This window comes from Nicotiana tomentosiformis, chromosome 2 (genome assembly GCF_000390325.3).
Source record: "Nicotiana tomentosiformis chromosome 2, ASM39032v3, whole genome shotgun sequence".
Classification (NCBI taxonomy): domain Eukaryota; kingdom Viridiplantae; phylum Streptophyta; class Magnoliopsida; order Solanales; family Solanaceae; genus Nicotiana; species Nicotiana tomentosiformis.
The window spans coordinates 147,260,426-147,332,514 of record NC_090813.1 but is presented as its reverse complement, the minus strand read 5'-3'; the positions used below and the strand labels follow the sequence as shown (position 1 = coordinate 147,332,514).

The 72,089-nt window shown below is 39.1% G+C and overlaps 1 protein-coding gene across 1 annotated transcript; it reads right to left on the bottom strand.

The window, feature by feature from the left end:
* Positions 1–44,668: 44,668 nt before the first annotated feature.
* Positions 44,669–45,235, bottom strand: LOC138905819 (uncharacterized). The gene is made up of 2 exons (XM_070194336.1): positions 45,031–45,235; positions 44,669–44,877 (listed from the first exon to the last, which is right to left on the bottom strand). Exons 1-2 carry the CDS (start codon positions 45,233–45,235, stop codon positions 44,669–44,671), a joined length of 414 nt encoding a protein of 137 aa, XP_070050437.1.
* Between the last annotated feature and the right edge of the window lie 26,854 nt (positions 45,236–72,089).

Here is a 72,089-nt window from a genome sequence, read left to right as displayed (position 1 = left end):
TCTTATTGCTGGAACTCGCTCTCTTCATTCAATTCTTCCATATTGGCCCTCATTCTTGTGATTGCTGCCCTCATTCTTTTCATATTTTTTTTGAGTTCATCATGTTGCTCTGCTACTTGCCTCAAAATATCCCTAATATATACATCACGTTCCATATCCTTCACTTCATTGCTCCTATAAAACTCACAAACACACTTAAAAAGATCATAATAAGGGCTCAGAGAAGGATAAAATGAATTAGGTCAACCATCTCAATGGACACCTTGACCACGATACATATTACAAATATTCCACTCAAAAGATTAAGATTGTGCGCACAACTTGCTCCCGGGAATATTCTGACAATTTTTCCACCAGTAAAATCCAACACAATATGGATAATGATCATCAAAATAAGAATAATCATTATTGGAACAATTTTCATTTCAAGATGCCATGTTAAAATAAATAAAAATACTAACTAAACTTTAAAAAAAACTTGAATAGATAAAAGATAAACGTTTAATCTAGAAAAATAGCTAATTTTAAGTCCCCGATAGCGGCGCCAAAAATTTGTTGCGGCCAAATGCACACGCAAGTATATGCGGTCGTCAAGTAATAAAGTGATAAGATAGAGTGTTGCACCCATGAGGACTTGTTATCAACTATTAACTAGATCAGACTATCCTAGTTATCTAAACAAGGATTAAACCCAAAAGTAGTGATGCTAAAGTAATTAAACTAAAAAAAAAAAAATAATGAACTCTGAACAAAAGAAGAGCAGATTTTTATATTACCAATGTAATGAAAACGATCCAGGGTTATAGGCTATCTAACATTCCCAATGTATTTTTCAATTGAATCGACTAACTAATTTATCTAGTTTATTGGTTGACAGGGTTAATATTGCTCATAAGAATCTGTCGAGTTCTTACTCGCTTATTCAAGCTAACCTAACGCATATATGTCTGTGGAATTAGAACTAACAAGAATACATTTATAATTCATGTACATCAACCAAGCAAGGCAATTAGGTATATGTCTATCCTAACTGCGAATCCGTTTTCCGATGCTCAGGTTCAATAACTTGCTCTACTCAATCCTATGTGCTATCTAGAATTCTCACTTTCGAGTTCAATTCTAGATTCGTAGATAGTTTACAATTGGTGATCAAGCAATCAAATAACTATGCGTAAGATTGAATAAATAAACTAATATGATAAATCAAGAAAGCAAAATCAATATTCGAATAATAATAGTCATGAAAAAACCACAACCCTAGAATGTGAAGTTTAGCTCCACATAGACATGGTATCCAAACAACAAATCATACAAAAAATCATAAAAATTATTAAGTTTTGTAGAAGAAGATGAATTCCAGCCTCTACGACGGCTCCTTGCTCTCCCTAGGTCGAATCCCCTTCAAAACATGTGTTCGAGGCCCTAAAAGAGGCATTTTTGACTTTTATATTGCGTACACTAGCCAAAGTTTCCCTTTTCCTTTTCCGAATTAGCTTCAGGGATTGATGGTGGGGTACATGCTTCGGGTATGCCTCAGCTTGAACTTCTTAGCATCGGATGCTGGGGTGGATGCTTCGCGTCCATCCTCTGTTCCCTCAACCTTGTTGTGCCCAAGTGCGGATGCTAAGGTGGATGCCTTCTTAAGACTTCACTGATAAGGGTGCTCCAAATAGCCTTTTTTCCAAGGTTGGATGCGACGCATCCACCCTCTTCTCCTATAGCTGGAGCATCTTTTCTTCATATTTTTGCACTCTAAACATCCTAAATCATCACACACAACTTATTAGTCATAAAACCAATAATTAACATATGTTGGGTATTTTTAACACCAAATAGCACCAACGAGCGATTAAAACATGGGTAAAGTAACATTAAAACATATAAGAATATGCCCAACATCAAATACTAGGATTAACTAATAATTCTATTGGGCCTTAAAGTACCCATTATGGGTGGACCCAAAATTTCCTACATCTCCCACTCACGCATAATGGGAGTGCTCATCTAGTTTGAGAAACATATTTTCCTCTCATCTCCTCAATCATTCATACAGGGAAGTAGACCGTGCAACCAGCATACTGTGAGAGCTAAGTGCTATACATCTGTTAGGAGTATATAGCCTCTCGTCGAGTGTGAACCTTCAAGTAGATCATAGAGTATGCAGTACACTAGATCATATGAATTACATTTGATATAATCTCAAAATCTCATATATCATTATTTTTGTATTCACAATCATAAATCATAAGTTATAACTTGTGCACCAGTGAACACAAATAAATGAGATTCCGTCAATGATCTTCCTCTTCTCACGATCCCCTTAACATTAATATGACTGCTTTTCTAGATATGATCCACTAGACTGAATATGTATTCATGATCTTTTGGAAATGCACTAAGATAGCTAACATAAAACTAAGTCTCAAGTATTTGATCAGAGTCTTTGAGGGTACAAAACTTGATCCACCATAAAAGCTCTAGGTCTCACACAACAATAAGTTGAGAATGGACTTATGTTAACCCAATTGGTCGACATTAGCACACATGGTATGAAACACGTGCTACAACATTTTCTCCATTTTTCAAGGAGCGTATATCTTTATCTCATAAAAATATTGTACAGATGATATTTGACACCATAAGTATCTAAATTTGAGTTTCTTGATCTACAATATCCTTTTTAACTCACATATGGCTCACAAAGTAAACTAGGTAAATATATTTTACCTTAATGACATTATGTCATTGTTTAAGCGACATTTTGATTTTAAGCGAATAGCTCTCAAATTATCCTTATGATAATTTTTCTTAGAATTATGTCTCATCTCCTCACATCACTAAGATAAGGAGGTAGTTGCCTATGTGAGAAGGCCAACCTCTTGTCTACTCGACATACTTAAAAAAGTTGAACAAAGAATGTACCTAACATTCAACAATAAAATATGTATGTATGTAAATCAACTTTATTGATAATCAAAGAACATCAGTTTTGTGAACACGGAAAAATAAATAACAAAATAAAGTATCTCAAAGTTTACGCAAGCCTTGAGACCTAATGTGTCTCACAAATGCATCTCTAGGCAAAGGCTTGGTCAATGGATCTGCTAACATATCTTTTGTAGACACATACTTCACATTCACTACCTTGCGTCTAACCATGTGTCTCGCATAGTTATACTTGATATTTATGTGATTGGTTTTACAATGAAACTTAGGGTCCTTGGTAAAGGATATTGCAGCTTCCTGTCATAGTAGACTAACACTAGTTCAACATTTTTTGTGATATCCTACAAGTGTTCCAAGAACTTTTTCAACCAAACAACTTCTTGTGTTGCTGATACGAGAACCACATATTCGGCTTCCATTGTAGATGGTGATACACATGATTGTTTATTACTACCCCATGATATGGCGCCATCAACGAGTAAGAAAACATATCCTAAAGTAGACTTTCTTTCGTCGAGATCTCCTCCATGATCAGCATCACTGTATCCAACTAATCATAGATCCTTGCCGCCTTGGTAACAAAGGGTATAATCAGCAGTTTCCTTCAGATATCTCATGATCCTCTTTACTGCTTGCCAATGTGCTAAACCTGGGTAGATTTGATATCTACTTACCAAGCCAACTGCTTGACATATATCAGGTCTAGTGCACAGCATAGCATACATTAGACTTCCGATTGCGCTCCTATAAGGAACTCGGCTCATTCCTTCTATCTCTTCAGGAGTCTTATGACACATCTTACTTCCCAAGGTATGGTCTTTACTGATAGGAGTATCAACTGGGCTATTGTTTTGTATATTGAATCATTCAAGAACTTTTCTAATGTAATTCTCTTGTGAGAGATACAATAGTTTCTTTGGACGATCTCTTGAAATCTTAACTCCAAGAATATATGCAGCTTCACCCATATCTTTCATCTCAAATTAAGATGACAACCATGACTTTATCTCGGTGATAAACTCCTTATCATTTCCAGCTATAAGTATGTCATCTACATACAATGTTAAAATCACAAGATTGTTCCTTAATCTTTTGGTATAAACACAATGGTCTTCATCCATCATGGTAAAACCATTGGATATAACATTTCGAAAGCATATATACCACTGCCTTAAAGATTGTTTGAGGCCATAAATAGACTTCAAAAGTCTACAAACCTTTTATTCGTGGCCCTTTTCAATGAAACACTCAGGTTGTTTCATATGATGTAATTCAAGATCCAAGCTTGCAACAATAGCTAGAACTAGGCGAACAGAGGTAAATCGTACAGCAGGCGAGAAAGTCTCTTCATAGTCTATTCCTTTCTGTTGTGTACCCTTTCACCACCAGTCGATCCTTATATCTCTCAATTGTGCCATCAGCCTTGAGCTTAATTTTGAGAACTCATTTGCTCCCAATTGCTCTGCGTCCTTCAGGGAGGTCAACCTGTTCCCAAACTTTGTTGACTCTCAAAGTCTCCAATTCATCTTCCATTGCTTTTGTCCATTTATCCTTAGAAGGGCATGAGGGAGCCTTTTTTTTTACATTTTAGGCTTGTTTTCTTCTTGTAGGAGCATCATAAATAGTTCACCACCTTCAATATCAAATAGTCGGTGAGGAATCTTTTTACAAGAACCATGTCTTATCTGTAATTCATTATTGTTCCCACTTGGATCAATGTTGCTCCCACTCGGATCAAGAACATTCATCTTGCTCCCACTTAGAACAAGATCTATGACCATCTCGCTCCCACTTGGAACAAGATCCATTTGGTCACTTTCACTAAATGTAGAAGGATTATTTTCATTCGCATCTGATGACGAAGGAGGTCTCTGATGAGAAACTAATTCATCATCTGCTAAAATTCTCCCACTCGAATGAAATGGTCCTTGTACTTCTTGATCCATTATCTTGAATAAGGTTAGGTCTTGACCTACCTCTCCCTTCTTAGAGAACTCATCCTCTAAGAATGTGACATCTCGTAATTCAAACTCAATTACACTCCCATTGTCTTGCTGACCTATAAACACATAACCCTTTGAGGTTTCAGAGTATCTTATAAAGATACTTTTCTTTTCCCTCGGGTCCAATTTTCCATATTTGTAAAAGGAATCACGTGTATAGGCAGCACAATCCCAAGGTCATAATACACCGAGTTAGGTTGTCTTCCAGTCCATAACTCATATGGAGTAGAGGTAACTGATTTTGTAGGCACTCGGTAAAGTACATAGGTGGCAGTAAGCAATGTATCACCCCAGTAACTAATTGGGAGGTTAGCTTATACCATCATTGACCTAACCATTTCTAGGAGCGTTGTATTTCTTCTCTCCGTAACACCATTTTGTTGTGGAGTATTTGAGATATTCAACTAATGAACTATTCCCTTTTCATTACATAAATTAATAAAAGTGGGTTGATAAGTATTCACGACCATGGTCAGTTCGAAGAGCTTTTATCTTCTTGTCTAATTGATTTTCTACTAAGCTCATATAGCGTTTGAAACAACTTATTGCTTCTGATTTGTGGAAAATTAAATAGGCATAATTGAAACAGGTAAAGCCATCAATAAATGTAATGAAATAACCTGCTCTATGCCTACCTCTAACATTCATAGGCCCACATATGTCTGAATGGACTAATTGTAAAGCATATTCAGCTCTAGTCGCTTGACCAAAAGATTTTCTTGCAGATTTTTCAGCTAGAAAATTTTCACAAACGGGCAATTTCACATGTTCAATGTTAAAGTAAACCTTGCTTTGCTAACCTTTTCATTCATTGTTGGCCAATATGACCAAGTCTAGCATGCCATATGTTTACATCACTATCATACTTACGTGAAGAAACAAACAAAGAAAAATTAGCATTACTATTAAATGAATCATAATCCAAATCCATAATAATTAAACCTCCGGTCACATGACCAAAACCAAATAAAGTTGAACCAAAAGTCAACTTGGCAGAATTGTCATAACAAAACAAGTCAAATCCTAGCTTAAGCAAAACTGAAACTGAAATAATATTTCGGCTAATTGTTGGTGCAAAGAGAACATCATGTAGTATTAGGTCTCAAACACCACGCATGACTAACTTGCATGTACCGATCCCTTCCACAATAACTTTATTATTGTTGACCACATATATCCACTTTGCTCCACGTGGAACTCGTCAAAATTCAACAAAGGCACTGCGTTCCTAGGCTATATGGTCTGTTGCTCCTGAGTCTACTGTAAATGCCTAATTTTTGTTTTTTTTTCTTTTACATTATATTTTGAATAATTATTTTGTGTGCGTTTGTAGATTTTAGAATTAGATTTTAGTTTAATTAGTTTGTTAAGGAGGTTAAGGGACTGGGCTTTCCATTTTAAAGACGCAATTGGCCCAAAGTTGGACAAAATTGGTGGCCCAGACCATTGGTCTGAGAGATGCCCCAAAACGGCGTCGTTTTGATAAGTGAGGTGAGATTAAATCTCATACATTCAATCTCATTTGATCCAACGGCTCTCCTTCCTCATTATCTCCGATATTTAAAGCCTTTATTCCCTAAATATTCACCCCATTTCCCCCTTATTTCACCTCTTCTCACTCTCTCTTCTCACTCTCTCCTCTCTTCTTCAAGACTCTGCCGCCGTCCCATAAACCCTAGCGCCGCCGGCCGAAAATTTCCTCACGGCGGCGGTGCACCTCCAATCAACCCCAAACTTCACCATCTCCTCCTCTCTTCCTTATCTTTTTGCCTATCCCAACCAAATCCCTTGAATCCCTCCCAAACTCCACGAATAAACCAAAATCCGAAACCCTAGCTTACTTTAGCTTGTAAATTCGTTGAGTTTTAGACCTCTCCTTCCTAAAATACTTACATAGACGTGTAGAGCTCCACATGATCTATCATCCTATGTAGGTCTTCACCCCAAAATACTGACCAAAATCCGGCCAGATTTTGGCAACCACCACCACTGTCGCACCACTACCCAGCCACTGCCAAGCCTTCATGTTTACTGTATATTCGATCTTTGGACACCCATTTCCTTTTGGTATTATGCCAAATTTATTGAATTTAGCATTTACCGAAATGAAACGAGCATTTCAAGGTCGGACAGCCACCACCCGGCATCTTCTAGTTGCTCGAATCAGTTTCAAGCACGCTCGTTGGGTATAACCTTTATTCCCTCACTAATTTCTGATTTTTCATAGTGTTAAGTTTAGTTTGCAACTGTGATTTCTCTTTTGGTCAATTGTTGTTAATTAGAGTGTTGAATTAGCATGTATGTTGTTTAGTCATCTCTATTTCCCTGGCTGTTTAATAGACTATTCATTGATCTAGCTGGTTATGTGTAGTTGAATTATTTATTTACTTAGTCGATTGTTAGTTGTTGATTAATCGTTGTCTGATAATTTAGCGATGCTCGTTTAGTTTTTGTTTCATGCATTAGCTTGTGATCTCTGTCGCTCGAGTTTAGATTGCACAAATCGAATTCATTCCAATCTAGTTTGTTTGAATACTTAGTTCGATTATATTTTAAGTCTTGTTTCTACTTTGCTAATTTGTAGTTGGTTTGACTTTGAGTGTATAAGTAGAATTTCAGTCATGTGAAGATAAAAGCTGAATACTTGAGTATAGTTACTTTTTACTGTTTAAAGACTTTTGGAGTACCAAATTCCAAAAGGTCTATCATTGTTTGGTAAAATACTGTGTCTTGGACAGATTTTTAACCAAAAATCTATCCTTTGAATAGTTTGGACAGATTTTTGGTAAAGAATCTGTCCAAAGGACAAATTTTCATAATAATTCAAGTCTCTCCTCTCCTATAAAGAGTCTCTTCCTTTTACTTTAGGACACATCTTTTACACTCTAGAAAACACACAATTATCAGAAAGAGAGCACAACTAGAACCCCCAAGAAACACTTCTGGCAGCCTCTCTTTATTTAAGAATTTTCTATAAAGTTTCTAAGTTCTTTCTTGGTTTAAAATGTTTACTTTCTTGGGGTTCGGAGTTCGTTCTTTCTGAGTTATCTCACTGGTATCTCGATGTTGTTCGGTTGCTGCTATTGGCTGCATTATTGTTGTGATTAGTAGCTTGTGGAAAGTAGAGATCATCACTACGGGTTATGTGATTTTCCTGCCATCTAAGTATCTCTCTCAACCTGTAATATTGGCTCTTTTATCATGAATGAATGCTGAAATTTTAGCCCCTACCTAACTGCCTTTAGTCACTTCACATGAATAATTGGTTTGTTATACCTTTGATTTGGGACTACGCTACTGGTATTTAGTTTTGTGTATGCTTACATGGTAATGATTTAAAATTTCAAACCTTTTAAGTCTCAAGTACAATAAGAATATTTTTTCCATGTTGCTTAGTACTAAAAGTGTTGCGGGAAGTTTTTATGTTTTGGTTCAAAACGTAAATTTCAGCAGTAGCTGCCCAACAGTATTTTCTTGAGGTCCTTTCCATGTTAGCTAGTCAATAGGCCGGTTTGATAATTTCAAATAAACCAAACTTAAAACTTGTTTAGTAGAGTGTGAGATGGCTATCAAATTTAGGCTTTGAATATATAAAAGTTTCAGAAGCGGCGGTGGAGAGGTCATTTACATTTTCGTTGAGTTCTTATCAGTGAAGTCATTGAGTAATTGCCTGAATTTCATGGATAATGCAACGAGTACTGTGTTGCATTAGTTGAGTTCTTTAAAGATGAGCTCTGTAAAATAAGTATTTTTTACATGGCATATATCCAAGTTAAAGTTTCAGTATCAAGTAAGTCTTGGTGGATTCTTTTGGTTTAGTTTTATTTCGCTACTAATTTTAATGCCACATAGTGCTTTAGTTTTAGATCACATGTCTTTAGCTCTAAGGTTTGTATCTATTTGACTCGATGTTGATGGGCTAAAATTTTTAGGTTTGAGACATTTAATTCTAGTATAAAATTGTTAAAGGAAAAGGGTACCAGAAAAGTGATTCCTACGATTTTGCTTCATGATTTGAAATGGTTGAAGTATACCACTGTTGAGTAAAGTTAGTATGATTGTCATTGTTTTTGTTATTTATTATTGTTTACCGGAAAAATCGGATAACGTTAGATTTTGTGTATGGTTCTAAGGATATGCGATACAATTCGATATAAGTCGTGTAGAGCAATAGAGTTATGTATATTCTTGACTATGAGAATGCAAATAGTGGGCAATAAGATTGAATTAGATAACGTAAAGCAAACACAAAAGGATATCTTTCAATCTGAGAATTGATTTTTTTTCTTTGTCTCTCTCTCACTCTGTTTAGCTTACAAGGATTCCCCTTTTATAGAAGAGGGTCATTATAAAAAATAATAAAATAAAACATATAGTGGAAGGCCCATGATTACTTGTCTCTTCCTTGATTCCCGCCAAGATTCTCTCTCTTGGTGCGGTCGCAACGGCTCTTGTCTGTGAGCTCGATACGGGCTCGAACTCGTTACTGGGTCGGGCCCTTCGATCTTGGCTCGAGTTCGACCTTCGAGATGGGCGTCGCGTATTTCCGACCTCGAAGCAGTGCTTTGTGGATCGATTCGGTCACGGGCTCGATAGGATTATCGAGCCGATTCCTCGAGCGACCTTCGGGCTCGAGGCTCGTTAGTACCGACTTCGGAGCTCACTCACAAAATCTCATTCCGACTTTTTAACACTCGAACTCGATCAAACGTAGGAAGGCCAAAATCTATTTCGACCGTATACAGATAGTCCCCCCGTTTCTCACGAAGGATGCAGTGAGAATCGATGTGATTTTTGGTGGTTCGATCGGGTCATAAGTCGACGTTTTCACAGGGATCGATTATGACGTATGTGATAGTTGTCCTATCGATTCAGCCTTTCAAGGTATTTAATGCTTGTCAGATGGCGGTCGGCCACCTGTGATATTGAACCGTCACGATGCGAGCCTATAAATAGCTCTTCCATCTGTCATTCACTTCTTTCACGCATTCACTCCCCCAAATTTTCTCATCTTTTCTTCCTTTTCTTATTGCTACCAGAGTTTTGGTGTCGTCAATTTTTCACTTTCCTATGTCTTCCTTCCTCTCATATCAATGGCCAAGACTTCAAAAACTATACCTCAGAAGGAGAAAGCTTCTTCTTCACGGCCTTCTGGCAACAAGGCGCCGGTGGAGCCGTCCACCTATGACTATATTCCCGGCCCATGTACTCTAAATATCGATTTTAAGGTTGAGAATTCTTTATCCGTCCCGGGTCGATGCGAGCACGTATCGATGTATATGTGCTCTATAACGGAGGGTCATCTCGAGGCCGTTAGAAAAGATTGCAACTGGGGTTCTGAGGATGTGTTGCAAATTCCATCCCCCGAAGAGAGTGTCGTCACCCATGTGGAGGGGTTTTTAAGTGTTTACACTTATCCCTTCACATGGGGCTGGTCGACCCGGTGATCATCGATTTTTACAAGAGATATCAGGTCACCCTTGGTCAGATTCATCCTTCTCTGTGGCGTATAGTAATCCTACTTCGTTTCTTCTCCACCAAAGTCGGGGGGCTGGATTTTTCCCTGAATCACCTCATACGGTTGTATCGGCCTCAAATCTTTCGAGGATTAATCAGACTTCATCGTCGGGCATCGAAGGGTTTGATGTCAAGCATCGACGAAGACAAGGATCGGGGTTGGATGGGGTGTTACATTCGGGTGAGGACCCGCGATCTTATTCCGGAAGAGAAGATGCCATTCCCCGAGGAATGGAATTTCGACCGTAAGTTGTTCTCATAAAAATTTTTTTCTTTTTTGATGTTTCTTCCCGATATACAGCTGCCCCTTTGATGCCACAAGCGGTGCCCGACCTCGAGGATTAGGTTCGGAAGTTAGCCTCGACTTCCTCTTATGTCGAACGCGCTTGGCGTGATTTGGCTAAAGGCATATGGGAAGCCAAGAACCATGGTAAGGTTTTATTTCTCGTTTCCTTCGAAGCGCTCTTTGTGCTCCATTCGTTACCGATTTCCTTTCATGCAGGCATAACCAAGGATGCCGTTTTGAGGCCTTCGAGCGGTGAAGAAGGAACCAAGTCCCCGGTCCCGAAACAGGGAAAAGACAAGAAGCGCAAAGCTGCCTCTCGATCAGAGGGCCCCAAGCCCGAAACTCGAAGGGTGAGGAAGAAAGCAATTGCCCTTTCGATTGACTCGGTCCAATGATTGAGAGAAGAAGAAGAAGACGAAGAAAAAGAAGAGGAAGAAGGAGATGCCTCGGCCTTGGTGTCCCGATCTGCTAGAGCTATCGAGGTCATCGAAGCTCCTGAGCCGATGGCAGCTGTACTGGTTGGGGTTGACTCCGGGATCCCGAGTCTTGATCGGAACGCCCCGAGTGATTCACTCGGGACTATGACAGTGGGTTATTCGCCTTCTTTTCCCGCCTTTTTTGAGGAGGCGTTAAAGGAAGCTCGAGAATTGAAGAACCCCGATATGGGCGGAGGCTCATGTGCAGGGGATCCCTTTTGGGATTGCTTTACCGGAGTCGGTGATGATTCCGATATCAGGGATGCTTCTCTTCTACTAGAAGAGGCCCAACGTTTCATTACTCGGGTAATGATTTTATTATACTTGGTTTCTTTGTTCTTTTCCGAATTTGACTCGTGCTACTTTCCCTATTGTGCAGGCAATTAGTAGATTTTGGGTCGACCTTAGCCAGTGTGAGGCCGAGCTTCAGAAGGTCTCGGGGGAGAGAGACGTTTTGCGGCCAAAAAGACGAGGCTATAAAGGACCTCTAAGCGGATTTGGCTAAGGCTCGTGAAGAAGAGGCCGAACTTGACAAGCAGGTGAGCCTCGTTCTGTTAAAGTATGGGTTTAACTCGACTGTGGAAGTTAACCCTTCGTTGTCTCAGCTGCAGCAAAAGGTTGAAATGATCGGGTCACTTCGGGAAGAGTTCGGTCAAATCAAAGCCGAATGTAATCGGTGGAAGGAGACTATCGATCGTTTGGCTGCGGAAAAAGAGACCATTTTGACCAACTTATTATCGGCCGATGTCCAGCTTCGAAACGTTAAGCAAAAGAGTTCGGCTCAAGCTAAGAGGGTTGAGGAGCTTGAAGCCCAGCTTGCTGAGGCCAAGGCCGAAGTTGAGTCGTTAAAAATCTTGGCGGATAAGTCCATTGCCGTGTATCGGGCTGATGCCGAGGCTGCTCAGATGGAGGCATGAGAGGCGGCTGATACTGCCGACACCCGAGCACATTGGATTGCTGAACTTTCCAAATGTAGGTCTCGGAGGGAGACCCTCGAGGAGATACATGTTCGGGGTTTCGACCTTATTGAAGAAATAAAAAAGGCTAAAGAGCTCGAAGCTAAAGCTGAAGCCTTGGCTTCTGATGGCGATGATGATGACGATGACGGTAGCAAGAGCGGATCCGAGGGTGATCAGAAAGCTTAGTTCATAGTTATGTTTGTAATCATGTAGAAAGTTTTGTATATAGACAACTTTGGCCGATTTGTGAACATTTTATGCGTGCCTTTACAAATGTTTTCACAAGGATCTTAACAATTCAATCAAATTTGGACTTTGTTGTCTCTAATATTGATTTGTTCGAAGTGACGTAGCCCTTGGGATTACTAGTTGAGTTAGTGATTCATACTTGAAGAAATATAATCCGTAGGCATAATAGTCGAGCGAGTTCTTTGCTTGAACTCAAAGTGAAAGTAGCCTGTTGGCTTTAATTGTCGAGTGAATGATTCGAACTCGAAGTAATGTAGCACGTGGGTGTGATGGTCGAGTGAGTGATTGCTCGAACTCGAAATAAAAGTAGCATGTAGGCTTTAGTCGTCGAGTGAACGATTCGAACTCGATGCAATGTAGCCCCTAGGCATAACAATCGAATTAGCCCGTAGGCTTAGCAGTCTAGTGAATGATTCGAACTCGATGCAATGTAGCCCGTAAGCATAACGATCGAAGTAGCCCGTAGGCTTAGCAGTTGAGTGAATGATTCAAACTCGATGCAATGTAGCCCATAGGCATAACTATCGAAGTAGCCCGTAGGCTTAGCAGTCGAATGAATGATTCGAACTCGATGCAATGTAGCCCGTAGGCATAACGTTCGAAGTAGCCCGTAGGCTTAGCAGTCGAGTGAATGATTCGAACTCGATGCAATATAGCCCGTAGGCATAACGATCGAAGTAGCCCGTAGGCTTAGCAGTCGAGTGAATGATTCGAACTCGATGCAATGTAGCCCGTGGGCATAATGGTCAAAGTTAACTTGATTCTGTTTGCATAATAAATCTCCAAATAGAAGAATTTTCCTTGGATATAAGATGCCAATAAAGAAGAGAACTTTCTTCGCATGTTATTACACGTGTTCATGTTTCGTGCCTGGGTTCGGGCCAATCTACATGAGCATGATTCGTTTTGACCATTTGGCTCATACAATTTTTCCTATTGGAACCCTGTTGTTGTGAAATAACTTTCTTGCATCTGAACTTGATGTATTTGAGGGCCTGATGCCCCCTCAGTATTCGAGGTCTATTGTAAAGAGGCCTCAGATATTGTTGTAGGTACAGCACGATCAATGGTTTCCTCATTAAAAACTTTGCCGAAAAACCCATTTGGGATAAAACCGGTCTAAGGGAAAAAGAGTGCAACGCGTGCTTTCAAGCGAAAGATCCATCTTAGCCCTCTTTCGGGCTTCTGCAGGGGTCAGTTTTGAAATGTAAATGAATATGGAAAGGTCGTACCTTAGCAGTAGTACCGTTTTAGATGTGATACATTCCATCTGCTTGATAGTTGTTTGCCGTTTATAATGCCGAGCATGTATGATCCCTTTCCGATGTTCTCGAGCACCTGATATGATCCTTCCTAATTCGGTCCTAGTTTTCCTTCGTTCAGATTTCGGATATTGTTGGTAACTTTCCTTAACACTAATTCCCCGGGCTAGAAATGGGGGAGCTTCGTTCTTCGATTATAATATCTTTCGATTCGCTGCTTTTGGGCGGCCTATTGGACGAGAGCAGCTTCTCGTCTTTCGTCCGATAGTTCGAGGCTCGTATTCATAGCCTCATTATTTGATTCTTCGATCGCGAATCGAAATTTGGCACTGGGTTCACCAACTTCTATGGGTATCAATGCTTCGGACCCATATACTAAGGAGAATGGGGTCGCCCCCGTACTGGATTTTGACGTCGTCTGATATGCCCAAAGGACTTCGGGCAGGATTTCTCTCCATTTTCCTTTAGCGTCGTTTAACCTCTTCTTTAGGTTTTGAATAACAGTTTTGTTTGTTGATTCGGCCTGTCCATTACTGCTGGGGTGGTATGGTGTCGATAGTATCCTTCTTATTTTGTGATCCTCGAGGAATCTCGTTACCTTGCTACCAACGAATTGTTTTCCAGTGTCACATACTATTTCGGCGGGTATCCCGAATCGGCATATGATATGATCCCAAATAAAGTCTATAACTTCTTTCTCTCTTATTTTCTCGAACGCCTGCACTTCAACCCATTTAGAAAAATAGTCAGTCATAAATAAAATGAATTTGGCTTTACCTGGGGTCGATGACAGGGGGCTATGATATCCATTCCCCATTTCATGAACGGCCATGGGGATAGGACAGGGTGGAGTTGCTCTCCGGGTTGATGGATCATTGGTGCAAACCTTTGACATTTGTCACATTTACGAACAAATTCCTTCGCATCTTTGCCCATATCGATCCAATAATACCTTGCTCTGATTATTTTTCGAACTAATGTATCGGCCCCGGAGTGATTCCCGCGAGTGCCCTCGTGCACTTCCCGTAGGATGTAATCGGTATCTCCCGGACCCAAGCATACTGCCAACAGTCCATCGAATATTCTTAGGTACATCGTCCCGTCAGAAGCCAACGTGAATCGAGCAGCTTTAGTCCGTAGGGTCCTAGAATCTTTGTGGTCGGATGGGAGCTTTCCGCTTTTTAAGTATTCAATATATTTGTTTCTCCAATCCCAGGTTAAGCTTGTAGAATTTATCTCGGCGTGACCTTCTTCGATTACCGATCTCGAAAGTTGAACAACATTCCCCGAACCTAAGTCATCTACCTCGACCAACGATCCCAAATTCGCAAGCGCATCGGCCTCATTATTCTGTTCTCGTGGAACATGCCGTAAAGTCCATTGTTTGAAATGGTGCAAAGTGACAAGCAGTTTATCTAAATACCTTTGCATTCTACCTTCTCGAACTTCGAAGGTTTTGTTTACTTGACTCACCACCAGTAAAAAGTCACAATTGGCTTCAATGACTTCTGCTCCCAAGTTTCTAGCTAGCTCGAGACCTGCAATCATGGCTTCATACTCGGCCTCGTTGTTAGTCAACCTGATAGTTTTAATAGATTGCCTAATAGTGTTACCTATGGGTGGTTTTTAAGACTATGCCCAGCCCGGACCCTTTCACGTTCGAAGCCCCATCCGTAAAAAGGATCCATACCCCCGATGATGTACTTGATTTCAACAGGAGTTCTTTTTCGACTTCGGGTACGAGGGTTGGCGTGAAATTGGCCACGAAGTCTGCTAAAATTTGAGACTTGATGACCGTCCAGGGTTGATATTCGATATCGTACCCACTGAGTTTGACGGCCCATTTGGCCAGTCGGCCCGATAACTCGGGTTTGTGCAAAATATTATGAAGCGGGTAAGTGGTTAATATGCATATGGGATGACATTAAAAGTACGGCCTTAACTTTCTAGAGGCGCTTATCAGTGCAAGTGCCAATTTTTCTAGGAGTGGATATCTAGTTTCCGCTTCTCCCAAGGTTCGACTCATATAATAAATGGGGAATTGCGTACCTTGCTCTTCTCGAACTAGGACACCGCTTACGGCGACTTCCAATACTGCCAAGTACAAACAAAGTTTTTCGTCTGTTTTTGGAGTCTGAAGTAGTGGTGGGCTTGATAGATATCATTTTAATTCTTCTAATGCTTGTTGGTACTCCGGGGTCCAAGCAAAATTGTTCTTATTTTTGAGTAGAGAGAAAATTTTTTGACTTTGATCAGATGATCTTGAAATGAACCGGCCTAAGGCTGCAATCCGACCCGTTAGCCTTTGTACGGCTTTCACGTTGTCCACAACGACGATGTCCACAATGGATTATAGTCCACACACATTCTAAGTTTGTTCCCTTTTTTAGGCACTACAACTACATTGGCTAACTATTCGGGATATTTCACCTCCCGAATGGACCCTACTTTGAGAAGCTTGGTTACCTTGTCCTTTATGAATGAGTGCTTTCCCTCAGACTGGGGTCTTCTCTTTTGCTTCACCGGTCTGAACCTAGGGTCCAAACTTAGCCAATGCGTCGTTATGTCCGGCGGGATCCCTGTTATATCTAAATGGGACCAGGCAAAACAATCAATGTTATCGATAAGAAATTGAATGAGTTTCTTCCTGAGTTCGGGGCTCAACACCGTTCCCAAGTATACCTTTCGCTCGGGCCAGTGCTCAACTGATGTGACTCACTCCAGTTCCTCGATTGTTGATTTGGTGGCGTCGGAGTCATCGGGAATCATGAAAGATCGAGGGACCCTTTGATTATCATCCTCTTCGATCTTCTGGTTATCTGGCTGGGTCGAAGCCGATGTTTGTGATTGCTATTTGGTGTCCCGTTCTCCTTCCGAGCCCGATCCTTTTATCGGCGAAGGTGAGGACATTGGTTTAGCTTCCTCGACGGCAAACATTTCCTTTGTGGCTGGTTGTTCTCCGTACACCGTTTTGACACCTCTCGATGTCGGGAATTTGAGGGCCTGGTGTAGGGTTGAAGGTACAGCTCTCATGTTGTAGATCCATGGCCTTCCGAAAAGGGCGTTGTATCTCATATCGCCTTCGATCACATGAAACTTTGTTTCCTGGATGGTTCCGGCCATGTTTATTGGAAGGATTATCTCGCCTTTGGTGGTTTCAAATGCCATATTGAACCCATTTAGAACCAGAGTTGTGGGTACGATCTGATCCTGTAGGCCAAGCTGTTCTACTACCTTCAATCGGATGATGTTGGTCGAGCTACCTGGATCGATTAACACGCGCTTAATTTTAGTTTTATTCATGAGTACGGATATTACCAGCGCGTCGTTACGAGGTTGGATGACCCCTTCTGCATCTTCATCATCGAAGGACAAAGTCTCCATGGGTGCGTAATCTTGAGTCCGAGATCGCTTTTCCCTCACAATCGATGTTTTAGTGCGTTTAAGCACTGGTCCCTGAGGGGTATCGATGCCGCCAATGATCATGTGAATGACGTGCTGCGGTTCTTCTTGCTCGTTTTGTTTGTTGAAATCCCTGTTTTTAAAATGGTTCTTCGCCCTATCACTCAGAAATTCCCGAAGGTGCCCTTTGTTAAATAAGCAGGCTATTTCCTCTCTTAGTTGCCTGCAATCTTCTGTTCTGTGGTCATGGGATGATATTCGCACGTTTGATTGGGATTTCTTTATGCAGGATCGGTCTGCATGGGTCGAGGCCATTTAGTGTCTTTGATGCGTCCGATGGCCGACACGATAGCAGATGTACCAACGCTAAAGTTATATTATGATAATCGAGGTGCTTCTATAGGATCGGCATATTTATCGAAGCCTCTCTCACTCATCAGTCCCCGAGAATTTTTCCCTCAGTTATTCCTTCGATTGTTCCAAACTGTATTGCATGCTGAACCGTTGTTCACCCGATATGCGACGTACGGTCGATATCGGTCTCTATCCGACCTTTGTTCTCTATCGATTTCCTTTTCCTTTTTAGTAGATGTCCTGTTCTGATGCACGGGTCCATACGGAGTTCCCAACTAATCATCCTCGACCCTAATTTTCGATTGGTATCGATTGTGTACATCTGCCCAAGTTATCGCTAGATACTCGATCAAATTTTATTTCAGCCAATGTGATGCTGTCGAACTTAGCTCGTTCAACCCTTAGGTGAAAGCTTGTATGGCCCAATCGTCTATGACCGGTGGTAGTTCCATGCGTTCCATTTGAAATCAGGATACGAATTCCCTCAGTATTTCATTCCCCCTTTGCTTTACTTTGAAGAGGTCTGATTTCCTTGTTGCAACCTTTATGGCACCAGCATGTGCCTTTACGAACGAATCTGCTAACATGGCAAAAGAATCGATGGAATTTGGTGGTAAATTATGATACCAGATCATCGCTCCCTTCGAGAGGGTCTCCCCGAACTTTTTCAACAACACGGATTCGATCTCATCGTCCTCCAAATCGTTACCTTTGATGGCACATGTGTAAGAGGTGACATGTTCGTTAGGATCGTTCGTACCATTATATTTGGGAATTTCGGGCATACGGAATTTTTTGGGGATTAGTTTCGGTGCCGCACTCGAGAGAAAAGGCTTTTATATGAATTTTTTCGAATCAAGCCCATTTATCATTGGTGGAGCCCCCGGGATTTGATCGACCCTGGCATTATATGTTTCCACTCTCTTGTCGTTGGCTTCGACTCGTTTTGTGAGTTCCTCGAGCAATTTAGTAATTCCGAGAGTAGTCCCCGATTCTTGCTCGTTTGATTTCAGTATGGCAGGCTCTGTTCTGGGGGTGATTTCTCGAAGTGGATTGGAATCCGGCCTGCTTTGTGCGCGAGTTTGTCTCTGTAACAGAGCTATCGCTACTTGTTGGGCTTGTAGCATCTCGAAGATCATATGTAAGTTGGCCCTGATTTCCCCTGCGTTTTGGGTGTCTCGGGCTACGGATCGAGTACTGCCTTGAATGCTTCTTTCCGGTTCGGAATGCTGATTCGCCTCCAAAGCTATTTGTGAATTGACATCCAATGGTATTTCGGCTCGAATTTCGGGTACTTTGATTTGAGCCTCGGTGCCATCGTTAATTGGCCTTCCAGCCCAGGGTGCCAAGTTGTTGGCTTCATCTTGGAGGCCGGCTTCGTGGTCGATAGGTAAAGCCATTATTGATTTGAGGTTGCAAGCTGGCGTGTACTTTAGATTTGTATCAAACGATCACGGTTACCCTTAGCCCCACGGTGGGCGCCAAACTGTTTACCGGAAAAATTAGATAACGTTAGATTTTGTGTATGGTTCTAAAGCTATGCGATACAATTTGATATAAATCGTGTAGAGAAATAGAGATATGTATATTCTTGACTATGAGAATGCAAATAATGGGCAATAAGAATGAATGAGATAACGTAAAGCAAACATAAACGGATATCTTTTAATATGAGAATTGATTTTTTTTCTTTGTCTCTCTCTCTCACTCTGTTTAGCTTACAAGGATTCTCCCTTTTATAGAAGAGGGTCATTACAAAAAATAATAAAATAAAACATATAGTGGAAGGCCCATGATGACTTGTCTCTTCCTTGATTCCCGCCAAAATTCTCTCTCTTGGTGCGGTCGCAACGGCTCTTGTCTGTGAGTTCGATACTGGTTCGAACTCATTACTGGGTCGGACCCTTCGATCTTGGCTCGAGTTCGACCTTCGAGATGGGCGTCGCGCATTTCCGACCTCGAAGCAGTGCCTTGCGGATTGATTCGGTCACGGGCTCGATAGGATTATCGAACCGATTCCTCGAGTGACCTTCGGGCTCGAGGCTCGTTAGTACCGACTTCGGAGCTCACTCCCAAAATTTCATTCTGACTTTTTAACACTCGAACTCGATCGAACGTAAGAAGGCCGAAATTTATTTCGACCGTATACAATTATATTTTCTTTATGTTAAAATAACCTTATTGTTAGATGGAATGAGTTTGTTTCTTGTTCTTCTTCTTCTATTCAATCATTGTTCATTTTTCCTCCTTTTCTTTTTTTTGTGTGAAAGCTTTGTTGAGCGATTTAACCACTCGCTTAAATTGGATTTGTGTGTACTTTATCAGTATGGTGTTGTTCGATTGGATTTTGAATTTTGCTAATTGATCAAAAGGGACCATTATTTATTAAGAATTAATTGGACCTAAGTAGTAGAGCCTGCTCATTTTTACAATGCAATAGTCATAAGCCAATGCCATAAAATCGAATAAGCATAACATGGCTTTATCTCTAAATAAAACAAAGTGTCCCCTTCTCCCCCTTAAATAAAAGTCGGATTTTTTTTTTAAATAATTAAAATCACCTTTAATAATTAATTAGAGTAAGTGGTCCAATGTTACTGTGTATTTGCCTAATGTGCTAATTGTCGCTTATTTTCTGCTTTGATATTATTTGAAGTGTACATATAAATTGTTCTCTCTCGCACCTCATTTGAGTCTTCTGAAAATATATAGTGTTGTGTGTGCTTACCAGCTCCACAAAATTTTCTGTCTGAGATAAAGCCAGGTGTGCAGACCTGCTCCTGGTGAAGGATTTAATCACATAGATTTAGGCGGGTAGAACCACCAGTAAAGCCGGAACCGTTCTACGGCCGGCACGCCGATGCTCCTCAGCTTGGGTTGTCGGCCCGAGTAAGCCAGGTCTAGATATTTTCTCCTATAAGATTTAAAAACCTAGACGAACAAGCCACATGCCTGGTTATCCCTAGTAGGATTGTTTTGTTGCATCATTCGACTTAGCGGAGCTCGACACAGAGGTCGGGCTCGTATATGACAGGTATCCTTTTTGAGACCATCATGTTCACCTATGTGCTAGTTGCTACATCATTTGGAAGGCTTGTTTGCATTATTGACCGGCTTTAGGAAAATTAGAGTGGGGTTGGAAATAAAAAATTATTCCCCCCGATTCGATACAGATACCCAATATTTACTAACATTTTCGAAGTGGTTCCATATAAGGTGTGTTTTATTTAAAAACAAAAGAAGGTAATAATCAAAATTTTCAAAATTGGTCAATTTCTTTAGTCTTGGTTTGAACTTTGAACTACGCGGGTCTGATTCTCACAAATCCAGTGGGATACGTAGGCAACCTCCATCGGGCCCAGCTTTCATTTTTGCAAAAGTTTTCGAAAATCGGTGTGTCCATAATATTTTTCAAAAATAAAAATAATAATAATAATAATAATAATAATAATAATAATAATAATAATAATAATAATAATAATAATAATAATAAATCGACAGTTTTGCCGTTTTTGTCATTTTGTCATTGCATCCGGTTATCTTTTTCAATACAACCCCAATATCTTTCTCGGAAGTACTGAAGGGATGTTCTCGAATATATAGCCATTTTCCTCCTTTGCGATAATATTTACTATTTTGCCCCATGTCTGGTCCTTTTTTCCGAGACAGTCTTAAAACCTTTATCCGGACAGCCGAAGGGCTGTTTTCGTAAAAATAGTTAATTTTTCTATTTTTTTATCCTTTTTTAGTTGTTTCACTCATGGGTCCGGCTGTTTTTGCCGAGGCAGCCTTAAAACCTTCCTCGGAAGAACCGAAAGGCCTTTTTCATAAAAATAGCAATCTTTGACCATTTTTCCCTTTGTCCGACCATCTTGCCATGACAGCCTTGAAACCTTCCTAGGAAGTGCTGAAGGGGTTTTTTACGTTAAAATAGTCATTTTGTTTCATTTTTGTTTCTTAAGGCCCCTCATGTCCCGTTGTTTTACCAAAACCTTCCTAGAGTAGATGTTTGCTTTCAAATACTATTTGCGCAAACTGCATGTACATATGTTTCGCCCTTGAGGTTGGGCGCGTAGGTAACCTGTCTAGGGGTCATTTCTTTTTCCATGACAGGTCGGTCAATACAGATCATTTGGATCATAATTGACCGGTATATGAAATAGGGTCATCCCTAAGTGAGATGTCCGCTTTTGCTCCATAATCAAAACTCTTGTTTTTTAAAAAAAATAATATAATATATAATTGAAAATAATATATATAAAATATGCATAGTGTCGTTCATTTGAGTGCAACATTAATGTCCGGGAGTCGAAGGATCAAGGAATTCGGGATTTACGTATCAATTAGGTCTAGATTAGGCCCTAACCATGTTCTCTCCTTGTATAGGTACAACATGAGTACAACGAGTGAACAATCTGAAAAGAGGCCTATGGACGAGGAGATACCACAATTTTTTGTCGTCGATGAGGTAACCACACTTCTATCAATTTGGTGGAATGATATAGAGGGTCATGAACAAAGACAGATAAAATGCTACTTGGGACATCTGGTTCACATAATAGAGATTAAACCAAGAAATGATGTGATAGAAGCTCTAAGTCCCTGTTGGGACCCGGATAACAACGTATTTCGCTTTAATTATTCTGAAATGATGCCCACACTAGAAGAGGTCGCGAGCTTCATAGGAAAAGGCCAATATCTTCCCCGTGATAGACCCATAGTACCAAAGAGAGTACATACATGCAAATTTCTGAAACTCTTGAAGATCAATCATGGAAAGTATCAGGGGTTATCCAATCGATGGGTCACCTTGAAATTTCTGTTTGACAAATATAGCGATAGAGATGCTTTTGAAACCAACTTGGGTCAACTCAAAAACGACAGGGACATAGAATATGGAAGGTGCACAGGTGTTTTGCCTATATGGTTGCATTTTTAGGTCGTATGATTTTTCCAGATGTAGAGGGGCGTATCGACATCCGATTAGTTGGGGTAGTGCAAGCTTTGACTACCATGAAAAAATCCACTCTTGTCCCTATGAATATTTCAAGTATGTTCCGAAATTTGACCAAGTACCGAGAGGGACAGAAATGTTTCGAGGGTTGCAACATATTACTGCAAATGTGGATTTTGGAACACTTCTACCGTCATCCTGTCATTGAGAACTTCAACCCCCATTGGTCCAATTTTATTCAAAATCATAAAGAGAGGATCAAAACATGTGAGTATCCCGAAGGAAATGGAGCTCGGAAAGAGTTATTTCTCACCTTTACCGCAGACCGAGTCACTTGGAATTACCATTGGTCTTTTGCAAAAGACATTATTTGTGAATCCTCTCATCAACCTTTTCTGATATTAATGGGGCTCAACGGCGTCCAACCTTATGCTCCGGTTCAAGTAATGCACCAGTTAGGCTGACGCCAAGAAATACCACCAACAAGGGACATGAGCAAGTCCGCATATGACATTTCTCCGAAAGAGTTATTCGATGACAAGGAAGTCATGAATAGTTAGTTTGGGAGCGGAATTTTCGAGTTCAGTGATATGGTAGAAGATCGTGACAGAGGGGAGGTGGTCCCTGGATACTTGCTTGGTTTCACAACCCTTCATCATTGGCAGATAGGCTAGAAGGTCCAACAAAAGAAGAAGTGACCACCTTGTCGTACAAATGTTGAACCATGAATTGGAGCAAGCCAGAGAAACCAACTTTCGACAACAGGCCCAATATCACGCCAACATCATTCAAATCCGGTTAGAGGTTAAGAAAGACTACCAGGCCTCCCTACAGGTTATGGATGAGGACTTAAAGATCACTCGTATGAATCTGGCATGTTTGGAGGAACAGTTGGCATACAGGGTCAAGTCGGACCTAAAGAAGGCTGAGAGGGGTCAACTCTCGAAAATACATAAGCTACAAGAAGACTTGAGCATTGTCGAGAAAGCAATGCACCATATAGAATTTGATCTCCAGAGGAAGAAATTTGAGTCAAGTAAGAATCAAGAACTAGTTGAATTCGAGATGGAGAAACGTCACTATCGTGAGGTAATCGGCCGGCTGCAAAATGACTTGACAGAAGCCATGAAACAAAGGAACTCAGCATTGGACCGCGAGGCAGATGCACTGAACTTGGCCGATGCCCATGGGCGGCAAATAGATGGCATGTTTGCATTCCAGGAGAATGTTAAGAGGAGGATACTTGAGATAGCTGAATACACCGCTCTAGGTTGTGCACGTTGTGAGAAAATGAACAAGTAAATATTTATCGAATCCGCAATCAACCTCACTCGCCACACTGCTACAAACCTGGAGGCCCTGTACATAGATATGTCAAATCAATTGGGGCAGGGAGCACCCCAACCAAGATGATGTTAAGCGGATAGTCTGCAAATTTGGAGTTTCTCTGTTGTATTCACTTTCTAAGATGTTTTAGTATGTGTATTTTTAGTTTGAGTCTATAGGGAGTCTGTTTGTGACTTTTGTTTTGTGGAGTCTGTTTCAATCTGGTCGAGCCTGTTGTAGTTTTCTTTGCGCATTTTCGTTTCAACGTCTTGTACTAGAAACAAAAATAAAAAATATATATTGAAAATACAAAAAAAATTTAATTTGAAAAATGTTGTAAAACCAAAAACAAATGTGTGTTTGCTTATTGGAAAATTTGAAAATATTAAAAAAAAAAGATTTTATTTTTTGTAAATATTAAAAAATAAATTCAATCAAGTGTCTTACGTCCCTGAACTACGTAATGATCTGATTCATGCGGTGACATGATACGTAGGCAACCCCCAAATGGTTCGATCAAAATATTTTTCAACGACTCTAAAATGAGGGATCAAAATAAGGTGAGTGAAAAGAAAACCAAAAAATAAAAGAGAGAAAAAAAGTAAGAGCGTCAATGAGCAGCAACCATATGATCCGGAATGAAACATGAAGCCTTCCAAAATCATGTTAGAGGCGGTGATAATATTAGGAGCATCGCATATTACGTGTGATTCATATCTGTAAAATGCTTAACCCTAACACGTTTATTGTCTCTTATATAGTAAGCTTAAGGTGGTTGATTTGTGGTGAAACTGGTAACACATCATTACTTCACCAGATCTAAGGGAAAGGTAGCAATGGCTAACAATGATGAAATCGAGCTGGTCAGCGATGATCCCCAGGGTCAGCCAGTTGAGCAAGAGTCAGAGGAAGGAAGAAGATTGAAACAGCAACTGTCTGATATGTATCAGGCTTGGGTTTCCGGTCAGCCTCCGCCTCAGGGTCCCTCAGAAGGAACTTTCACCGTACACCTGGCTACTCAACCACCGCTCTATGTAACAAGCGATCACATTCTACCACTAGGGTATGTGCCAAACTACAGTTTCTATGCCGCCCCTGGTACCTCTACTGTGCGACCTCCAGCCGCACCGGTCAGGAACACCCCTCTCATCATGTCTGGCACGCTGGTATATACAATTCCACCACCACCTCCTGTGACGAGCCCAAACAACGAGCCACTATCTCATGCTTATGATGGCCAATACTACTCTCCAAATATGGCTTTCAGGGTCTCGGCTCCATACAGTCAGACTCCTCAGTACAAGTCACCAGTGGAAAATGAAAAGCCTGCCAAGACGGGTGAGCCAGATGAGATGGCCAGGAAAATGAAAAGTCTTGAATAGAACATAACGAACATACAAGGACTAGGTGGTCACAAAAGTGTTTCGTTCAGTGATCTATGCATGTTCCCTCACATCCATTTGCCACCAGGGTTCAAGACCCCAAAATTTGAGAAATATGATGGACACAGCGACCCTATCGCCCATTTGAAAAGGTACTGCAACCAACTGAAGGGTGCAGGAGGAAAAGAAGAGTTGCTGATGGCTTATTTTGGGGAAAGTCTGGCGGGAGTAGCCTCTGAATGGTTCATTGACCAATATATCTCCCACTAGCATGTTTAGGACGACATGGCACAGGCCTTCATCAAACAATTTCAATACAACATTGATATTGCGCTGGATTGCAATTTCCTGTCCAATATGAAGAAAAAGCTAACTGAAAGCTTTAGAGAGTATGCAATCAAGTGGAGGGAGCAAGCAACCAGAGTTAATCCACCCATGGATAACCACGAGTTGATCACTGTTTTTCTGGAGGCTCAAGAGCTTGATTACTTTCAGAACATGATGTCAGCGATAGGTAGACCTTTTACAAAAGCAACCAACATAGGAGAGATGGTCGAAAATGGCCTCAAGACTGGCAGAATTGTAAGTCAAGCTACTCTCAAAGCCACCACCCAAGCAATCCAAAATGGGTCGGGAAGTTTGGAAAATAGAAAGAAGAGAGATGAAGGGTCCATGATGACTTCGGGATCCAGGGAAGTTCAAAGAGGGGCATCGCACCCATATGTGCAAGTTCAGCAGGGGCAATCCAGCTACCCTCAACATTATTATCCCCCGCCAATTTCCCATTTCTCTATGGGCCCACCACAGTATACAGTGTTTAATGCCTAGTCTTATGCTCGGTCTCCAAATCAACAGGGATGGGCACCATCTCTAAGGATCCCCAGCCTTAGAAGCAAAATTTTCGGGCACCCTACAATGCTCATCCCGGTCAGGATTATGGTCGAGAGCAGAGACCGCGGAAAATCTCACTCCATTGGTTGAATTACACTAGTCTGTTCCAAAAGTTGAAGCAGATGGGCATGATTGGACCCATCGCTCCCCACCATATGCATCCCGATTCACATGGAGTTTAAGCAAATGCTAGATGTGAATATCATTCAGTGCCCCGGAGCATAGCACTGATGATTGTTGGACTCTAAAAAGAGCCATATAAAGACTCATCGCTGAAAAGTTGATTGTGGTAAAAAATGACAAAGACATTCCTAATGTTACAAACTACCCATTGTAAGCACACAACGATGTTCATTTCGTAGGAATGATTGGCCGAGATCGAGAATTCAAGCAGGTTGGTCGAGCAAAAATGACAGTGGGAATGATTCAAGAAGGAACTGGACTAGAAGTAAGTCCAAGCCGAGATGTGCCGTTGATTGTGAAAGGCACCCATAGCTCAGAGAAGGCAACTTTATTTGTTCCAAAAGGCTCAAGGTTGGAAGTCCGCGCCAGTGTTCCAAGCCCAAGGTTATATGTCCTGGGAGTCCACCCTATCACACGGCAAAATCAGGGCGGTACAAAAGGTATAATAGAGCCAATCTTAATTAAGCCCGCCATACAACCCCGTGTGACAAATACGAAAACCATTCCTTGGAACTACAACAAAACTGTGGTGACCTACAAAGGCAAGGAAATCATAGAAGAAGTGGGGAAAACTGGAGGTTTGACTCGATCGGGGAGGTTTTACTCTTCAGAAGAGTTGAGGAAGGCCAAGAAAATCATAGAAGGCCAAATGCCAATAAAGAAACTAGTCACGAAAGAAGAGGCGGAAGAGTTTTTGAAAAAGATGAAAGTTCAGGATTACTCAATCATTGATCAGTTGAGAAAGACTCCCGCTCAAATCTCTCCACTATCACTGCTCATACATTCAGAAGAGCATGCCCGTGTACTAATCAAGATACCGAACGAGGCACATATCTCAGAGAAGACCACCGTGAATCAGTTAGAGAAGATGGCCAACAAATTTTTTGAGGTAAAGAGAATCTCTTTTACTGATGATAAACTCCCCGAGGAGGGAGCCAGGCAATATAGGGCTTTGCACCTGACTGTCAAATGTGAGGGGCATTATGTAAAGCGAGTCATGGTTGATGGAGGCTCGAGTGTAGATGTATGCCCTATCTCCACCTTGCAAAGTATGAAGATCAATACAGACAGAATCTGACCCAGCAATGTTTGCATCCAGGCTTTTGATGGCTCAGCGAGAGATACCATTAGGGAGATCCACCTCACAATAACAATTGGGTTGGTTGATTTTGAAATTGTCTTCCAAGTAGTGGACATGGAAACTTCTTATAACGTTCTTCTTGGAAGGCCATGGATCCATATGGCTCGAGTTGTGCCATCCACCTAGCATCAGATGCTCAAGTTCGAACATGACAGGCAAGCAATTTTTGTTCACGGAGAAGACGAGTCATCCATTTATAAAGACCTGTTAATGCCGTGTATCGAGGCCAAGGAAGGGTGTGAGTCCATTGTCTATCATGCTTTTGAAGTTGTTGTTGTGGACTACATTGAAGAAGGAAAGCCCATTTTGCATCCTCGTCTTTCCGCCACATCTGTAATGGTGGTTACACTTAAGTTGAGACACGGTTATGAGCCAGGAAAAGGCCTGGGGGCATCATTGCAAGGAATTTCGGAACCCATCTCTCCCTTTAGTAACAAGGGTGCTTTTGGCTTAGGCTTCAGGCCACCCCAAGCAGATAAAGACAAAGCCAAGAACCGCAAAAAGTATGGGTGGGTCTTGTAGAAACCGATCCCTCACATTTTCTACATTTTTGTCAAGCCACGACTCCAAGGGGGTCAAAATTCCTCGGTGCAAGAAAACATTGATGAAATTTTTCATGGCCTCAGCCAGATGTTTTCTGAAGTGAATATGATCCAGGATGGTGAAGGCACTAGTCGTGTGGATATGTAACTAATTGGCCCAGACACCATGCTTAACAACTGGGAAGAAAATCCTCTCCCCACAAGGAAGGAGTCTTGGTAGTTTGCTTTTTCGGCTTCTTTTTTGTATTTTGGGTTACTTTCAGGGTTGTAATCCAAACATCTCAGTATGATTGTTTTGTTTTGATGTTAACCATTCTATCCTTTCAAATTCAATAAAAATACAGTTCAGTTTCGTATTAAGTTCTGTATCTTTTCCTTTTTTCTAATTCCTATCATTTAGTTTCCATTTCAATTTTGTTAATGCCAGCTTTAATAACATGACATGCATGCGGAATTCACACCCAGATCTTAAAAAGCTGTCTAATTTTGAAATAATGCATCAAGAGGTTGAATATGATAAAGATGAGGCTGTTGAGGAATTAAAAAGAGAATTGGAACAATTTTGAAAATAAGCCTAAGCTCAACCTCAATGAAACTAAGCCGATTAATATCAGAAGTCATGAAAAAGTTAGAGAAACAAAGATAAGCATTCACATTGAACAAAAAACCAGAGATGCCTTGATTCATCTTTTATTTGAATACAGAGATATGTTTGCTTGGTTTTATGATGATATGTTGTGTTTAAGTGATGATCTAGTGGTTCATAAGCTTCCCACGTATCTTGATTTTCCACTAGTCCAACAAAAGCAACGAAAATTTAAAACGGACATGAGTGATAAAATCAAAGAGGAAATAATAAAGCAATTAAGCGCTAATGTGGTCAGAGCCCTCCGATACAACACCTGGATGGCAAATATTGTGCCTGTGCCAAAGAAGGATGGAAAAACCAAAGAATGTGTTGACTACAGAGACCTAAACAAAGCAAGTCCAAAGGAAAATTTTCCTTTACCAAACATCCACATTCTTGTAAATAATTGTGCAAAGCATGAGATACAATCTTTCATGGATTACTATACTGGATACTACCGGATTCTAATGGATGAGGATGATGCAGAAAAGACCGCTTTCACCACTCCATGGGGTACATATTGTTATAGGTCATGCCATTTGGTTTGAAGAATTAAGGGGCAACTTACATGAGGGCCATGACCACCATTTTTCAAGACATGATACACAAAGAGATTGAAGTATATGTCGATGATATCAACATAAAGTCAAAGACACAGGCTGATCATGTGTACAATTTGAAAAAGTTCTTCGAACGGCTGCAAAGGTATGACCTTAAGCTCAGTCTAGCCAAATGTGCATTTGGGGTTCCGTCTGGGAAGCTCCTCAATTTTATAGTCAGCGGGAGAGGCATCGAATTGGATCCATCTAAGATAAAATCCATTCGAGATCTGCCACCCCCGAAGAACAAAACTCAAGTCATGAGTTTTCTCGGGAGATTGAACTACATTAGTAGATTCATTGTTCAGCTCATAACCACGTGCGAGCCCATCTTTAAGTTACTGAAAAAGGATGTTTCTATCAAGTGGACGGACGATTGCCAAAAAGCTTTTGACAAGATCAAAGATTATCTGTCAAAAACCCCTGTACTGGTCCCACCTGAACCTAGTAGGCCTTTGTTTTTATATCTATCAGTGATGGATAATTCCTTTGGATGCAATCTAGGGCGATATGATGCGACAGCCAAAAATGAACATGTAATCTATTATTTGAGCAAGAAGTTCACCAATTTTGAGGTTAAGTATACCTTTTAGAAAGGACATGTTGTGCCTTGACTTGGGTCGCTCAGAAGCTGAGGCATTATCTTTTGGCCTACACTACTTACCTCATATCCAGAATAGATCCTTTGAAGTACATCTTCCAAAAGCCAATGCCCACTTGTAGGCTCGCAAAATGGAAAATTCTGCTCACAGAATTCGACATCGTCTATGTCACTCACACCGCAATGAAAGCACAGGCTTTGGCAGAGAATCTAGTCGATGATATTTATGAGCCTTTGAGCACATACTTCCCAGACGAAGAGGTCAACTCAATATAGGAAGTAGTTTCGGACGACAGACATGTATGGAAAATGTATTTTGATGGGGCTGTCAATATTAAAAGAGTTGGGATTGGGGCAATCCACATCTCACCTATTGGACAATATTACCCTGCAATGGCATGACTTCTGTTCTTCTGTACCAATAATACGGCAGAATACGAGGCTTGTATCATGGGTCTAAAAATGGCCCTCAATCTGTATGTGTATGATCTATTGGTTATGGAAGATTATGACTTCTTTATCTAGCAAGCCCAAGGTGAATGGGAGACTCGAGACATCAAGCTTATTCCATACAAACAATGTGTGCAGGACCTGAGAAAAAAATTTAAATACATCGAGTTCAGGTACATTCCCAGATTTCACAACGAGCTAGCCCATGCCTTGGCTACCTTAGCCTCGATACTCCCTTATCCAAGCAACACTCATATTGATCCATTGGAAATCCAAGTCCGAAATAAACACGGTTACTGTAATTAAGACAGAACCAGATGGTGAACCATGGTATCACGACATAAAACGGCTCCTAAAAACAAGGGAATAACTAGAGCATTCCAAGGGAGATAAAAAAAAGAACTATAAGGCGGCTCACCGGTGGTTTCTTCCTGAATGGGGAAATCCTGTACAAAAGGACCCCAGATTTGAACTTGTTGAGATACATAGATGCCACAAAATCTGAGCAGATCACGAGTGAAGTGTATTCGAGGGTATGTGTACCTCACGTGAATGGATACATTTTGGCGAAGAAGATTTTGCAGGCAGGGTATTATTGGTTTAGTATGGAGCGAGATTGCTTCAGTTTTGTTAGCAAATATCACCAATGCCAAATTCATGGAGAACTGATTCACTCGCCTCTATCGGAATTACACCCCATGTCTTTTTCTTGGCCTTTCGTTGCTTGGAGAATGGATGTTATTCGGCCAATCGAGCCAAAGGCTTCAAATGGGCATAGATTCATTTTGGTCGCCATTGATTACTTCACCAAGTGGGTGGAGGCAGTTACTTTCAAAGTAGTCGCCGAGAAAGTAGTGGTAGACTTTGTTCATTCCAATATCATCTATCATTTTGGTATCCCAAAAACCATTATCACTAACAATGCAGGCAATATGAATAGTTATCTGATGAAGGAGGTATGCGAGCAATTTAAAATTGTGCATCGTCATTCTACCCCTTACTGGACAAAAGCCAACGGATCCGTTAAAGCGGCTAACAAGAACATCAAGAAGATTCTTAGGAAGATAATCCAAGGGTCTCGGTAATGGCATGAAAAGTTTCCTTTTGCTCTTTTGGGATACCGCACGACTGCTCGCACATCTGTTGGTGCAACTCCTTATCTGCTGGTGTATGGAACGGAAGATATAATACCGGCTGAAGTGGAAATACCCTCTCTCTGAATCATTATGGAATCGGAGATTGAAGACACTGAGTGGGTCAAGACCCGATTAGAATAGGTAATGTTGATTGATGAATAATGGCTAGTAGCAGTGTGTTTTGGCTAGTTATACCAACAAAGAATGGCACGCGCTTATAACAAGAAAGTGCACTGAAGGCACTTTGAGGTAGGCCAGCTCGTTTTGAAATGCATCCTTCCGCACCATGTAGAAGCTAAAGGAAAGTTCGCCCCGAACTGGCAAGGACCCTACATCATCAAAAAGGTGTTACCAAAAGGGGCCTTACACTTGGTAGATGAAGAAGGACGGGTACCAGACATGACTATTAATGCAGATGCAGTCAAAAGATATTATGTTTGATATATACCCGCGGCAGAGCTTTCACGCATGATTTTCTCATATCGAGATGACAAAGACTATCATTGCTTACTATCCCAAATAAATGTCACCCTTTTTTGTTAACCCTTTTGAGCCTTATTTGTCTTCTTTATTTTTCCTCCTTTTGGAACCTATGTACTTGTAAAAGCAAAAAATGAAAAAAAAATGAGAAAAAAAAAAGAGAGGAAGAAAAAAAAATCAATCAAACAACAAATCTTCTAAGTCAGTGAACTACATTCGACCAGATTCTGAAAGGATACGTAGGTAGCCTTACCCTGGGTTCAGTCCCATCATAACTAAAATACATATCCCCAATACTCCAAAACTAGGGCAGAAGTTTGTTTTATTTATTACGGCCTCTCTGTAAAAACGGTTTCCAAAAGTTGTAATTAAGTTCAAGGTTCTTTTTGCCTTTTCCCGTTAAGACCTTCTGATCAATCCCCGAGAATGTTGAAGTCACCATGCCAAGATTTTGGACAACCTATCGCACGCAGTATCTTTGTCAAAAAAAATAAAAAAGAAAAAAGAAAGAAAAAGAAATGAGGGTCTTATCGGTAAAAACCCATGTGGGCCCCGTAAGACGACAGTGAGCAGATAAATGAGAGTGTCTTATTGGTGAAAACCCATATGGGTGCCATAAGGTGATGGTAAATAGAGAAATGAGAGAGGTCAGTTAGCGAGAAACTACACAGGGTGCTACTAGCCAAATGAGGGTTTTTGATATTCCGACATGAGCACAACCGTGACAGTTTCAAGATGAACGTTTGTGACAGATTTTGAGAATTAGACAGCTCAGACGGGTCAGGCATCCAGTCCAAAATTCATGTCATGGTTCATTGAAGTCGGCACATACCTCCAGATAAGTTTCCCCATTCCTCTCCCCGAAAGGGACACCTTTTGTTTAAACACAGTTATTTTTCACTTTCAATTATTTTTCTATTTTTATCCATAATTTTCTTTGAGTCCCTTTCGGTCTAATCTTGCATAAAAAAACTAAGCAAAGAAATGGCTGAAAAACTGCCTACAGTTTTCCTGTAATACCGAGCACAATTTGGGGCATATACGACATTGACAAAGGCACGAATCTATCTGTGATCTCTTTTGATAAGCCGAACAAAGTGTCTGAAAGAAATCGAAAAGGTCGCCTAAGCAAGACTTGCTTCATGGGAAAAGTTGATAGCACTAAGGACACAAACAGGTGCTGAGTGCAAGACAACTATTTTGATTTTAAAGGAAAAAATTGCTTTGACTTAAGGACAAGGGTCAGTGGTACCATGGTCATCCGGGTATGAAATAACCGGGGTCAATGTTGGAAAGCCAAGGTCTCCAAAAGCGATATAGAGTATTAGTGCACTTCGATACCACACTAACAGAATTAGTTCTTCGACAGTGGAGTGACCGTAAATTCAAACTACTCAAGGCATCAAGGCCACAAACCCATCACCACTTTAAAAATTCACAAATGTTTTCTTCGTTTGGAGAAGGAACAAAACTGTGCAGAATGGCAATTCTCAAAGGACGAATGACACCAAAGGTAAGTTGCTCAAAATCTCCAGTTTCTTTTTTTTTTAGCATGCATTACTATTGTTCACACCTCCCATTCTACATAGCTTAACTCAGGTAGAACCTTTTTGCCTAGGGGGATCCAACTCATATTTTCGAGTAGAAGTACTCTTCGCTCGGGTTGTTTTACATAGCTTAACTCGGGTAGAAACTTTTCTCCGAGGGGGGTCCATCTCATATTTACGGGTAAAAATACTATTCGCTCAAGCTGTTTTCTCGTAGCTTAACTCAGGTAGAACCTTTTTGCCCAAAGGGATTCAGCATTTTTTCAGTAATACAGGGTACCAACCCTTGTTATATTTTCTTTTAGTAATATAGGATATCAACCTCTGGTTACATTTCTTCTCAGTAATACAGGGTGTCAACCCCTAGTTACATTCCTCCCTAGTAAAACAGGGTGCCAATCCCTGGTTAGATTTCCTTTTAGTAATACAGGTTACCAACCCCTGGTTACATTTTCTTTCAGTAATATAGAGTACCAACCCCTAGTTACATTCCTTCTCAGTAATATAGGGTGCTAACCCCTGGTTACATTCATTCCTAGTAATACAGGGTGCCAACCCCTTATTACATTTTCTTTCTATAATATAGGGTACCAACCCCTGGTTACATTCCTTCTCAGTAATATAGGGTGTCAACCCCTGGTTACATTCCATCCTAGTAATACAGGATGTCACCCCTGGTTATATTTCCTTTCAGTAATATAGGGTACCAACCCCTGGTTACATTCCTTCTCAGTAATACAGAGTATCAACCCCTGGTTACATCCCCTTTTCAGTAATACAGGGTACCAACCCCTGATTACATTATCTTTTAGTAATACGGGGTACCATCCCTAGTTACATTCCTTCCTAGTAATATAAGGTGCCAACTCCTGGTTATATTTCCTTTCTGTAATACAGGGTACCAACCCCTAGTTACGTTCCTTCTCGGTAATATAGAGTGCCAACCCCTGGTTACATTTCTTCCTAGTAATATAAAGTGCCAATCTCTGATTACATTTTCTTTCAGTAATACAGGGTACCAACCCCTGGGTATATTTCTTCTCAGTAATATAGGGTGCCAACCCCTGGTTACGTGTTCTTTCAGTAATATAGGGTACCAACCCCTGGTTACATTCTCTTTCTGTAATACGAGGTACCAACCCCTAGTTATATTTCTTCCTAAGTGATATAGAGCGCCAACCCCTGGTTATATTTTCTTTCAGTAATACAGGGTACCAACCCCTAGTTATATTTCTTTTTCTATGATATCGGGCGCTATCCCTAGATTGTGTTCTCTCTCTTTAACACAGGGAACTACCTCCCTGGTTGCATATCCTCACATAGCTAGTTTATACTACTGTCTTTATTTTCCTTTCAACAAACTAGATAGTTTATAGCTTTCTCTAATAACTCACTAAATTTTTTTAGTGCCAAACTGGGGCAGAAAATATTTGTTCGTTTGTTCGTCTTTGATGGCTTTGCAGGATCCTACCGTAAAGCACACACATATGACAATTAAAGCTTGTAGTTTCAGTTTCTCGTCAGAAGAAAGAAGTCTTTCGATCACAAGATAGTTAGAGTTAGCTTTGATAATGTGTCAGCAACTCAGCATCTCAAGATTCATCTTCTCAACTTTGGATCAGGAGAGCAAGCAACTGAGATTGAGTCATAATCTTTTCTTAAAAGAGCATCGAGATTCAATCTAAGGTCAACACAAACGAGCAGGTCAAGAATCAAGATCTGACCCGGTCCAGACCATTGGTCTGAGAGATGCCCCAAAATGGCGTTGTTTTGATAAGTGATGTGAGATTAAATCTTATCCATTCAATCTCATTTGATCCAACGGCTCTCCTTCCTCATTATCACAGGTATTTAAAGCCTTCATTCCCCAAAATTTTGCCCCATTTCCCCTTTATTTCCCCTCTTCTTCCTCTCTCTTCTCACTCCCTCCTCTCTTCTTCAAGACTCTGCAGCAGCCCCCTAAACCCGAAAATTGCCTCACGGCAGCGGCGCACCTCCAATCAACCCCAAAATTTCACCATCTCCTCCCCTCCTCCTCCTCTTTTTTCCTATCCCAACCAAATCCCTTGAATCCCTCCCAAACTCCACGAATAAACCAAAATCCGAAATCTTAGCTTACTTTATCTTGTAAATTCGTCGAGTTTTAGACCTCTCATTCATAAAATACTTACATAGACATGTACAGCTCCACATGATCTATCATCCCATGTTGGTCTTCACCCCAAAAAGCCGACCAAAATTCGGCCAGATTTCGGCAACCACCACCACTACCATACCACTACCCTGCCACTGCCAAGCCTTCTTTTTTACCATATAGTCAACCTTTGGACATCCGTTTCCTTTTGGTATGATGCCAAATTTATCGAATTTAGAGTCTGCAGAAATGAAATGAGTGTTTCAAGGTCGGACACCCATCACCCGGCATCTTCTAATGGCTCGAATTAGTTTCAAGCGCGCTCGTTGGGTATAACCTTCATTCCCTCACTAATTTTTTATTTTTAATAGTGTTAAGTTTAGTTTGCAACCTTGATTTCCCTTTTGATCAATTCGTTGTTAATTAGAGTGTCGAATTAGCATGTATGTTTTTTAGTCATCTCCGTTTCCCTGGTTGTTTTATAGACTGTTCATCGATCTAGCTGGTTATGTGTAGTTGAATTATTTATTTAGTTAGTCGATTATTTAGTTGTTGATTGATCGCTGTCTAATAATTTTGCGATGCTCGTTTAGTTTCTGTCGCTCGAGTTTAGATTACATAAATCTAATTCATTCCAATCTAGCTTGTTTGAATACTTAGTTCGAATACATTTTAAGTCTTGTTTCTGCTTTGTCAGTTTGTAGTTGGTTTGAGTTTGAGCGTAAAAGCTGAATTTTAGTCATGAAGTGATAAAAGCCGAATACTTGAGTATAGGGTACCTGTTTGGTTACTTTTTACTGTTCAAAGACTTTTGGAGTGCCAAATTCCAAAAGGGCTGTCATTGTTTGGTAAAATATTGTGTCTTGGACAGATTTTTAACCAAAAATCTATCCTATAGTTTGGACGGACTTTTGGTAGAAAATTTGTCCAATTTTCATAATAATTCATGTCTCTCCTCTCCTATAAAGAGTCTCTTTCTTTTACTTTGGGACACATCTTTTTACACTCTAGAAAACACACAACATCAGAAAGAGAGCAGCTAGAACCCCCCCAAGAAACACTTCTGGCAGCCTCTCTTTATTTAAGAATTTTCTATAAAGTTTCTAAGTTCTTTCTTGGTTTAAAAAGTTTACTTTCTTGGGGTTCGGAGTTCGTTCTTTCTGAGTTATCTCACTGGTATCTCGATGTTGTTCGGTTGCTGCTATTGGCTGCATTATTGTTGTGATTAGTAGCTTGTGGAAAGTAGAGATCATCACTACGGGTTATGTGATTTTCCTGACATCTAGGTATCTCTCTCAACCTGTAATATTGGCTCTTTTATCATGAATGAATGCTGAAATTTTAGCCCCTACTTAACTGCCTTTAGTCACTTCACATGAATATTTGGTTTGTTGTACTTCTTTGATTTGGGACTACGCTACTAGTATTTAGTTTCGTGTATGCTTACATGGCAATGATATACAGTTTCAAACCTTTTAAGTCTCAAGTACAATAAAAATAGTGTTTCCATGTTGTTTAGTACTAAAAGTGTTACGGGAAGTTTTCATGTTTTGGTTCAAAACGTAAATTTCAGCAGTAGTTGCCCAACAGTATTTTCTTGAGGTCCTTTCCATGTTAGCTAGTCAATAGGCCGGTTTGATGATTTCAAATAAACCAACAGTAAGTTAAAACGTGTTTAGTAGAGTGCGAGGTGGCTATCAAATTTAGGCTTTGAATATATAAAAGTTTCAGAGGCGGAGGTCGAGAGGTCATTTACATTTTCGTTCAGTTCTTATCAGTGAAGTCATTGAGTAATTGTCTGAATTTCATGGATGTTGCATTAGTTGAGTTCTTTAAAGTTGAGCTCTGTAAAATAAGTATTTTTTACATGGCATATATCCAAGTTAAAGTTTCAGTATCAAGTAGGTCTTGGTGGATTCTTTTGGTTTAGTTTTATTTCGCTACTAATTTTAATGTCACATAGTGCTTTAGTTTTAGATCACGTCTTTAGCTCTAAGATTTGTATCTATTTGACTCGATGTTGATGGACTAAAATTTGAAGGTTTGAGACATAATTCTAGTATAAAATTGTTAAAAGAAAAGGGTACAAGAAAAGTGATTCCTACGATTTTGCTTCATGATTTGAATGGTTGAAGTGTTTCTGAGTCGTTTCCTACCACTGTTGAGTAAAGATAGTATGCTTGTCATTGTTTTTGTTATTTATTATATTTTCTTTATGTAAAAATAACCTCGTTGTTAGATGGGCTGAGTTTGTTTCTTCTTCTTCTTCTTTTTTTTTTATTCGATCATTGTTCATTTTCCCCCCTTTTCTTTTTTGTGTGAAAGCTCTGTTGAGCGATTTAACCACTCGCTTAAATTGGATTTGTGTGTACTTTATTAGTATGGTGTTATTCGATTGAATTTTGAATTTTGCTAATTGATCAAAATGGACCATTATTTATTAATATTTAATTGGACCTAAGTAGTAGAGCCGGCTCATTTTTAAAATGCAATAGTCATAACCCAATGTCATAAAATCTAATAAGCATAACATGGCCTTATCTATAAAACAAAGTTGACCCCTTCTCCCCCTTAAATAAAAGTCGGATTTTTCTTTAAATAATTAAAATCACCTTTAATAATTAATTAGAGTAAGTGGTCCAATGTTGGTGTAAAACATATATATATGTGTGTGAGAGAGAGATATTAGTAATTTAGGCAATTCTGCCAGGTCTATTTTATTGTGAACCACACGGCAACCCATAAGCAAATAAGGTAGCCCAATGCCTTGAAAAGCCTATAAGCAAGAAATGACCCCTAGCTTTCAAATGTTGATTCTTTTTACCAACTCTAATAACAATATATTCTTAATAATTAAAATATTGTAATAATTTAATCACTCATAATTCTCTTTCTTAATAATATAAAATGCTAGGAAGTTTTAGGCGCGTCTTCAAAAGTTGACCGTGTGTACTTGCACGATCATTGGTCAATATCAATTAATAAACGGTCATGAGTGTATTGTCGCTCCTTGACTTACTAATAATAAATTATGTTCGACCATGTGTACATACTCGTTCCTTGGTTAAACGCACATCATGAAATACAGACCTTGTGTGCTTACACGCTCCTAGGCCAAAATTAATAGAATTTAATTAATTATTAAGCGATAATAGACAATAATAATTCAAGGCAAATAAAACACACTTTATACAAAAATTAATTCAAGCCAATTTTAGTCAATAAAAGCGACTGTGCTAGAACCACGGGACTCGGGGAATGCCTTACACCTTTTCCGCGGTCAACAGAATTCCTTACCCGAACTTTATTTTCGCAGACCAATAATTAATAGAGTCAACTTTCCTTTGACTAGGGATTCAAATAAAAAACGTAACTTGAAACACCCAAAAATAAATTTCAAGTGGCGACTCTATAAATAAAATAATTTTTATTTCAAAAATATCACTTTAATTGGAAAAACTCTTTGCCCAAAACAATCCACATAATATTATTTTGCGGTATGGTAAAAAGGGTGTGACATCTACAATCCACAAAGAATTAGATTCAGTTAGAAAAACAGAACTAGAAACACAAAGTTCACAAATTCGAGCATCGTGAAATACCTTTCTAGGAGGCTTAGAGTAATCTCTGGCATAGTGACTCTTTTTGTTACAATTATAGCATTTCACTTTAGCAACTTTGACATGTTTGGAACGTCTGTTCTTGCTTTTTTCAGTCTTTTCCCTTTTAGCAGGCTGAGCTGGCTGAGCTTGAGGTGGCCCTCTCTTCTTTCCCCAGTTCCTTTTCTTTGAATCACTCTTGATTTTGGAGGTTTTTGCCATGCGCAACTAAGCTATTGGCTTTACAGCCTCAAGTCATTCCTCCTCTAACTCAAGATGCCTCCGGACATCTTCTAGAGTTGTAATTCGCTCATTATGGGTCAAATGTATTTTCATAGGATCCCAAGAACTAGGTAAAGAGCGTATGACAGTTTGGATTTGTTGTTCATCAATCAACACATGACCTCCATCTTTCAACTCCCCAATTATATTTGTCATTTTCCTCAGATATATTTTCATTGAATATTTTGGGCGTTTCTTATATGAATCAAATTTGATCGTTAAGGATCGCTGCCTTGCAGTGGAACATGTACCATACCTTTCTTCAAAACATTCCAAAGATCCATAGCTCTTTGGTGATCCTTAAACTCCCTTAGGATGTCATCATCCAAGGTGCTCAACAATGTAATGCGAGCAATGGAGTTCTTTTTCTTCCAACAGTCATAGGCTTCACGCTCACGCATATGCTGAGCAGTGTTACCTTTCTCAAGCTCATTCATGATATTGTTAATGGCCTCCAGAGCCTCTTGCTCCTCTAGCACATACTGGACTTTCAAGCTCCAGGTTTCATAGTTATCACCATTGCGTTTCAACCCTTTGTTGAGCTCGACAACAATATTTTTCGAAGCAGTAGTCATTTTTTAACAAATAAAAAAATCATGAGGATCATATAAAAATTAAAAATAAGGCAAGGCACTATGTTCAACATACATACATATTATGACACTAAGCATTAATTGATTAAGTTAATAGACATATATATTAATTATGGAGCCGAGAGTTCACTATGTTCTCAAACATTGTCCAAAAATTAAAATATTATGAAAATTAACCTATTCAATTATCTAGCTAAGCGTCTTAATCATGTTTAAGACAACATAATTATCTAACATAATTTTATAATCCCATGTGGATCATAAGTTAACAAATAACTTATATTAGCATGCAAATAAAATTAATGTCAAACTAATTAACATTCATTACATGGTATTCAAATTCACACAAAAATTATTTTAATGTTAAAATAATTAACATATTAAACATGTTAAATAAATTAACAAGTATTGTTAATAGTAAACTAATTAATATTTATATCATGCTCAACAAATTAACATAAAGCATGTGTTAAACTAATTAATAAAAGTAATGTTAAAACAATTTAACATTCCTAGCATATTAAACAAATTAACAAATAAATTTAATGTTGAACAAATTAACAAATAAATATAATGTTAAACAAATTAACATTTCAAGCATGTTAAACAAATTAACAAGCAAGCTTAATGTTAAACTAATTAACATTTCAAGCAATTGGGATAACAAAACAATTATAGTTTTCATAAAAGAATATAAATACTAATATATTCTAAAAATTAAGTCCATATGACAATTTTAATAATCTGAAATTTATTAAAAAATATAACATAACTAAATTTAAATTTTATTTAGTCCATTAGCCCAAAAATTAAATTAAATTAAATAGGACATATGAAAGTGGGCCTTTAGCCCTTGACTTATATCTACCATCAAAGAAATTTTCAGACCATTTTCCAGTAGGCTTGTAGCCCAATTTCCTTAAAATCTGCCCTCCCGAAAAAGAAGCCCAACAGCTTCTTTAGTCCAATTTCATAATCCATTTATTAGGTCCGCCATTTAAAGTAAAAAAAAAGAAGCAACGACATGTAAAAATTACATGGGGCGCCCTATTTGGTCGCCCCTTTTTAACTTGTACCCGTTTTATTTTTTCATTTGCATCCGTACCCTTTTTTTTTGTTAAAAACGTTTTAAAAAGATGATTTTGTCCTTCTTTAATAAAAGACTATTGACAAAACTGTACACTGCAGGACAAAACTTCAGCATGTTTTGATATAAAGTTTTAGCAAATGAACTAAATAACCCCATCATGCATTAGCAAAAACTCATTAGAAAATTGCATATTGCAAGACAAAAACTTAAGCATGTTTAGTCTGAAGTTTTAACAAATGAACTAAAAAACTTCAGCTTGTTTAAACTGAAGTTTCAGATAAAACTTATGACAAAACTATAGACTGCATGACAAAACTTCAGCATGTTTTGGTATGAAATTTTAGCAAATGAACTAAATAACTTCAGCATGCATTAGCAAAAACTCATTATAAAATTACATACTGCAAGACAAAAATTTAAGCATATTTAGTTTGAAATTTTAGCAAATGAACTAAAAAACTTCAGTTTGTTTAGACTAAAGTTTCGGATAAAAGTCATGACAAAATTGTAGACTGCAGGACAACTTCAGCATGTTTTGGTATGAAATTTTAGCAAATGAACTAAATAACTTCAGCATGCATTACCAAAAACTCATTAGAAAATTACATACTGACAAAAACTTAAGCATCTTTCGTCTGAAATTTTAGCAAATGAACTAAAAAACTTCAACATGTTTAGACTGAAATTTCGGATAAAACTCATGACAAAACTGTAGGCTGGGGGATAAATAACTTCAGCATGCATTAGCATGAAGTTTTAGCTTCAATGTGAGGTTGCAGATCACGCGATTAATACGTGATACAGGTTTTATATCTTTTGTCAGGGGTATGATTGTTATATTATTACGAATTTTTTATCAGCTGGCTACCAAATCAATAATTTTTAAAAATAAGGTACAGATTAAAATGTGGCACAAATATAAGGTACTGCTGCAAATCCCCCACAGCAACCAAACCATTTCAAAAATTTTCTTCATTCTTTTTTTTTTTTAAATTAAGAAGACTTTTGACTTTAGAAAGAAACCTAGTTTCTCACTTTCTTCTTTCTTAGAGCTTGCAGCCGCCACTGTTATGGAGCAACAAGCTCCACCTTTTTTTAAATTATTATTAGCAAAAAAAAATCGAATTAAAGACTTGGAGAGAGAAACTCTAGCCTCTCTCCTTCCTCTTTTCTTTTCATCACTGTCGCCGCTAGATTTGTGGAAGAAGAAGAAACAAATTCTTCTATTCTGTTCTTTGCCCTGGCTATTGGAGTACTAAACACCAATTTTTGTTTGGCTACTAGTGAAAAAAGGAGAAGCTTTTCTTCTCTTAATTTCTTTGTCTAATTTGGACAGTATCTTCTAAAAGCAGCCACCATCTCCTTAATTGGATTATAATCTGATCCAAAACTTATTTTTAGATCAGAATTTAATGAAACTTGTTTTACAATACGCAAGGGCTCTCAATATTATAATAATAATAATAATGATAATATTAAAAAAACGGACGTATGTTATTTTTTCTTATTTATTTTCTGATCTGAAAACTGGTTTCAAAGTGAGCAAAAAATATATCATGCAACGGTTAAGCATATTAATCTATCCCAATTACACAGATAAAAAAAATTATAGTTCTAGATTTATACATACATTTAGAACTATTCTATATATGCTTCCGGACCAAAAAATCAGTTTATGGCTTTGATACCAATGTTGGAACGCAATAAACTAAACACATTAATTTGACGCATAAATCGTAAAATGAGAACTTACTTGTTCGCGTAGCGGAAGCGGAAGGAACATATGAACCGCGACTGAAATTACTGGTCGATGGTGGCTGTCACGTTGTGACAGAGCAACCTTCTATACCACAGCCTAAACCCAAGGTTGGATTGAGAGAGAGTGCGTGGAAAAATAGTGCTGAGAGTATCGTTTATTGTACATTGTAAGTGTACTTGTATAGGGAATAATATGGTTAACTAATAATCCTATTGGACTTTAAAGCACCCCTTATGGGTGGATCCAAAATTTCTTACAATACCAAAAAAGTATGATGGAGTAAATATCAAAGGATGCAGGAGATAGAATGTGGCGTTAGTGAGAAAATTACTCTGGCAGCTAACTGAGAAAAAAGACTTGTTGGATGAAGTGGGTGCACGAAGTCTATATAAAACAATCAGGTAATATATGGAACATACTCCTTCAATGGATAGTAGCTGATATTGGAGGAATCTGAATGCACTCAAAGCCACCATGGCTCACTGGTTTCAAAATGGGAGATACAAACTCTCTACAAATAAAGTTAACTCTGTGACTAATAGCTATAATACTGCTAACTGGGCTGGTGAGATTAAAGGAAGCTAATATAATATGGACTAAGGCAATGCTGCAAAAGCACAGGTTCATCATATGGCTTGCCAATCAGGACAGGTTGCTAGCCAAGAAGAAACTTCAAAAGTTAAATATACCATTGGGAGATAGTACCTGTTGGCTATGTGACGAAGGAGTAGTAGAAACTCAACAACATTTATTTGCGGAAGACCCTTGGATTATTAAAGTAAGGAATAAGGTTAATATACGGTGTGGAATACAGTTGGGCCTTCCATTTATTTGTTGTCTCTTACGGTATTGATACTATTTGTTTGGTTTCTATTGTTGTTACAGATCTTTTATCTTTGAGCCGAGGGTCTCCCGAAAACAGCATTTCTACCCACGGGGTAGGGGTAAGGTGTGCGTACACTCTACCCTCCCCAGACCCCACTAGTGGGATTACTATTGGATTGATGTTGTTGTTGTTGAATACAGTTGGGGAGCAAGGGAGTTAAGCAGGCTCTGAAATGGCTGAAGAGTAAGCAACAGAGGCACATGAAGAAGGAAGTGGTATCAGCTATGGGAAGCAATGATCTACCACACATGGAGAGCTAGAAATTGGAGAATATTCAGAAGCACAAGTGTAAATACCAATATTACAATTACACAGATACAGAGAGAAGTTAAAGTCAGATTAGAAGTTTTGCAATCAAGAAGGAAAGCTAAAAGATGTCATTATTTGTTTCAGCGCTTATGTAGTTAGTTTATTTCATTTGAGATAGAAAATGTAATAAGTTGTTTTGGATTTGGTAGTTGGAGATCTAGATGGCTGGCTATAAAACTCTTCCTAGAAGGTGGTTATAGTCCGAGGTGCTCTTGAGATGTACAAACTTTTGTTGGTTATGGTAATATTTCCCATTTATTATTGAAAAAAATAATTTGTAAAGTTAACAAAATGTTCTTTTTAACATTGAATTAACTTTACCCATTATAACATAAATTTACAAAAGTATATTTTGTCATATTAAAGTGATTGTACTATGTGTGAAATGCTCAGGAAATACAAATGAACGAAAAGTCAAACTTCCTCTTCCAATCATTTGTATTTTCTGAAAACTTAGATGTAGTTGATCAGTTATTTTAATGTAAGAAAATACAATTTTTTGATTTTACCATTATATAATAAGTATAAGCACAGTGATATACAGGAAATTAAGTCATAATTTTAGTATCATTACTACTGCATTTTCATTTGTTAGCTCTGTTGCACACCAAACAAGATGATAATACAATGTGCATGGACTAATATCTTCCTAATTGTCAAGCGTCAATCTCTCAGCTGGCAAATCTGCCTGTCAACTGTGCGTCAATCCTCGACTGGTTGGCCCCACCACTGAACTTTTACCTCAAAAATCTTCTTGGACCTCAACTGGCAAATCTGCCTGTCAACAATGGCAACTGGTTCATCTTCATAACCTATGCTCTCATCTAGCTGAACCGTGCTAAAGTCTAACACACGTGACAGATCGACATGATACTTCCGGAGCATAGATACATGAAAAATTGGATGGACTCCTGATAGACCAGGAGGCAAAACAAGCTCGTAAGCAACCTCCCCAACTCGTCTCAACACCTCAAATGGGCCTATAAACCTTGGGCTCAACTTGCCCTTCTTCCCGAATCCCATGATTCCCTTTATCGGCGAAACCTTCAAGAGAACTTTCTCACCCACCATAAATGATAAATCAAGCGCCTTCTGATACGCGTAATTCTTCTGTCTGGACTGTGCTGTACGAAGTCGCTCCTGAATCAACTTCACCTTTTTCAAGGCATCTTTTACCAAATCAGTACCATATAACTTATCCTCGTCGAGCTCAAACCATCCGATGGGCAAACGACATTGCCGACCATATAAAGCCTCAAATGGAGCCATCTCGATGTTGGATTGGTAACTGTTGTTATAAGCAAACTCGGCCAAAGGCAAGAAACGATCCCACTGACCTCTGAAGTCAATCACACATGCCTGAGCATATACTTCAAGATCTGAACCGCCCGCTCCGACTTCCCGGCGGTCTGCGGATGGAAAGTTGTGCTGAGCTCTACACAGGTCTCCAATTCACTTTGTACTGCTCTCCAGGAATGTGAAGTAAACTGAGGGCCCCTATCTGATATGATGGAAATTGACACACCATGCAACCGAACTATCTCCTGAATATAAATCTGGGCCAACCTCTCTGAAGTATACGTAGTCACAACCGGAATGAAGTGCGCCGACTTGGTCAACCTGTCGACAATGACCCACACTGCATCAAACTTGTGCAAGGTCTGCGGTAACCCAACTATAAAGTCTATAGTAATGCGCTCCCATTCCCACTCCAGTATACTCATCTGTTGAAGTAGGCCACCTGGCCTCTGGTGCTCATACTTAACCTGCTGGTAATTTAGGCACCTAGTTACATACTCAACTATGTCCTTCTTCATCTGTCGTCGCCAATAATGCTACCTCAGGTCACGATACATCTTCGTAGCACCTGGATGAATAGAATACCGAGAACTGTGTGCCTCATCTAGGATCGTTTCCCTCATCCCATCCATATTAGGAACACATAAACGATCCTGGAGTCGTAGAATACCATCCTTGCCAATAGTAACTTCCTTGGCACCACCCCGTAGTACCGTCTCTCGGAGAACCAACAAGTGTGGATCATCAAACTGTCGAGCCTTGATCCGCTCAAATAGTGAAGACTGGACAACAACACATGCAAGAACTCGACTTGGCTCTGAAATATCCAGCCTTACAAGTCTGTTAGCCAAGGACTAAATGTCCAAAGCTAATGGACTCTCCTCTGCTGAATGAAGGCCAAACTACCCATACTCTCCGCCTTTCTACTCAAGGCGTCAACAACTACATTTGCCTTGCCCAGATGATAAAGGATAGTAATATCATAATCTTTTAGTAAATCAAGCCATCTGCGCTGCCTCAAATTTAGATCCCTCTGCTTGAATAAATGCTGCAAGCTGCGATGATCCGTGTAAACCTCACAGGACACCCTATAAAGATAATGCATCTATATTTTTAGAGCGTGAACAATCGCGGCTAATTCCAAATCATGCACTGAATAATTCTTCTCGTGAGGCTTCAGCTGGCGTGAAGCATATGCAATAACTCGCCCCTCCTGCAACAATACACAACCCAGGCCAACGCGTGAAGCATCGCAATACATTGTATACATCCCTAAACCGGAAGGCAACACTAACACTGGTGCTGAAGTCAATGCTATCTTGAGCTTCTGAAAGCTCACCTCACAATCATCGGACCATCGGAACGGAGCACTCTTCTGGGTCAATTTGGTCAAAGGTGTTGCAATAGATGAAAATCCCTCCACATACCATGTTGTCACGACCCAATTTCACTCGTAGGTCGTGATGGCGCCCAACATCACTACTAGGCAAGCCAACTAGTGAATTAAGCATATATTTCCTCTTTTAATAAATTTCTGAGTAATTAAACTTTCCTTACTTGCAAGATTTAAGAAAAATAGAAAGTCTAAATAAATAAAAACCAAAATAAAAATTTCAAGACCACAATTCTACTTGTGCACGTGCCAAGAACTGGTGTCACAAGTGTATGAGCGTCTAGTAGATTATATAAAGTTCTAACCACTGTCTGAATATGAAATAGACATAATACAAAATACAAAAAAGAGAGACTGTAGGGCTGCAGAACGACTCAGGAAGTAGCTCACCACTAGGCCTCGGGATATCGGGGGTGCGCACCGGTAGAACCGCCTGATGCACCTGTCTCAGACCCTGCACAAAAAGTGCAACAAGCTTAGCATGAACACGTAAACAACGTGTACCTAGTAAGTATCAAGTCTAATCTCTAAGAAGTAGTGACGAGAGGTCGACTTCGACATTCACTATGGGTCAATAATATAAAGATAAAGATATTTAAATAATCATGGTTTATGTGAATAACAATAATTTCCTTAACAAGCAGGAATAAATAATTCTTTCAAAATTTAATAATTCCCAATAAATGATTTATCTTCACAAGCTGCAATAAAAATGTCAAAGCATCGTGTAACTGTTATTATTAAGCATAATTTATGCTGAGGTCATACAACTCGATCCAGAGTGTCGTGTACACTTCCGAGGGACATGCGGCACGATCCATAGATGCATCTATCTACTGCCGAGGCGTTCGGCCCACTCCACAAGAAGAGGATGATATTTTTATAAACAGTTAACTTAAATATTATAGAGGTTTTTGTAAATAAATAATACAAATTTCATTAACGATCTTCCACAATTTCTCCAACAAATAATAATATAATTTAGGCATTTAAATTAACAATTATGATGCAAAAATTCCAAATAGTTCATAAATTGGGTCCTAAACCTACCCGAACATTAGCATATTAGTAGCCGCGCATGAACTCTCGTCACCTCGTACGTACGTAGCCCCCACAATTAGAGGCAAATATTTATTTACAATACCTACGGAGTAAATTCCCTCTTCAAGGTTAGACAAGTGACTTACCTCGCCTCAAAGCTCACTTCCGATCACAATATCGTGTTAAAGCCTCAATTTGGTGCCGAAAAATCCGAAACTAGCCAAATGTTATATAATTTAATCAATACATGCTCAATAATTCAAAATTAATTTATTAGATTAATTAACCAAGGCAAATTTGTAAAATTCCTAAAATTCACCTCGGGCCTACGTGCCCGGATTCCGGAAATTTTCGGAATAAATCGTCACCCATAACCTTAAGAACTCAAATACACAATTTGCATCTCATTCCATAACCATTTTCGTGGTTAAAATCTCATTTTTATCAAAATCTAGGTTTTTCATCTAAACCTTTGATTTCCACAATTTACATGTTAAAATCTACTCATAATCTATGTATTTGACTCAGAATAGGTAGAATTAACTTACCTCCAAGTTTCTAGGTGAATACCCCTCTCAAGAAGCTCCAAAATCGCCAAAGAATGAAGAAAATGGGCTAAAACATGGCTGAGCCCCGACTTAAATGAAGGTTCTGCTTTTTGCGATTTTCGCATCTGCGGGTAAAGGCCGCATCTTCGGGCGGAGGGCCGCATCTACGGGTGGAGGGCCGCATCTGCGGACGCTTTTCCGCTTTTGCAGTCTCGCTTCTGCGACTCTTCATCGCAAAAGCGCGGTCTCTTCTGCGCACACCACACCGCTTCTGCGGTCCACTGGCCAAGGCTCATGGACGCTTCTGCGACCAAAAATGGCGCATCAGTGGGCTCGCACCTGCGTCTGTCCAACTGCAAGTTAGATTACACTAGAAGTTGGAGGCTTCAGCTGTTCCTCCCAAGTCCAAACTTGGTCCGAGCCTCGTCCGGTTAACACCCGAGGCCCCCGGGTTCCCGCCCAAACATACCAACAAGTTTGAAATCATAAAACGAACTCGCTCAAACCCTCGGAACGCGTAAAACAACATCAAAACTAACCAAATCAATTCGACTTAGAAATTTCAAATTCTTCAAACTTTCATAAAACGAACTCGCTCAAACCCTCGGAACGCGTAAAACAACATCAAAACTAACCAAATCAATTCGACTTAGAAATTTCAAATTCTTCAAACTTACTCCGAATGCGCCGAAACATACTTAACCTACGCGGAATGGCACCAAATTTTGCGTGCAAGTCTTAAATCACCATATGGAACTATTCCCAGACCCCAAAATTCTGAATGGGCCTCCATTACTCTAAAACCTACTCTAAACCAAATTTAAATAACTTTAAAACCCTCAAATAGCTAACTTTCACTATTAAGCGCCGAAACGCTCTCGGGTTGTCCAAAATCCGATTCGAACATATGCCCAAGTCCAAAATTATCATACGAACCTATTGGAACCGTCAAATCCCAATTCCGGGGTCGTTTTTTAAAAATGTTGACCGAAGTCAAACTTATCCCTTTTAAAGCCAAACTAAGGAATCAAGTGTTCTGATTTCAACCCGAACCCTTCAAATTCCTGAACTAGCCATCCCCGCAAGTCATGAAACAGTAAAAGCACATACGAGGAGTCTTATGTAGGGGAACGGGGTTCTAGAAGGTAAAATGGCCAGTTGGGTCGTTAAACAATATCACCACAATACATAGCCCACGTCCCAACTACGATGTGTACAAAAATCTCAATAGCAACAAAAATGAAATGGGAAAAATAATTCAACAATGAATAATACACCATTAAACAACAACTTCAACTAAAACAGGTCAACGACTTTCAATAACTCCAACTCAATTACTGTTTAAGAATAAACTCAATAATGATGGTATTTCCATGAAATGGCAACTTCAATTCCTATTGAAAGACATAAGCTAACAATGAAAGAGATGATCATGAAATAGTAACTACGTCTAAATGTCATGGCCCAAAATCTCACCACAGGCGTCGAGATAGCACTTAGTCTCTAAGACTAGGTAAGCCGATTTCATTTACATTTCGAGCCATTATTTTTATTGTAATTTAATACAAGTGTCGAAACTAAAAGCGAAAAAAATATAACAACCTCCCAAGACTGGTAATACTGAGTCACAAACTCTAACTGAATACATACAATGATCTCAAGGATCGAATATACAATATTGTTCGAATAAGAGTTGACAGTACAATATAATGGAAAGACTCCAGGGGACTGTGGTGACCAAGCAGACCTACCTTGAATCCTTGCGATCACACTCTAATCTCTACCGGAATCCGATATCTCCAATACCTGGCTCTGCACAAAAATGTGCAGAAGTGTAGTATGAGTACACCACAGTTGGTACCCATTAAGTATCAAGACTAACCTCGGTGGAGTAGTGACGAGGTACAGTCAAGACACCCACTAGTCAAATAACTTGTGCAATATAGCATATAAAAATAATAGAAAATAAATAGCAGTGATGGCAACAATAATCAACTTGTAACATAAACAGCAAGGCAACAGGAACACCATAAATATTGCTCAAACGAATAATAAACACAAGTACATCCAATTAATCAAGTCCTTCAAAATATACATCCTTTATCTATGAGTTTTTCAAATAAAAATCTTTAGAATGTAATCCGTACAAATAAATATATCCTGAATATACTTTCTTCAAATAAATATCTTACGAATATAATTATTTCAAATAAATATCTTTCAAATATAATTCTTTCAAGTAAATACTTTTCGAATATAATTCTTTCAAGTAAATACCTTTCGAATATAATTCTTTCAAGTAAAAGTCACCATGTGATACCTTATTTAACTTTCCTGGTATGAGAAATATATTTAACATATCACATCGAATATGTGTGTATATATATATATATATATATATATATATATATATATATATATATATATATATATATATATATATAGATCAAATCAATTGGTACGGCAACACCCTCCGTGCATTTCTCTCTTTCTCACCGTGCATCCATATAACAGTACCAACTAGGTGAGAGAAATGCCAATAACAATAAAATAAATAAAGTGGGAGGCACACATGAAGCAACAACAACTACAAGACACATAGAAAACATAGGTGCACAATAACAACTCAAGATGAAGGCATGAATGTATACACAACAAAATGATATCACAATATAATGTATGTCTCTTGTCCTCGCCTGCACGGAAACACCATTCGTGCTATGAACATATGATAATATAAAAATAATGGCACGATATTACTATTTATGCTTTTACTCTCATCCTCACATGATAATATAAATGAAATGGCACGGCACTATCCTTCGTGCATATTAAGAATGGCACGGCATCACCCTTCGTGCTTTATACTTTTCCTCATATTATAATATAAATGAAATGGCACGGCATCACCCTCCGTGCTTTACACTCTCAAATGGCACGGCATCACCCTTCGTGCTTTACACTCTCAAATGGCACGGCATCACCTTTCGTGCTTTACACTCTCAAATGGCACGACATCACCCTTCGTGCTTTACACTCTCAAATGGCACGGCATCACCCTTTGTGCTTTACACTCTCAAATGGTACGGCATCACTCTTCGTGCTTTACACTCTTCCTTACCAAGAACATGTATATCATTAACAAGCAAGGTAGGAAGCATAAATAACATCAAGGAAAGTGTTTAAACGACAACACAATACAACAATTCATATCACAATTTGCCCACCTGCCACAACCAACTCCAAAGATACAACAAAATTCAATTCATTTCAAAGCAAATAGCCCAAGGCTCCACACAACGTATATAAAATCTCAAAAATAACAACAGAGATGGAAAAGTAACTCAGCATAGGACAACATCTTCTTTAATCCAAATTTTTGATAAATATATTAACAGCTCTTTTTAAGCTTATTTAATTAATTATTTGCAGATGTAAAATCCAATGAAATTAATTCCAAGAAATATCAAATCAATAAACACACGAAATTCACATAAAATCCAAGTGGCAATCACCCCAAATTATCATATAAAATACAAAACTCGACAAACAAGGAACGAGGCATGTCAATTAAAGGATTTACAATGTTCTAAAAAAATTTCAATTTAATACATAATGGTCTCTACGAATTTAAACTGATATAATTTGCACATATAAACCAAGTACGTACTCGTCACCTCGTGTACAGGGTTTTCAATCACAAAATTTCCACATGCGACTCAATGCCTAAGGGAAATTTTCCCCACTTAAGGTTAGGCAAGATACTTACCTTTTTGAAGTTATGCCGATATTTTAAAATAGCCATCTTGCTTGAATTAATCCTCCAGACAGCTCAAATCTATTTAAATTAATTGTATAACTTTATTAAAATTCATCAAAACCAATTCCCGATAGTATAAATGTCGATTTAAAATATTATTTTAAAAAGTCAACCAAAGTCAACGTGGGGCTCGCCTCTCGGAACCCGATAGAATTTTCACAAAATTCGAACACCCATTCTGATACGAGTTAAACCATACCAATTTTATCAAATTCCGATAACAACTCGACCTCCAAATCTTAAATTTTCATTTTTGAAGAGATTTTGCAAAAATCCCAATTTCTTCTATTTAAATCTAAATTAAACGATGAATATAATCATGGATTTATGAAATATAATCACTTTCGGATATACAATACTTACCCAAGTCAAAGTCGTGAAGAACTCCTCCAAAATCGCCGAAAAACCGAGCTCCAAAAATCCAATCGAAAATGGCGAAATGACCATTTTTGGTCTTTTATGTTTCTGCCCAGTTCGGCTTCTGCGGACAGATTTTTTAATGATCCAACCGGTTATTTTGACTTTTAGAATCCCGTTCCCTAAAATAAAACTTCCTGTATGTGCTTTTAATGATTCATGACTTGCGGGGATGGTTGGTTCGGGATTTGGAAGTGTTTGGGTTGAAATCGGAACACTTGGTTCCTTAAGAATGGCTTTAAAAAGGTCAAGTTTGACTTCGATCAACATTTTGAGAAAATGACCCTGGAATAGAATTTTGATGATTCCAACAGCTCCGTATGGTGATTTTGGACTTAGGAGCATATTCGGAATTTATTTGGAAGTTCGTAGTTAAATTAGGCTTGAAATGACTAAAATAGGAATTTAAGTTTAGAAGTTTGACCGAGGAGTTGACTTTTTGATATCGGAGTTGGAATCCAGTTTCAAAATTTTTTATAGCTCCGTTATATCATTTATGACTTGTGTGCAAAATTTGAGGTCAATCGGACTTGATTTGATAGGTTTCGATATCGAAAGTAGAAGTTGGAAAGTTTAAGTTTCATTAAGCTTGAATTGGAGCATAATTCGTGGTTTTAGCGTCGTTTTATGTGATTTGAGGTTTCAAATAAGTTCGTATGATGTTTTAGGACTTGTTGGTATATTTGGTTGAGGTCCCGAGGGCCTCGTGAGAGTTTCGGATGGTTAACGGATCAAAAGTTGAACTAAAAAAGTTGCTGCAATTTTTCTCTTATGTTGGAAATTCTGGGCTGTGATCGAGCCCAAGATCGAGCCCAGCTATTGAGCCCAGGGTCGAAGCCAGGGACGAGGCTCAATATTGAGCCCAGATATCAAGCCCAGCTCGAGGGCCATGATCGATGCCAGGCTCGAGGGCCATGATCGAAGGCCCAGGCTCGATGCCATGATCGATGCCATAATCGATGTCATGATCGAAGGACCAGGCTCGATGCCATGATCGAAGAACCAGGCTCGAGGGCCATGATCGAAGCCACGATCGAGGCCCAGGTTCGAGGGCCATGATCGAAGCCACGATCGAGGCCTAGTTCCGAAGGTTGCCTCGGCAGATCTATAAAGGAAGGAATTTCGTCTCATTTGCCATTTTTGACGAACTTGAGCTTGAGCAGAATCAACTTTTGATAGATTTTCAAGAAAAAACATTGGGGTAAGTGATTCCAACTCGGATTTGGTCTATATACACAAATATATCATTGTTTTTACCATTTAATTAGTGTTTTGAGATTGAAATTTGGGAAAGTTTTAGAAATCTCATAGAAACGAATTTTTGAGATTTCGGTATTGATTCGGAGTCGGATTTGAGTGAAACTGGTATGGTTGGACTCGTAATTGAATGGATTATCGGATTTTGTAACTTTTGCCGGATTCCAAGATGTGGGCCCCATGGACGAAATTTTAATTAATTTCGGGATTTTTATTGAAAATATAGTATTTTCTTATAGAATTGATTCCTATAAATTTTGGGGATTGTATCGAATTATTTTTAGTTAGATTCGAGCCAATCAAAGTTGGATAATAGAGGCTACTATTAATGCTAAAGTCCGGGTAGTTTAGGACTCAAAAGCATGAATTACTTGTGTAAATTATATATATATATATATATATATATATATATATATATATGTTGTGAATTGTTAGGGAAGATATTAAAGGAAGAAAATCTCATATGCTTAATTTTCTGTTTAAATTAATTAATTATTAAAAGAAATTGTTCATCCTCCCGAATTGATCTTATAATAAATATACTCTCTTTCCGGAGGTACATAAGAAAAATATCCTCCTTTCTTGTGGAGCGGGCCGAACGCCTCGGCAGGATAGATGCATCTATGGATCGTGTCGCACCTCCCTCGGCAGTGTACACGATACTCTGGATCGGGCCGTGTGACCTCGGCAGAAATCATGCTTAATAATAATAATTACACGATACTTTGATAGTTTATTGCAGCTTGTGAAGCTAATTAATAAATTAGAAATCTTTGAAATTTAAAGAATTATTACCTCTGCTTGTTAAGGAATTATTGTTATTCCTGTAAATGAGACTAATTGACAAATTAGAAATTTATTGGAATGAAGGAATTTAATTATTTCTGCTTGTTAAATAAATTATTGTTAATTCTGTGAATCATGCTGATTTAGATATTCTAGTTTATTTCAAATATTATTATTGACCCATAGTGAGTGTCAAAGTAGGTCATCTCGTCTCTACCACTTCGAGATTAGGCTTGATACTTACTGGGTACACGTTGTTTACGTACTCATACTACACTTGCTGTACTTTTTGTGCAGGACTTGAGGCAAGTACTAGTGGGGGACCTATCGCCTTACACCCACGTTGTCCAGAGGCATAGTGGTGAGCTGCCTTTCTGAGCCGTTCTGCAGCTACCAGTGTCTCTTCTTATATTTACATTCTGTCTATTTTATTTCAGACAATATTTTGAGTTTTGTATAATCTAATAGATACTCATACACTTGTGACACTAGGTCTTGGCATACACATTGGTAGAATTTGGTGTCTTATTATTTTTCTTGGATTTAAATTTTATCGCTATATGTTTAATTTATTAGTTGGCTTGCCTAGCTATAGTGTTGTGCGCCATCATGAACTATAGGTGAAATTGGGTCGTGACAGATTTGCGCATCTGCGGCCTCGCTTTTGCGAGCCAAAATGCGCATTTGCGATGTCCCAATGTCCACTGCCCAACAAGAGCTCGCATCTGCGGAAGAAGTTGCGCATCTGCGATGTCGCTTCTGCGATCATACCCACTGCTTCCAGCTTCCCCTTGTGCGTCTTCTTTTCTCGTTTCTATGATCCCGCAGGTGAGGGAATTGCTTCGCACCTGCGATCCTTGCCATGTCCCTTCCCATTTTGCTTCTGCGATGAAGCTTCCGCAGAAGCGAAACATTAGCTGCTGTCCAGAAATTCCAACAGCTTTCTTCAAGTCCAAATTGATCTGTTAACCACCCGAAATCCACCGGAGGCCCTCGGGACCTTACCCAAATATACCAACATGTCCAAAAATATAATATAAACTTAGTCGAGGCTTTAAACCACGTCAAACAATACCGAAATTATGAATCGCGCCTCGAATCGAATTATGAGTTTTCAAATCTTTCAACTTCTATATTTTTTGCCGAAATGTATCAAATCAATTCGGAATGATTTCAAATTTTGTACACAAGTCATAAATGACGTAATAGAGTTGTTCCAATTTCTGGAATCGAAATCCGACCTCATTATCAATCAATCTAATTACGGTTGAATTTATGAATATTTCAAGAACTTCATTTTCCAGCTTTTCGTCGAAATGTGCCGAATTGTCCTACGGACATCCAAATCCAAATACGGACATACGCCTAAGTCCACAATCACCATACGAAGCTATTCACATCATCAAAATTTTATTTTGGAGCCGTTTGCTCAAAAGTCAACTATCTGGTCAACTCTTTTTATTTTAGCTTCTAAAATAAGAATTGTTCTTTCAATTTAATTCTGAATCTTCCGAAAACCAAACTCGACCGCACACGCAAGTCATAATATATATTACGAAGTTACTTGGGATCTTATGTCACTTAACGGATATATATTCTTAAAATGATAAGTCGGATCGTTACACTAAATGCATGAGAATAACCCGACAACGAAAAGATATCATGTAACAACAATTTCGATTAAGAATAACTCAACAATAAAGGAAGTCACATTACAATAAAAGAGGTAACAACTTCAAATAAGGCATATAAGAGTAAACTTGACAAGTAAAAGATATGACATGTGCTAACAACTTCAAATAAAGTATGTGAGAGTAAACTTGTCAAATAAAAGATATAACATGTGCGAGCAATTACAACTTCAAAAAGATATAAGCCGTGTACACACTCATCACCTCATGTACACATCTTCCACATAACTCAAATAATATAATCAACCCAAATCCTAAGAGATAGTTCCCACACACAAGGTTAGGCAAGATATTTACCTCAAAGAAACTAAATCAATACTCTAAATAGACCTTCCCGTGTAAAACAACCTCCGGACGGCTCGAATCTAGCCAAAATAACTTAATATCATAAATAAAATCCATAGAAAATAATTTAGGATAATAAAGCTTCGATCTTTAATGAAAACCAAAAAGTCAACCCAAAAAGTCAACCTTGGGCCCGCACTTCAGAATCCGACAAAACTCACAAAATCCAAACACCCATTCCGATACGAGTCTAACCATACCAAAAATTATCCAATTTCGACATGAAATCGTCCTTCAAATCATCATTTTTGCGTTTTAGAAAGTGAAGCCATAGGAAAAATTTTGTTCGTCTTGTTTGTCTGTGATGTTTTGCAGGTTTCCCTGCAGAACACATGTTTGATATCCAAGAATGAAGTTACAAAATCTGGTCAGAAGAGATGATTGTTCAAGCATAAAGACAGTTGGTGTGAAGCTTTGGCATAATGCAAGCAGCGACCCTGCATCACAAGATCCATCTTCTCACCTTCTAATCAAGAAACAAGCATTCAAGATTCGATCCAAGTCTCAATTCAAGCTCAAGCTTCAAGAATCAATATCCTAGCTCAAAGCATCCACCTCCAAATGCGGGTCAGCGAGCTTCAAATTCAAGGCACCCACCTTCCAATGCGTGTTAATGAGATCTCAAATGAAGATACAAGACACAAGACACAAAAAGTAGATAGGATCTTGTATTTTCCTTTTCTTTAATGTAATTTTCTTTTTATTTTGATATAATAAATAGGACTGTGGACTGGAGCCTCGAAGAACCTCACTCGACTCTCCAACTCATCATTCCATCAGTCTTCTTGAACTACACGCGACCTGATTCCCTTATAGCCCAGGATATATAGGCTGTCCAAAACTGTAATGACCTAACCGGTCATTTTAACTTTTAGAAACCCGTTCCCTAAAATAAAACTCCCTGAACATGCTCTTATTAATTTATGACTCGCGGGGATGGTTGGTTTGGGATTTGAAAGTGTGTGAGTTGAAATCGAAATACTTAGTTCCTTAAGTTAACTTTAAATGGACAAGTTTGACTTCAGTCAACATTTTGAGAAAACGACCCCAGAATCGGGATTTGACGGTTCCAATAGGTTCGTATGATGATTTTGGACTTGGGCGTATGTCCGAATCGGGTTTTGTATAACTCGGGAGCGTTTTGACGCTTAATAGTAAAAATTAACTATTTGAAGGTTTAAAATTCTTTAAGTTTGGTTTAGAGTAGGATTTTGAGTAATTAAAATCCGTTTGGAATTTCGAGTTTGGGAATAGTTTCGTATAGTGATTTAAGACTTGAACGCAATTTTTTATGTCATTCGGAGTAGTTTAAGTATATTTTGGCGCATTGGAAGTAATTTGAACAACTTGAAATTCTTAAGTTTGAATCAATTTGGTTTAGGGTATAATTCTTAGATTTGATATTGTTTTATGCGTTCCGAGGGTTTGAGCGAGTCCGTTTTATGATTTCAAACTTGTTGGTATATTCGGGCGGGGTCTCGGGGGCCCCGAGTGTCAATCGGACGAGGCTTGGACCAAGTTAGAAGTTGGGAGCCAAAACTGAAACTCCCAACTACTGTCAGAATCGCACCTGCGCTTGGCCAGTCGCAGGTGCGACATTCGCAGATGCAACAGAAGCTCTCAGGCGCGACACTCGTAGATGCGAGATTTCTTTGCAGAAGCGGAAAAGGAATGGGAGGCCTGCCACCGCAGGTGCGGAATATTGGGTGCGAGAATTGGCCAGTTGAGCGAAACTCGCACCTGTGAGGATTTTCTGCAGGTGCGTTCCAACCTCCGCAGGTGCGAAAGGCCTGTTTGGCAGAAAGCTTAAAAGAACAGGAATCCACCATATTTGCCCGTTTTCTCTCCATTTCCGGGCGATTTCAGAGCTTTTGAGAAGGGGGTTTCAACTAGCAATTTAAAGGTAAGTTAATTCCATACCCCTTGAGTTAAATACATAGATTATAAGTAGATTATAACTAGTAAATCTTAGAAATCAAAGATTTAGATGAAAAACCTGGATTTTTATAAAAGTGAGATTTTAACAACAAAAATAGTTATGCAATTGGGTAGAATTTATATATTTAAGTTCTTGAGATTATGGGTAACGTTTTTATCCAAAATTTACATAATCCGAGCACGTGGGCCCGGGGTGAATTTTAGAAATTTTACCATTTTGGGTAAGGTAATTTATTTAATAGATAAATTTCGAATCATTTAGCATATATTAATTATTTATATAATATCTGGATAGTTTCGGATCTTTCGACGTCGAATCGAGAATTCAACGCGACGTGGTAATCGGAAAGTGGACTTTGAGACGAGGTAAGTCTCTTGTCTAATCTTGTGAGGGATAAATTACCCCATAGGGATTAAATTGAATAATTATTGCTAATTGCGGGGGCTACGTACGCACGAGGTGACGAGAGTCCGTGCGTAGCTACTATTAATGCTAAAGTTCGGGTAGTTTAGGACTCAAAGCATGAATTACTTGTGTACATTGTATTCTTTTTTTAATTAATATTAATTTATATATATGAATATATTGTGAATTGTTAGATAAAGATATTAAAGGATGGAAATTTCATATGCTTGATTTTCTATTTAAATTAATTAATTGTTAAAAGAAATTATTTTTCCTCTCGAATTGATCTTATAATAAATATACTCTCCTTCCGGAGGTACATAAGAAAATGTCCTCCTTTCTTGTGGAGCGGGCCGAACGCCTCGGCAGGATAGATGCATCTATGGATCGTGTCGCACGTCCCTCGGCGGTGTACACGACACTCTGGATCGGGTTGTATGTCCTCGGTAGAAATCGTGCTTAATAATAATAATTACACGATACTTTAATAGTTATTTCAAGCTTGCGAAGATAATTGATAAATTGGAGAATCCTTGAAATTTAATGAATTATTATTCCGGCTTGTTAAGGAATTAATTGTTATTCCTGTAAATGAGATTAATTGATAAATTGGAAATTATTTGAATTTAAGGAATTTAATTAATATATTGAGAATTGTTGCATTTGAAGGAATATGATTATTTCCGCTGGTTAAATAAATTTTGTGAATCAAGTTGATTTAAATATTCTAGTTGTATTTCAATTATTATTATTGACCCATAGTGAGGGTCAAAGTCGGCCATCTCGTCTCTACCACTTCGAGATTAGGCTTGGTATTTACTAGGTACACGTTGTTTACGTACTCATACTACACTTGCTGCACTTTTTGTGCAGGACCTGAGGCAAGTACTAGTAGGGGACCTATTATCTTACACCCACGTTATCCAGGGGCATAGTGGTGAGCTGCCATTTTGAGCCGTTCTGCAGCTACTAGTGTCTCTCCTTGTATTTTTTTTATTCTGTCTATTTTTATTTCAGACAGTATTTGAGGCTTTGTATAATCTACTAGATGCTCATACACCTGTGACACCAGGCCTTGGCACACACATTGGTAGAATTTGGTGTTTTATTATTTTTCTTGGTTTTAAACTTTGACAATGTATGCTTAATTTATTAAGTTGGCTTGTCTAGCTGTAGTGTTAGGCGCCATCACAACCTGTAGGTGAAATTGGGTCGTGACAACATGGTATCAAAGCACTAGGTTCACGTAGGTCTCACAAGTTATGAGCAGGCCTAATAGAGTCTTGCGGATCGGTACAGAGACATTTGTACTTATCTTCGATAGGCTATAGGGTGTTAGGAAATTACCTTTCTTTATATTCCATCGTGCAATTTATATAGTTCTAAATATCCTTCTCTTATTCTCTCTCAGATGGTGAGAACGCGCTCAAATGAGGTTCCAGGCCAGGGAAGAGCTACTCCCCCACTTGCTAGAGGTCGAGGAAGAGGCCGAGGGAGGGCTCCAGCCCGTGGTAGAGGGCGAGGACGTCCCAGGACTGTTCCAGTTATTCCGCCAGTGGGTCCAGCAGAGAACCCCATTGTTGAGGAACATGATGAGGTGCCTGTGGCAGAGCCAGCTCTGGTGGATTTCACATCTGCACCGGGATTTCAGGAGTATGTTGCGGTTCATGGACAATATGACTCAGGCCGGTTTATTTCCGTCAGACCCAGCCACATCTCAAGCGAGCGGGGGAGCACAGATCCCTACCGCGCAGGCTCATGGACAGGCAGCTACTGTATATCAGACCCAGGGTGCACTACCCGTGGGTGGACCCAGCCAGTGGTAGCAGCTACACCTGAGCCCAGGCCAGCTGTAGGCGCTGATCCTCAGAAACTATTGGACCGATGGACTAGACTACATCCTCCTGTCTTCGGGGGTAAGCGACATGAGGTTCCACAGGACTTCATTGATCGTTGCAGGGACAGACTGCACAACATGAGGATATTGGAATCTTATGGGATTGACTTCGCTACTTTTCAACTAGAGGGAAGGGCCCATCGATGGTGGCAGTCTTATGTTCTTGGCAGACCAGCAAATTCTCCTCCCATGACTTGGGACATGTTCACCAGTATCTTCCTGGACAGATATATTCCACCCTCCCATAGGAAAAAGTTGCAGTTTCAGTTTGAGCAGCTCCAGTAGGGTCAGATGACAGTGACCGATTATGAGGCATGGTTTTCTGAATTATATCGCCATGCATTTATGATACTCCCTACTGAGGCAGAGAGAGTGCGGAGGTTTGTAGCCGGTTTACATACGGGCATTCAGGCCACTATGGCTCGAGAGGTTGAGATGGGTACTTCTTATGAGCTAGTTGTGGAGATAGCCCGGAGGATTGAGGGTGTGCGTCAGCGGAGTCGAGAGCAGATTATGAGAGATAAGCGGTTTAGGTACTCTGGAGAGTTCAGAGGTGCTCCGTCTGGGGGCAGAGGTCAGTTCGTGAGGGGCCAGTCCAGCAGACCCCCATTTCCAGCACCATCACCTCCTCGGGGTACTCCAGTACGACCTTATCTCAGCGCTATACCAGAGAGTTCTTATCGCCCACCAGCTATTCAGGGTCCTCCCAGTGGGTATTCAGGTCCCCAGGGCCAGACTCTTAGTCAGCAGCCCATCGTACCGAAGAGTTGTTACGAGTGCGGTGATCCCAGTCACATGCGGAGGTTTTGCCCCAGGCTTTTGGGGTAGACCAGTATAGCAGGGTCAACAGCCTATGCTTACCGGATCATTTGCTCCACCAGTAGTCCGACCACTAAGAGGTAGAGGACAAATGGGTAGGGGTCGTCCTAGAGGTGGAGGTCAGCTAGGCGGAGGCCAGCTAGTTGGCGCTCCAGCTTGGTTCTATGCTTTTTCGGCTAGACCAGATGTAGAGGCCTAAGATGCTGTGATTACAGGTATTATTTCTGTTTGCGGCAAGGATGCGTCAGTATTATTTGATCCAGGATCCACGTATTCATATGTGTCATCTCTATTTGCTCCATTTCTAGGTGTTTCTCATGAGTCCTTGAGTACTCCTGTTTATGTGTCCACTCCTGTAGGAGATTCTGTTATTGTGAACCGGATCTACCGGTCTTGTATTATTACATTCAGTGGTTATGGAACTAGAGCAGATCTCTTATTGCTCGAGATGACCGATTTTGAAATTATTCTGGGTATAGACTGGTTATCTCCATATCATGTTATTCTAGATTGTCATGCCAAAACTGTTACCTTGGCTATTCCATCTTTGCCTAGGCCGGAGTGGAAGGGTTCGTCGGTTGGTTTATTTAATCGGGTTATTTCTTTTATAACGGCTCAACACATGGTTGAGAAGGGTTGTTTGGCTTATCTAGACTATGTTCGGGATACTATTGCAGAGACTCCGGCTATTAATTCAGTGCCAGTAGTTCGAGAGTTCTCCCATGTATTTCCTTCAGATCTTCCAGGTATGCCACATGATCGGGATATTGATTGCTGTATTGACTTGACTCGAGATACTCAGCCTTTATCTATTCCACCATATCGCATGGCTCCAAAAGAATTGAAAGGGTTGAAAGAACAGCTTGAAGAGTTACTAGCCAAAGGGTTCGTCAGACTCAATGTATCGCCTTGGGGTGCACCAATATTATTTGTGAAGAAGAAAGATGGAACAATGCGAATGTGTATTGACTATCGCCAATTGAACAAAGTTACTATTAAGAACAAGTACCCGTTGCCGCGTATTGATGACCTATTTGACTAGTTGCAGGGTCCTAGGGTGTTCTCTAAGATCGACTTGAGGTCGGGGTATCATCAGTTGAAGATTCGAGATTCGGATGTTCCGAAAACTGCTTTCCATACTAGATATGGTCATTATGAGTTTCTGGTAATGTCTTTCGGTTTAACTAATGCCCCGACATCGTTTATGGATCTGATGAGCAGGGTATTCATGCCATATATTGATTCATTTTTCATTATCTTCATTGATGACATTTTGATCTACTCGCACAGTAAGGAGGAGCACGAGTAGCATATGAGAGTAGTGCTTCAGACATTGCGGGAACAAAAGCTATATGCTAAGTTCTCCAAATACGAGTTTTGGCTAGAGTCTGTAGCATTTTTGGGACATATTGTATCGGGCAAAGGTATTAAATTTGATCCTAAAAAGATTGAGGCAGTTCAGAATTGGCATCGACCCACTTCGGCGACTGAGATCAGGAGTTTTTTGGGTTTAGCAGGTTATTATCGTCGGTTTGTGGAAGGTTTTTCATCTATTGCAGCACCTTTGACCAAATTAACCCAGAAGGGTGTTCAGTTCCGATGGTTCGATGATTGTGAGTCAAGCTTTCAGAAGCTCAAGACAGTATTGGCTATAGCACTAGTGTTAGTGTTACCTTCCGGTTCGGGAATTTATACAGTGTATTGCGATGCTTCACGCTTTGGTTTGGGTTGTGTATTAATGCAGGAAGGGCGAGTTATTTCATATGCTTCACGTCAATTGAAGCCCTACGAGCAGAATTATCCGGTACATGATTTGGAGTTAGCTGCGATTGTTCACGCCCTTAAGATATGGAGGCATTATCTTTATGGGGTGTCTTGTGAAGTTTATACTGATCATCGTAGTTTGCAGCATTTGTTCAAGCAGAGGGTCCTAAATTTGAGGTAGCGCAGATGGCTGGAATTACTAAAAGATTATGATATTACTATCCTATATCATCCAGGTAAAGCAAATGTAGTTGCAGATGCCTTGAGTAGAAAGGCGGAGAGTATGGGTAGTTTGGCTTTCATTTCAGCAGAAAAGAGGCCATTATCTATGAATATCCAGTCCTTGGCCAACAGACTTGTGCGGCTAGATATTTCAGAGCCCAGCCGAGTTCTTGCATATGGCGTAGCTCAGTCTTCACTATTTGAGTAGATCAAGGCTCACCAGTAGGATGACCCATACTTAATGGTTCTTCGAGAAACGGTACAACGAGGTGGTGCCAAGGAAGTTACTATTGGTGCGGATGGTGTTCTGCGGCTCCAGGATCGTCTGTGTGTTCCTAATGTGGTAACTGAGGAAAAAGATCCTGTAGGAGGCACACAGTTCTCGGTACTCTATTCATCCAGGTGCTACTAAGATGTATCGTGATTTGAGGCAGCATTATTGGTGGCGACGAATGAAAAAGGACATAGTTGAGTGTGTAGCTAGGTGTCTAAATTGCCAGCAAGTTAAATATGAGCACCAGAGGCCAGGTGGCCTACTTCAACAGATGACCATACCAGAGTGGAAATGGGAACGAATTAGTATGGACTTTGTAGTTGGGTTGCCGCGGACCTTGAGGAAGTTTGATGCAGTTTGGGTGATTGTTGATAGGTTGACCAAGTCAGCACATTTTATTCCTGTTGTGACTACGTATACTTCAGAGAGGTTGGCCCAGATTTATATTCAGGAGATAGTTCGGTTGTACGGTGTGCCAATTTCTATCATATCAGATAGAGGCCCTCAGTTTACTTCACATTTCTAGAGAGCAGTACAGAGTGAATTAGGGACCCGTGTAGAGCTCAGCACAGCCTTTCATCCGCAGATGGACGGGCAGTCAGAGCGGACAGTTCATATTTTGGAGGATATGCTCAAGGCATGTGTGATTGACTTTGGAGGTCAGTGGGATCATTTCCTGCCTTTGGCCGAGTTTGCTTATAATAACAGTTACCAATCCAACATCGAGATGGCTCCATTTTAGGCTTTATATGGTCGTCGATGTCGTTCACCTATCGGATGGTTTGAGCCCGGTGAGGCTAAGTTATATGGTACTGATTTGGTAAAGGATGCCTTGGAAAAGGTAAAGTTGATTCAGGAGCGACTTCGTACAGCACAGTCTCGACAGAAGAGTTACGCAGATCAGAAAGCACGTGATTTATCATTTATGGTAGGTGAAAAAGTTCTCTTGAAGGTTTTGCCGATGAAGGGAATTACGAGATTCGGGAAGAAGGGCAAGTTGAGCCCAAGGTTTATAGGCCCATTTGAGGTGTTGAGACGAGTTGGGGAGGTCGCTTATGAGCTTGCATTGCCTCCTAGTCTATCGAGAGTTCATCCAGTTTTCCATGTATCTATGCTCCGGAAGTATCATACTGACCTATCACAAATGTTGGACTTCAGCACAGTTCAGCTAGATAAGAGTTTGGGTTATGAAGAAGAGCCATTTGCCATTGTTGATAAACAAGTTCGCTAGTTGAGGTCCAAGAGGATTTCTGCAGTAAAGGTCCAGTGGAGGGGCTAACCAGTCGAGGAAGCGACTTGGGAGGCCGAGGAGAACATGCGGAGCAAATATCCACACTTATTTAGCACTCCAGGTATTATTCTAAACCCGTTTGAGGACGAACGTTTGTTTAAGAGGTGGAGAATGTAATGACCCAACCGGTCATTTTAACTTTTAGAAACCCGTTCCCTAAAATAAAACTCCCCGAACATGCTCTTATTAGTTTATGACTCGCGGGGATGGTTGGTTCGGGATTTGGAAGTGTGTGAGTTGAAATCGGAACACTTGGTTCCTTAAGTTAGCTCTAAATGGACAAATTTGACTTCGGTCAACATTTTGAGAAAGCGACCCCGGAATCGGGATTTGACGGTAAAAATAGGTTCGTATGATGATTTTGGACTTAGGCGTATGTCTGAATCTGGTTTCGGATAACCGGGGAGCGTTTTGATGCTTAATAGTAAAAATCAACTATTTGAAGGTTTAAAATTCTTTAAATTTGGTTTAGAGTAGGATTTTGAGTAATTAAAGTCTGTTTGGAATTCTGAGTTTGGGAATAGTTCCGTATAGTGATTTAAGACTTGCACGCAAATTTTCGTGTCATTCGGAGTAGTTTAAGTATATTTCGGCGCATTGGAAGTAATTTGAACAACTTGAAATTCTTAAGTTTGAATCAATTCAGTTTAGGGTATGATTCTTAGATTTGATGTTGTTTTACGCGTTCCGAGGGTTCGAGCGAGTCCGTTTTATGATTTCAAACTTATTGGTATGTTCGGGCAGGGTCCCGGGGCCCCAGAGTGTCAATCGGACGAGGCTCAGATCAAGTTGGAAGTTGGGAGCCAAAACTAAAACTCCCAACTACTGTCAGAATCGCACATGCGCTTGGCCAGTCGCAGGTGAGACATTCGCAGATGCGACACAAGCTCACAGGCGCGACACTCGCAGATGCGAGATTTTTTCGCAGAAGCGGAAAAGGAATGGGAAGCCTGCCACCGCAGGTGCGGAATATTGGGCGCACCTGCGAACGCGCAGGTGCGAGGCTAGACGCACAGATGCGAGAATTGGCCAGTCGAGTGGAACTCGCACCTGTGAGGATTTTCTGCAGGTGCGTTCCAACCTCCGTAAGTGCGAAAGGCCTGTTTGGCAGAAAGCTTAAAAGAACAGGAATCCACCATATTTGCCCGTTTTCTCTCCATTTCCGGGCGATTTCAGAGCTTTTGAGAAGGGGGTTTCAACTAACAATTTAAAGGTAAGTTAATTCCATACCCCTTGAGTTAAATGCATAGATTATAAGTAGATTATAACTAGTAAATCTTAAAAATCAAAGATTTAGATGAAAACCCTGGATTTTTATAAAAGTGAGATTTTAACCACGAAAATAGTTATGAAATTGGGTAGAAATTATATATTTAAGTTCTTGAGATTATGGGTAACGTTTTCATCTGAAAATTTTCATAATCCGAGCACGTGGGCCTGGGGTGAATTTTAAAAATTTTACCATTTTGGGTAAGGTAATTTATTTAATAGATAAATTTCGAATCATTTAGCATATATTAATTATTTTATATAATATTTGGATAGTTTCGGATCTTTCGACGTCGAATCGAGAATTCAACGTGACGTGATAATCGGAAAGTAGACTTTGAGACGAGGTAAGTCTCTTGTCTAATCTTGTGAGGGGAAAATTATCCCATAGGGATTAAATTGAATAATTGTTGCTAATTGCGGGGGCTACGTACGCACGAGATGACGAGAATCCGTGCGTAGCTACTATTAATGCTAAAGTCCGGATAGTTTAGGACTCAAAGCATGAATTACTTGTGTACATTGTATTCTTTGTTTAATTAATATTAATTTATATATATGAATATATTGTGAATTGTTAGATAAAGATATTAAAGGATGGAAATCTCATATGCTTGATTTTTTGTTTAAATTAATTAATTGTTAAAAGAAATTATTCTTCCTCCCAAATTTATCTTATAATAAATATACTCTCCTTCCGGAGGTACATAAGAAAATGTCCTCCTTTCTTGTGAAGCGGGCCGAACACCTCGGCAGGATAGATGCATCTATGAATCGTGCCGCACGTCCCTCGACAGTATACACGACACTCTGGATCGGGCCGTACGTCCTCGGCAGAAATCGTGCTTAATAATAATAATTACACGATACTTTAATAGTTATTTCAAGCTTGCGAAGATAATTAATAAATTGAAGAATCCTTGAAATTTAATGAATTATTATTCCGGTTTGTTAAGGAATTAATTGTTATTTATGTAAATGAGATTAATTGATAAATTGAAAATTATTTAAATTTAAGAAATTTAATTAATATATTGAGAATTGTTGCATTTGAAGGAATATGATTATTTCCGCTCGTTAAATAAATTCTGTGAATCATGCTGATTTAAATATCTAGTTGTATTTCAATTATTATTATCGACCCATAGTGAGTGTAAAAGTCGGCCATCTCGTCTCTACCATTTCGAGATTAGGCTTGATACATACTGGGTACACGTTATTTACGTACTCATACTACACTTGCTGCACTTTTTATACAGGACCTTAGGCAAGTACTAGTGGGGGACCTATCGTCTTACACCCACGTTATCCAGGGGTATAGTGGTGAGCTGCCTTTCTGAGCCGTTCTGCAGCTACTAGTGTCTCTCCTTGTATTTTTTTATTTTGTTTATTTTTATTTCAGATAGTATTTGAGGCTTTGTATAATCTACTAGATGTCCATACACTTGTGACACCAGGTCTTGGCACACACATTGGTAAAATTTGGTGTTTTATTATTTTTCTTAGTTTTAAACTTTGTCAATGTATGCTTAATTTATTAAGTTGGCTTGCCTAGCTGTAGTGTTGGGCGCCATCATGACCTGTAGGTGAAATTGGGTCGTGACAAAAATCAGGACTCGGTTGCACTTTTTTCACTTTTATTTCTTCCCTTTTGGTATGGTCAAAAATCAGTCACATAGCTCACCTTCTCTTTGCCCGAAAACTCTTCATGTTTTCAAGCAAAGAGAGGCATGCTGTGAGCACCTAATTTTTTACCATATTTAGATTTTCATCACTTTTTAGTATGTAAATAATTTTAAGTTTAATTTGCACGTTTTAGCTTTTGTTTACCTCTTTATAGGTTTTACTTAAGAAAATTAAAAAAGATAAAAAAGACTCATTTTTATTTACAAAGAAACAAAAGTTTCCAAAAAAATTAATAATTTTAGTTAGTTTAGTGTAATTTTTAAGTTAGAGGCTTTCAACATAATTAGATATTAAATAGTAATCTTACATTGTTATCTTTGACATAGTAGGAGTAGTATATTTATTTTGTTCATTTTTTTGTCCTTTAAAAGAAAACTTACAAAAAATATTTTTTTATCTAGTTTAATTTAATTTTTAGGGTTAGAGATCTTAATCAATAGATAGTGAGTAATTAGTATTTTATCATTATCATTCCAAAGATAATCAAAAGAAAAAAAAATTGAAAACGAAAGGCCAATAAAATCTGGCCAACTCGTCCAAAGAAGTGAGATTTCATTCTATTTTTTACACAATTGTTTTCTGACTCACGTTTCTGGATATTTTCAGCATTAATTTGTTTTAGTTTTTCTTTATCTTTTCTAAAAATAATTCAATTCCATTCTTGTTCTCCAAGGTTCAAAAAATACACTTGTCCTCATTTTATTGGATGAATTCCACTCACGTCAGTTACACACATCTCACATACACATCTCACATCCACCCGTCTCCTTCCAACTCAATTTTCTCTCCCTCATCTCTCTTATAAAAATAGAACACACACAAAAGAAAAAAGAGGAGGGCACCTGAAAACAGAGAGGGGAAAAGAAGCAAAAACAAAGGAGAAAGACGAGAGACGGGAAGCTTTTTAATTAATGCAAAAGTTCTTGGCACTCTCTTTGTCTTCAAGCGTTTTTAACTTTGATATAGTTTTAATTCCTTTGTCATTACATATGTATATACAGTTATCATCTTGAATTAGCATATTAAATGGGTGATTCATAAATTTTGATGGTAATTGTGTTAGGTTTCGTGAATGAGCGTGAATGAAAAATGGAAGAGGCACCTTTTGAATTGCACCTCTTCATCTCACCCTTTTCATTATCTATAAATTTAGAAGCTTAGCCTCATTTTTTAGATATAGAAAATCTGAAAACTTCTCCCCTCTTTTCTACATTGTTGCATTATTTTTCCAAATAAATATAGTGTCAAGTGTGATTTGCTCCGTTTGTTGAGTTCGCTGAAGTTCTGTAATTTTTATTGCCAGTACTTCATTCAGTTCTATCTTGGGAGAAAGTGATCCATAACCTTGGGCAACAGTGAGGGGATTAAATTCCTTAAGGACACACAAGCAACTTATGAGCTCGGAATTATTTTACGATTTCTTTATTGAACTAACATTTCCTTTTCCTCTGATTTTCTGGTTTCGAACACAGATTACTAACAATCTTAAGGAATTTAATATTTAGGTTATGTGTTTGTCTTTACATCTATTTGTTGGAGACTAAACATGTCACAACCCAAAATCCCACCTCAGGCGTCGTGATGGCACTTAGTCTCTAAGACAAAGTAAGCCGATTAAAATTTCATTTCGAGTCATTTGTTTTTTTTTTAAAACATATAATTTAATACCAGTGTCGAAACCAACAGCGGAAATAACTATAACAACCCCCCAAGACTGGTAATACTGAGTCACGAACTCTAATTGAATACATACAATGATCTCAAGGATCAAATATACAATACTGTTCGAATAAGAGTTGACAGTACAATAAAATATAAAGACTCCAAGGGACTGCGACAACCAAGCAGTCCTACCTTGAATCCTTGCGATCACACTCTAATCTCTGCCCGAGTCTGATATCTCCACTACCTGGCTCTGCATAAAAATGTGCAGAAGTATAGTATGAGTATACCACAGTCGGTACTCAGTAAGTATCAAGACTAACATCGGTGGAGTAGTGACGAGGTATAGTCAATACACTCACTAGTCAAATAACATGTGCAATATAGCATACAAAAATAATAAAAAGACAAATAGCAGTGATAGCAACAATAATCAACTAGTAATATAAACAGCAAGGCAACAAGAACACCATAAATATTGCTCAACGAATAATGAACACAAGCACAACCAATTAGTCAAGTCCTTCAAAATATACCTCTTTTGTCTATAAGTTTTTCGAATAAAAATCTTTAGAATATAATCCTTTCAATTAAATATATCTCGAATATACTTCCTTCAAATAAATATCTTACGAATATAATTCTTTCAAATAAATATCTTTCAATTATAATTCTTTCAAATATAATTCCTTTCAAGGAAAATCTTTCGAATATAATTCTTTCAAATAAAAGTCACCATGTGACACCTCATTTCATAATCATAAAAATTACGTGTCTCAGCCCATTTTTATATTTTTACAGCACCTCGTGCCTATATTACTGTCACAACCGCACGGACAACTCACGTGCCAATAATAAAATCATCATATTTTTTCGGTACCTCGTGCCCATATTTCTTTCATAACCGCACGGACAACTCACGTGCCAATAATAAAATAACTATATTTTTACGGTACCTCGTGCTCATATTTCTTTCATAACCGCATGGACAACTCACGTGCCAATAATATAAACCGCCCAAAAATAGCCACAGGCTCACAATTTCAACATAATTTAGACTATTATTAAGTTTACCGAAACAACAAGACATGTTGCACAATAGATAAAAATAAACACAAGAAAAATCACAACGTCACATAAAAAAAATCACCAACACAATAATCCCACCTCATCACGTATCATCCCTGACAGTAGCTTATCTCTCCTATAGCCACCTGTATCACTCCATAATAATAGCCACCCTTATCCCTACGCCCTGACAATATCAACAACCACCCTTATCGCTCATATAGCCACCCTTATCACTCCTATAATAGCCTCCCTTATCGCTCTATTTAATAGCCTCCCTTATCACTCCGCTCAAATAATATTCCAACACACATACAACAGTGAAATGCCACCCTTATGCCCACATGATATCAATAATTTAATGCCACCCTTATACACTGCATATCAGTAACTCAAATCACATAACAATTTACACAGAAAATTATCACAACAACACCACATAATCACTCGCATTTACAAATTGCCCGTAGGCCACAACTTTTTCAAAGGTACAACGAAATCAATTAATTTAACTTCAAATAGTCCAAGGCTCCACACTATATATAAAAAATCTCAAGAGCAACAACAAAGATGGAAAAATAACTCTGCAAGAACAACCTCTTCTTTAATCCAAATTTCTGATAAATATATTAACGCCTCACTTTAAACTTATTTAATTAGTTATTTGCAGATAGAAAATTCATACATGTGATTATTTCAAAAAAAATATCAAATTAACAAACACACAGAATACACATAAAAATCCAAGTAAAAATCACACCAAATTATCATATAAAAATACAAACTCGACAAACAAGGAATAAAGCATGACAAATCGAGGATTTACTAAGTTCCAACAATTTTCCAATTTAATACATAAGGGTGTCTATGAATTTCAGCCGATATAGTTTTCACATATAAACCAAGTACGTACTCGTCACCTTGCGTACATGGTTTTCAATCACACAATTTTCACATAAGACTCAATGCCTAAGGGGAAATTCCCCCACACAAGGAAATTTTCCCACACAAGGTTAGGCAAGACATTTACCTTTTTGAAGTTAGGCCGATATTCCAAAATAGCCTTCTTGCTTGAATTGACCTCCGTACAGCTCAAATCTATCCAAATTAATTGTATAACTTCATTAAAATTTATCGGAAATAATTCCGGATAATAAAACATCGACTTAAAATTTTACATTAAAAAGACAACTAAAAGACAACGCGAGGCCCGCCTCTCGGAACCTGGCA

Coding starts and splice junctions, on each gene's coding strand:
- LOC138905819 (XM_070194336.1), bottom strand. CDS start 45,235: ATGGCTCCATTTGAGGCTTTATATGGTCGGCAATGTCGTTTGCCCATC. Junction 44,878..45,030: donor TGATTTATCATTTATGGTGG/GTGAGAAAGTTC, acceptor CTGGTCTATCAG/GAGTCCATCCAATTTTTCAT.